Source organism: Lactuca sativa, chromosome 3 (assembly GCF_002870075.4).
Source record: "Lactuca sativa cultivar Salinas chromosome 3, Lsat_Salinas_v11, whole genome shotgun sequence".
NCBI classification, from domain to species: domain Eukaryota; kingdom Viridiplantae; phylum Streptophyta; class Magnoliopsida; order Asterales; family Asteraceae; genus Lactuca; species Lactuca sativa.
The window spans coordinates 216,968,724-217,040,812 of record NC_056625.2 but is presented as its reverse complement, the minus strand read 5'-3'; the positions used below and the strand labels follow the sequence as shown (position 1 = coordinate 217,040,812).

At 36.2% G+C, this 72,089-nt stretch overlaps 1 protein-coding gene across 1 annotated transcript; it reads right to left on the bottom strand.

The window, feature by feature from the left end:
- Positions 1 to 18,932: 18,932 nt before the first annotated feature.
- Positions 18,933 to 44,251, bottom strand: LOC111894965 (uncharacterized). Its single transcript, XM_023891050.2, has 15 exons — positions 43,997 to 44,251; positions 43,403 to 43,497; positions 43,184 to 43,297; positions 42,963 to 43,067; positions 42,680 to 42,751; positions 42,486 to 42,598; positions 42,233 to 42,394; positions 42,073 to 42,141; positions 41,910 to 41,997; positions 41,757 to 41,832; positions 41,509 to 41,605; positions 41,197 to 41,314; positions 40,865 to 40,924; positions 40,661 to 40,771; positions 18,933 to 19,040 (listed from the first exon to the last, which is right to left on the bottom strand). Exons 1-15 carry the CDS (start codon positions 44,109 to 44,111, stop codon positions 18,933 to 18,935), a joined length of 1,503 nt encoding a protein of 500 aa, XP_023746818.1. The 5' UTR covers positions 44,112 to 44,251.
- Positions 44,252 to 72,089: the final 27,838 nt, after the last annotated feature.

The window sequence follows — 72,089 nt, the reverse complement described above, 5'->3', positions numbered from 1 at the left end:
ATATAGAGAAAACATACATTCAAGGTTATTAGGGTTGCATGTACACTTAGGAAGTGTTAGAATACTCAAAACCCATCAGTGGTATCAGAGCCTAGGATTGTTTTCTGTATACTTGATGCAATTTGCAAGAAAAATCGTTTTTTTGGAATCTGCCATTTACCACGAGGTGGTGACTGTTCAGTGATTTTTTTTTGTTTTTGGCCTATTTTGGATTACAATCATTACCACAAAGTGTTTTTGTTCTTAAAGCTTGATTTTGATGTTATGGTAATGTTTATTCTCATCCAAATAAGTGGTTATTATCAAAATTTCAAGTTTTATATGGTTTATTTATGATTCTTGAAATTGTTGATATGAATATTTGTTCTTATGAGCTTTAGAAGATCATAGGAATTGTTTGTAACTTGCATGGTTGATTAATTCATGATCTTAATGGCAATGATGGTGTCCATAACTTGTCCTCAAGTTATGGATAACCAAAAGTCACTTCTTTAAATTGTGATTAAAGAACTAAAGAGGTTTCATAAAATGAAGAGTCTTCATTTTTATGAACCATTAAAACTCATAAGTTACAAATTGAAGAGACTTGGAATAGTTTCAAATCTTGCCCTCAAGTTTTGGAATTTGTAAAGTCTTACACTTTAATTCTAAATTAAATCTTTTTTTAAAAGTTAAAAAAAAATTCAAACTTTATGGACTTCATTAAATTAATTAAAGTGTTTAATTAAAAGAGTTAATAATTCCATAAAGACATGGTTTAAGTTTAATTAAATTAAGAGTATAGTTTAATTAATAGATTAAACCACCAAGTATTTTAAATGTTTAAAATACACCCTTATACTATTATTATAATTTTAATTATATAGATATGTATAAGAATATGTCAATCTTACCATTAGTAGGCCTCATTCACGAAGCCGGTCTATAAAGGGGGTATAAAGTTACTGCCTATAAAATGGTGTTTAATGGGTGTCCACTTTCACCCACCGCTTCCTTGACTGGTGGAGGTTCGTTAGTCGAAAAAGGTAGGATATGACCTTAATCCTCATTAAAAGTATAATGAAATTATAAAATAACTATACCTTAATAATTCCCAATCTTAGTTACTTTAGGAAAATGTGAATTTGGTGCTAACCCATAAAATTACACTTTATACCTTACCAAGTCATTAGTGGAGCGTGTGTGGTTAACCAGCACACTAACTAGAACTAGTAAGTGTGGCAAGGGGTAACTTGACCTTATTATAGATCGGTGGAGCTGTGTGGCTAACCGGCACATTGATTAGGTGATAAAGTTAAGGGTACCAAGTCAATTTGTATGGTTATTCTCACCTTGTTTGTGATCCTCGGCATCCCAGTCACAAACTTGAGAGGGCACAATCGAGATTCAAACATGCCATTGAAAAGTTCAATGTATCTCAAAAGATCTAGGAGTTTCAAAACCAATAAAACCTAATAATAAAATATTTCGTTCTTATGGTGGAAATTGGTAAATCGTCATTTACCTACCTTCAACTATTTTATAACTTGGATTACGACATCCCTCTTCCAGTTATAAATAGTTTTTTGGATCCTAGCCTTAATATTTCATATTGGGTGTTATATTAAGGACTTTAAATCAACTAAATTGAATTTCCCACATTATAGAAGTCTAGTTTAGACAGCTATGGTCTTCCCAAATCTTTAGGAACAAGCTTCCTAATGAAGATGATATCCCAAATGGCAACCAAGGTGAAAGATCAATCCCTTTGTTGTGCATTAGAGGGACTGGAAATCATACTTCACTTCCACCACCTCCTCCAATAAATCTCCCTATCCCACAAGTTTCAAGACCTGATAAGTTCTAAGTCACTCAATCCCTATTGGCAAACAAAGTCTATATTTGCTTAGGTCTTGGAGATTAAGTCCCATATTGACAAGCCGGGAGAGTCGAGTGTCGAAGTCTCGAGGTAGCTGGCTGTTGACTTGGTTCTTCAGTCATTCCCTGATGACAGATCACGATATGACCCTTAATGATCTTACCTTTTTGCTTGATGATGCTGAATCAGAAATGATTTGGAGCATTGGTAAAGCAAAATTTAATTGGAAGATCAACTTCCCAAACTTCCATGGACATTGACAATGGTAACATTGGAAGTCTAGAAAAACTTTCTCTTCCCAATTGAAAGGAATTGGACATAGTCAACTCAGTTGACCAAATGGTAAAGAGAAAGGCTAAGTCTATTTCCAAAGATTCCATATGTTTCTGTTGCCAAAGGAAGGGCATTGGTTGCGAAGCTACCAAATTTACCTACAAGTCCATAAGGATAGTAAAGTCAAATGTTTGACTATGCTTTAGGTAAAGTCCATTATCTAACTTTGTTAAGTTTCCATTCTGAGATTCTTATTGCATGATGTGACTGGGTCACATATTGATGTTTTAAGAATCAAAGAAGAGTGAAGAAACTTAAAGGAAGTATATGCTGATTCTGATTGTGAAGATGGATTTCGATCTTATGGTTCGGTGATCAGAATTTTGAGTTGTTACTTAAGAGTTATGATATATTGCTTAGGAATAGATAACAACAAGTTTTCCATATGGATTGTAAGGATAAGTTTTCCGCAAAGTTTTAAAATAAAAAAAATGGTTTTGATTTTATTTATTTTAAGTATCCTTACAATGGCATTTGTGAAAAAGGTTGTTGCTTATATGTTTCCATTGATAAGCAATATGGGTAAATGGATTTGAATCTTTCATTAGTGGCAGTGTCATAATTTACCAAATAAGGAAATATTCTCATCACCCAAGTTTCAGTTGGATAGAAACTTGGAATCACGCAAGTTGTATTGTGTGATGAATGAGAATTTTCATCTTTGGTAAATTAAGACTAATTCCTTGTTCACATTCGCATGTGAGTCAAGAGAAGGACTAAAGGATCGAGTACATTAAGTTGTGCACTAGTCAGTTCCACCACAAAGGTAGATAAGATTATTCGTTATGAGTTACTAAAGTTTAGTAAATATGATTATGCTTACGAGTTTAAGTGTAAATCTGAAACATTGGAAAAGTTTCAATGTATGGCAGAATGAATAAGAATAATCAAATAAGGCAGAAAGATAAAAGTTTCTCCAATCTGAAGAGATGGGAGAGTACTTGTGTATTTTGTTTTATGATTATCTCAATGATTATGGAACCATATCACAATTGATCCTCTAAGGACAACTTAGTGTGTTTGTTGCCTGAGGAGAGGAATCGTGAATTGTTGAAATGGTTAAATCAAAAGATAATTCATACTTCGTTCCAAAAAACAAATCCTGGAGTTATACTCCAAGATTGTAACTTGAGTGACATAGTCTTTAGAAAGTTCATAACACTTGTCAAATGTAGAGTAAGATGTTTCCTATTCTTGTACATTTGAGATTGGTAAGTTGTGATGTTTTGGATAAAACAAAGACCAGATAAGACCAATAGTGAGAAGTGTTAACTTGATAAGAATCCGCACTATCTCTTGAATATTTGTATTGTCAAGGAATGGTTCTTGACAAAGAGAAGTCTTATATGTCAAGAGGACAGTGGGAGTCTAAAAGATTCTGAGATAGTTTCAAGAACTAATAAAGAGTTTTGTTAATTACTAGCCCACGACTTGAGGTTTGTAACCTATCGTGTTGACATATTCTTATTTATGTGTCTATATTCCAGTCAAAAGTTGATTATGCTTGTGAGTTGTATGAGTTCTCAATTGTTTGCATAACAACCCGGAAGCAATGGTGGGCATTGTGCTACTAGGTGGCAAGAAATTAAGATTGAACAAGTTCAGTCCATATGAGTTTGGATTTGTCACTAACCTTGTCTTGTGATTATGGTTATGACAAATTCACATGGATAGGAACATACACCATAAAAATCTAAGTGTCATAAGGTTTCTCTTAGATTCATGAAAATGATGGTACGGAAACTCTTTCACTAAGTAGATTTTGAGTAGATAGCAATTGTGAGAATGACAAAAGGTCTAAACATTATGATTACGACATCCCTCTTCATAATTGTTTAGACACAAAAGTGAGCTATTCTATACGTAACCGTCAATATAGTTTTGTAAGACACACCTCTAGTACTTATCTAAGTACCAACGAAAGTCCTGAATTTATAACCAGAGTCTCTTGGAGGGAGAGCGTGACACTTGTGTATAGATCTATACCGGACTGACAATCCTGCACATAAACTGTTAGCTACAGTTAGGACGGCAGGCCCGGTGTGACACATGTCGTACCAATTCTGACGCCTGAAGAACGTCGTATCAAGCCATCTTAGGTCATCAATCATGGTTATAATAACTCACAATTTAGTATTAACAATACGATTAGTGTACGGATACATAAATAACTTCAAATAGTTTTATTTAATAATAAAACTACAATACAATATTTTACGGTACAACTGGTGGATCCAGACACATACATTCACAAAGTTTCATACAAATACGACTACAATATACTACTTTCCAATATATATATATATATATATATATATATATATATATATATATATATATAATTAAGATTCTACATGCTTAGAATTGATGATTTCGTCTTAAGTCCTGTTCTTTGTTTGGTTGTGGGCTTAGGGTAGAATCATTTATTCGACAGTCTTTTCAATCTTAATTATATATGCCTTTTATATATAAGTATAAAAACTATTTCAACACGTTAAACAAATAGAATATTTTTGCAACTTATTTTTATTACTGTTTGTACAAAAACATTAAATTTCATGGAATATCTTTATCACAAATTTACGATTATAAACATACATAGTTGTTAAAAATACAAAGGTTTTCATTTCAGTAGAATATACACTTTAAACTATAATGAGTATAGTTTAGGGAACATACATATCATTTTACAAGTCAGGGATGCAATAAAAAAATAACTATATAAAAGTATAATTATTAACTCTACGGTTACACTAAGAAAGGACACATACATACAGTTTATTCATTACAAAATGGTTTTTCATTATTCTATACGTAACCGTCAAAAGAGCTTTGTGAGACACACCTTAAGTACTTATCTAAGTACCAACGAAAGTCTTGAATTTATAACCAGAGTCTCCTGGAGGGAGAGTGTGACACTTGTGTATAGATCTATACGGGACTGACAATCCCACACCTAAACTGTTAGCTAAAGTTAGGCCGGCAGGCCCAGGGTGACAAATGTCATACAAATTTCGACGCTTGAAGAACATCGTAGCAGGCCATCTTAGGTCATCAAACATGGTTATAATAACTCACAATTTGGTATTAACAATACGATTAGTGTACGAATACATAAATAACTTCAAAATTGGTTTATTTAATAATAAAACAACAATACAATATTTTACAGTACAACTGGTGGATCCAAGCACATACATTCACAAAGTTTTATACAAGTACAACTACAGTATACTACTTTCCAATATAGGGAAACTTACATCTCAAGAAACATTCATTTTATGGTTTTTATGTGTATTAAAACGACATCATGCTATTTCAAAGTAAAACAACATTTACACATTGTGGTATTAGGGTATTAAGACTATGATTCATTTACAACAAAAAATATAGGATTTTCTAGAAGCACACAAGTACATTTTAAAGAAAAAAATGACAGACTTCTCATACAAAAATGCTTATGAACTCGCCAACTTAATTGTTGACACTCTTTTCAAAACCACTTGTATTCTCAGGAAATCAATAGACATGTTGGATTAGTGTCTAAGTCCATAACTATTTTGGTATGTACTTGACCCGATGGTGCATGGTCCTTTTGGGTTGCCTTCACCAAAGCAACTTGATTGGAGAAATATATATAGAGAGAGGATAATATGATTTATTAATATGTTATAAGAATAATATCTTAAAGGAGAAATCATATTTGTTTAACTAATATTGGTCGATAATTAATTAAGAATTAGTTTTGTGATCAAATGTAATTAATTAAACTAGAGGGGCTGATTTGTAATTATGTGATAGTTACAAAATAAGGTAAGGATTATCTTATAAGTATGGTGGACGAATTTAAGGTTGGAAAGCCTTAGAATTCGAGTATGATAAGGATTCAAGGATTATCTTATTGGTTGCTTAATGGATAATCAACTAGATAAGGATAATGACTGAAACCCTATCTCTACACCTATATAAACACCCCTAGGGTCATGAATTCGTCTAACCCTTCCCAAGAGGTCCTAAGGACGAATTCTAACCTCCCTCCTCTCTCTTTATACCTTCTCCACTTGCTTATGGTGTTTGTAAGCCATTAGAGGAGTGACACTTGTGACTCTCTGCTTTCCAAGGTCAATTCAAGGAGGAATTGGATTGTTATTGCTATATAACAATCAAGGCATGTTCTTAAACCTAATTACATGTGAATTCTGATTTCCATATGCTAGAATTAGGGTTTATAGTCTTGGATTCAAAGCATGTACAATAGAGAAACCTAGATCCAAGCATTAGGGTTTGTATGAGCACATAGGATGTCTTATGACCAAAACCCATCAGTGGTATCAGAGCGATGATTGGTTTCTATTGTATTGATGCTTGATGTAACTGAAAATCGTGTTTTGGCCTCACTGTTCGATCTGACTCGGCGAGTCACTCTTGGACTCGGCGAGTCAGCCTTACTCGGCGAGTTCCAGAGGGTGACTCGGCGAGTCGGTGCGTCAGACAGTGCTTATCTCGGGATTTCTTGCTATTTTTGCATTGGGATAATTACCTTATCATGTTAGATTAATATTAATCCGATTATATGATATATTTGACTATAATTTTAATCTAATTGAAGATATTTATCAATTAATAGGATAATTGTTTCCTTATAAAATAATTGATTAATTATTTTAAGTAAATTGATAAATTATTTTGCAAGAAATCATCAAATATGGATAATTATGTGATTAAATGTTAATTTGAATTATTTGTTATTTGATCCTTGTTGTTGTGAAAAGTTTGGCCCTTTAGGTTTTATAGTTTAAATTTGAACCCCAAAAGTTTTGTTGTTTTGAAATTTATATAGTTGAAACCCTAATGTTTTGAAAAAGGTTTCAAAACTTGCCCTCAAGTTTTGGAATTTAAATTTTGATTAAATAGTTTAATTTTGATGCATATTTAAATTCTAAACCCTTTGGTTTGAAATGTTTCAAAACTTGCCCTCAAGTTTTGGAATTTAAATTTTGATTAAATAGTTTAATTTTGATGCATATTTAAATTCTAAACCCTTTGGTTTGAAATGTTTCAAAACTTGCCCTCAAGTTTTGGAATTTAAAGGTTGATTAAAAGTTTAATTAGAAATGTTAAATTCTAAAACTCTAGTATTGTTTTGAAAAAATTTCAAATCACATCCTTATGGTTTTATTAATTAATTAAGGTGTATAATTAAAAGAGGTTTAATAAATCCATAAAAGTTTAGGTTAACCATTTAATAGAATTAAAAGTGTAATTGTTAAAGTTAACCACATAGTATTTTAAAAGTTATAAAATACACCCTATACTATATATAACATTAAAAGTCTAAAATTATATATATGTATAACTAAAAGTCAGTCTTACCGTTAGTAGGCCTCATTCACGAAGCTGGTCTATAAGGGGTGTTTAAGGAAATTGCCTATAAAATGGCGATTGAATGGGTATCCACTCTTACCCACCGCACTCTTGACTAGTGGAGAGTCGTTAGCTGAACGGGTAGGATAGGACGAAACCTTCCTTTATAAGTATAATGAAGTATAAAAGTAACTAAATGTTTTCATAAAACTCCCAATCTTAGTTAATTAGGCAAAAGTGAATTGATGCAATTCCATGAAATTACACTTTGTGCCCTTGCGAAGACGTTAGTGGAGCGTGTGTGGTTAACCGGCACACTAAATGGGTCTAAGCAAAGGTAGCAAAGGGTGACTCAATGTTTGTCATAGTTCGGTGGAGCGTGTGTGGCACATCGAATAGGTGACCGTAACATGTGAGGGCACCATGTAGTTTGCATGGTTATTCACACCCGCTTTGTGATCCTCGGCATCCCAGTCACAAACAAGAGGGGCATATCGAGATATAAACATGCCATTGAAAGTTCAATGTATCTCAAAGGATCTAGGAGTTTTCATAGATTTAAAACTTAAATTTCTTTTTCGTTTTTCGTGGTGGAAATTAGTGAATCGTCATTCACTTACCTTCAAATATTCTGCAATTAGGGTTACGGCATCCCTCTCCCGAGTTGTAGAATATTGTGTTGGGTCCTAGCCTTAGTATCTCATTTGGGTGATTTACTAAGGACTCATTCAATCAACTAACTTGAATTCGTTTTCTCCCGTATTATAGATGTCAAAGTTCGACAACTATGGTCTTCCCAAATCCCGTGGAACAAGCATTCCACATGAAGATGATATTCCACGATTCGATCGAGGATCAAGAAATCATGCTTCACTTCCTCCTCCTCCTCCAATTATTCTCCCTAACCCACAAGATTGTAAAATTGAAAGGTTCAATATCACTCAAGCCCTATTGGCAAGTAAACATAAAGAAGGAAAGTCGGTGTGTGCACACGTCCTAGGGATGAAGTCGCGCATTGATAGACTAAGAATGATGGGATCCGTTATTAGTGAAGAGATGGCTGTTGATTGGGTTCTTCAGTCACTTCCCAACTCATATAGTGAGTTCGTAAGAGAGTACTATATGAAGAACCACAACGTGACCCTTATAGATCTCACCTATATGCTTATTGCTGCCGAATCAGCAATGGTTTGGCGCAATAGAAAAGCAAAGTTGATTGGTGAATCTGCCTTCAAGACCTCTATGGATATAGACAATGACAATGAAAGACATGCAATGATCGAAAAGTTTGATCATAAGAGAAAGGCGATGTCTGAAGTAGTTCCATGTGTTGTTCCAAAAGAGTCAATTTGCTTTTATTGCCAAGAGAAGGGGCATTGGAGACGAAGTTGCCCTAATTACCTAAGAGATCTAAGAGATGGGAGAGTCAAAGGTATGACTGCGCTTTAAGTAAAAATCCACTATCTAACTCCATTAAGTTCCTACTCATTGATTCTTAATACATGATGTAATAAGATTACATTTGAGTGTTTTGTAGGGTCGGTGAAAAGAAAGGAAGCTTGATAAGAGAGCAAGATGAATCTAATCACAAGAGATGGATCTCGATCGCATGGACTTGAAGATTAGATTTTGAGCTTAGAAAGTTATGATAGAGTTGTTAGAAATTTTCTTTTGTACATAGTTTTCAATGGATTTTGCATTGTAAGGACAAATTTTTTCCGCTGCTTTTATAAATAAAATAAATTTTCGTTTGACTTATTTATTTATTTGTTTATTTCCTTGCAATGAAATCGTTATGAAAATTGGTGTTTGAATATTTCTACAACAAATGGATATGATTCTTATTTATGGTGTTTATGGAAAAGTCGAGAATTTACCAAATAGGGAGAGTTTCTCATCGCCCAAAGTTTCAATTGGACAGAAATTTGGAATCACGCAACTTGGTTGCACGATGAATGAGAAATTTCATATTTGGAAATTAGACAAATTCATTGACAAAGTGTCAAGTGAAGGACTAAGAAATCGAGCACACAATGTTGCGTGTTGATCAAGACCACCATAAGAGTAACAATGATATTCGTCATGATTTACTAAAGGTTTAGTAAATATGATTATACTTACAAGATTAAGTGTAATTTTGAATTGATTAAAGGGTTTAGATCAATAGCAGAACGAATAAGAAGAATCAAGTAGGCAGAAAGATAAAAGTTTCTCCATTCTAAGAAGATGGGAGAGTACCTTTTATGCTTTATGATAGGTCTTAATGATTAAGAACCATATCTCAATTGATCCTCTAAGTGAGTCTTAGTACAATTGTATGTCTAAGAAGAGGAATCAAGAATTGAAGAAATGGTTAAATCAATAAGTCAATCATACTTCATTCCAATAACAAGTCTTAAAGTTAAGATTGTGACATTGAGTGAAAGGTATTAAGAAGGTTTGTAACTTTCATTAAATGTGGAAAGTTGTGATGTCTTGGATAAGAAAAAGACCAACTAGGACCAATTTATGAAGTCTTTTGATAAAAGCTACACCAACTCTTGAATATTTGTTTGTCAAGAAATGGTTTTTGACAAGAGAATCTTATATGTCAAGGAGTCAGTGGGAGTCTTAATGGTCTTGAAAGGTTTCAAGAACAAATCAAATAAACCTTATCGATCATCACTAGCACACGAGTTGAGGTTTACAACCTATCGTGTTGACATTATTTTGATTCTGTGCCAATCCAATCGAGTTAATTGTGCATGTGAGTTCTATGAGTTCTCATTTTGAACGCATAAAAGGCAAAGCACCTTAATCAATGAAAGGTACATTGATAGGAAAGGGTGAGCTGCTTAACTACTTGGAAGACATGGTGGGCAGCTGTGCTACCATAAAGGCAAGAAATCGAGATCAAGAAAGTTCGATCCATAAGAGTTTGAATTTGTCATAAACCTTGGTTTTGACAAATTCACATGGATAGGAACAAATACACTGTTTAAATCTAAGTGTCATAAGATTTCCTCCTTCATGAAAATGATTGTGAGGAAATGCTTTCACTAAGACAGATTTTAAGAAGATAGTGATTGTAAAATTGCATTCTCGAATTCAATTATGGTTACGACATCCCTTTCCATGATTTGAATTGTGAGGTTTAGCAATTAGTCTTAATTGTTTAGAAACACATATGAACTATCGAAGGCAAAGGTGTATAAGTTCAAGAAGCATTGATAAAGGATTATCAAAGCACTAAGTATTAGAAACATGAACTTAAGAAATTCAATAAGTATTGTTTTTCTGAAAGTTAAGATGTTTATGAATACATGTCGAAGCTAGTGGGAGCATAAGTGTTATGTTTTATAATAATCATCAAGATAGTGGGAGCATAAAAGTTATGATTGTATGATTATTAAGGAAAGTATTGCAAGATTAGCAATATTAATTATAGAAAACAAGAGTCATACTTTGCAAAGTCGCAATAGTTGAAGAGTTGTTTTGCTATAATTAAGGGAGAGAATATTATGCTTCATTTCAAATCTAAAGGTTTAGGTTGAGAAATGTTAATAAAATTTAGTCAAAGGTACAAAGTGTGTTCTTAAAATTTCGATTATGATTACGGCATCCCTCTTCACAATTCGAATTTTGAGAACATAGCAAATAAAACATTATGCGTCGTGTCCCATACGCTTCGGGTATAGGATCGATTGCAAATGCTTTAATGTTTGACCATTCTAAAATTTTCCAAATGTCGAGCGCATTTAGAGGGAAAAGGGACTAGAATTGGTTTTGTCTAAAATAATTAAACAACTATCAAAGGACAATCCAAGTTCGACGAGGATTGGTCGCTTGTGAGTAGTTGGAAGTATAGTATTGGAAAATATGGAAATGTTTCCATATTGGATGGACCATATCGACATCATTACGAATAGATAAGATTCTATTAAGAATGAGTTGTCATATGGAACATATGGAAGTGTGTCCATATTGGGAATTGAATATTGAGAAATCTATGATTAGATTAGAAACTTCTATGCAAAAGGATGTTCAAAGAATGTACTTTGAGTGAGAGACATCACGTCTATGAAATTGTCTTGTAACAATCTCCGATAGAGGACTTTGTAATATCATTGGCAATAGTCTTTGTGACTTTGGGGCAGTGACATTACGAAAGGATAGTTGCATAAGAATGTTAGAATCTAGCATATTCTATAAGTAGCAAGAATTTGATATTCTTTTACTTATGAAAAGGATTTGGAGTTGTGAAATGAGAATGATTGGAAATGTGTTCAATGTGATCTATTTCACAAAGTAAGAACCATAGGTAAACATTGTGTGCATGCTAGGAGCATGGGACAAGTGTTGTAATTCAAGTAAGAAGTTGATTACCCGAAACGACAAATAATGAGTAATCGATATGGTGATAAATAAAAGGAGTTTTATTTATACTCAAAGGTTTGAGGCCATATGGGATTAGTATTATTCTTGTGTTTCACATTTGCATGTTTTGAATTCCAGAATAATTGAATTTATTAAGAATAATCGAATTATTCGAACGGGCCACAGTCGTTCATATGTTGGAAGTAGATATGAATGAAGACTGTCGTGAATTGGTGTGTGGATTGTCTAAAAGAGTATTAGACATAAGCAAATGTTTGCTGCAATGTTCATGAGTGCTTATGAATGTGATTTGAGCATTGAATTAGACCCAAGCTCACTTGGATCACTCCATGGATTGTATCACGAGTGATTGGTGAGACGATAACATCTTATATTCTTGAAACCGAGATGTGTGAGTTGTATCTTGCAAATCGGTTACACATTGATAATATGTAAACGCACCAGTAACTTGGTGTTATAAAACATATTGTTGTGTGTGATTCGGTAAGTGAGTGCAAGCGAGCATTGTATCAAAGTTTATCCGTTCCTTTTATTCAAAGTAGGATAAAAGCGATATCTTTGGGCCCCTCGATGGTTTAGTGATGACAAACGTAAATGCTCGGCCGGGCTAGGGCTAATTTGATTTGTTCAATTAGTCAGTCGTCATAAATCAGAAATCGAGAAGTAGTACAAAGAGAATGATTTGAAATCATATCTCATATGATATCTAGAATGGAGGAATATATGATCCCTTATCTAAGGACACGCGTATCTGATATGATCAGAGTTGACATCGGCTTTGGAAAGCTACGATTGCAGATCGGGATCCGAAGTCATACGCAGAATAGTTGTTAGACTTATCCAAGTGGGAGACTGTTGGATTAGTGTCTAAGTCCATAACTATTTTGGTATGTACTTGACCCGATGGTGCATGGTCCTTTTGGGTTGCCTTCACCAAAGCAACTTGATTGGAGAAATATATAGAGAGAGAGGATAATATGATTTATTAATATGTTATAAGAATAATATCTTAAAGGAGAAATCATATTTGTTTAATTAATATTGGTCGATAATTAATTAAGAATTAGTTTTGTGATCAAATGTAATTAATTAAACTAGAGGGGCTGATTTGTAATTATGTGATAGTTACAAAATAAGGTAAGGATTATCTTATAAGTGTGGTGGACGAATTTAAGGTTGGAAAGCCTTAGAATTCGAGTATGATAAGGATTCAGGGATTATCTTATTGGTTGCTTAATGGATAATCAACTAGATAAGGATAATGACTGAAACCCTATCTCTACACCTATATAAACACCCCTAGGGTCATGAATTCGTCTAACCCTTCCCAAGAGGTCCTAAGGACGAATTCTAACCTCCCTCCTCTCTCTTTATACCTTCTCCACTTGCTTATGGTGTTTGTAAGCCATTAGAGGAGTGACACTTGTGACTCTCTACTTTCCAAGGTCAATTCAAGGAGGAATTGGATTGTTATTGCTATATAACAATCAAGGTATGTTCTTAAACCTAATTACATGTGAATTCTGATTTCCATATGCTAGAATTAGGGTTTATAGTCTTGGATTCAAAGCATGTACAATAGAGAAACCTAGATCCAAGCATTAGGGTTTGTATGAGCACATAGGATGTCTTATGACCAAAACCCATCAAGACAGGTATCCACTCAAGTTTTGGAGAAGACGAAGTATCATAGAGCCACGTCTTTTAGTTTTTGCTATACATATTTGGTGTCAAGTATACAATAATTTGAACACATATGTAAAAACTATACATTGTCAATATGATGTTTGTTGTACTTTGATTACTATTACTCAATTGTTGTGATACTGTACATGACGTCGCCTCCCTCCCCCTCCCCCCCCCCCCCCCCCCCCCCCCGCGAACGTTTCCGTCGTTTTGGTTTGGGGTGTGACAGATTGGTATCAGAGATTGTTTATAGTGAACTAAGTATATCAAACCATACAAGGTATACAACTATAAATACAATGGGGCTGACTAAAAGTTTACTTGTAAGATATAAGTATTTTATAAGAAGTATACGAACATTCGTACATACCAGAAACAATATCACAGTAAGAACTACATAAAAGTATTTAGATAAGTTGGAAACTACGGTTAAGCCTGGATAGTTATGTAATCATATCTGGGATAAATATAGCTTGATCAACTATATTTATTTGAGATACGACCAACATGTGTTTGGGAATGATCGTGGTGTTGCAACAAGTCTAAAACTTAACAACTCTATATACAAAAGGAAACTCTAGAACCAAACATGAAGTTAAAATACTATAGGAGTATTTTATGGAACTATAGCACTAGAACAACAATACTTAGGCCTCGATAGTTATATAGACTAATAGTCAAGAAGGGCCTTCTTACCAGAATCAATCATGTGAAAACAAAGGACCCTTGCTGATAGATCTATAATTTCTAAGTATATACATTAGGGTTAAATATAATTAATATTTTATAGACTTAGAATTGGTGATTTCGCTTTACTTCATGTTCCTTGTTTGGTTGTGGACTTAGAGTAGGATCACTTATTCAAAGGTCTATTTGATCTTAGTTATATATAATTTGTATACACTATGTGATTATAGGAGGACCCGGTATGGGTCACACTATACAAAAGTCATTAAGAAGTGTTACTGTAAATTTCATAAATTGAAATTGCGATTGTTTACTTATATTGGTAGACTTCTATTAGAAATCGCTTAATAGAACACTGTAAAAGTTAGGATATGATGCGTTTAGAAATAAGATATATCTTGTTCAATATCACCTAACTCATAACCACTGTAGAGGACTTATCATCACTTCCTCTCTAAACCTTATAGAGAAAGATGCCACCACGTAATTAAACAGACGTTTCAACAACACACCACCAACTCCACCACCTCCATAGTATGACCTTGATGTTTTCTAAGCAGTAGTAACAGCCGCCATGGCAGCCTAGTGGGACGGGTAGTGGTGCCAACAATTCTAACCATGGAGAAAGCCACGGACACCCAAGGGAGTGTTCTTATAAAGACTTCACGAATGCCAAACCCAAATCTGTGCGTGCCCTGGAGCTAGCAAAGTCAAATTTGCAATTTGCACTTTTGTGGATAGAGCCCTCTCCTGGTGGAACGGCTATGTTAAATCATTGACTCTCCCAGTAGCCAACGCCATGAGCTGGGAAGACTTAAAAATTCTGATGCTAGCAGAATACTGCTCAAGGGGCGAAGTGCAAAAGCTAGAGCAAGAACTCTGGGGTCTGACGATGAAGGACTCTGACATCGCTGTTTATACTGCCAGATTTAGTGACCTGGATATACTATGTCCTAGGATGGTCACCCCAGAAAGTAAGAAAGTGGAAAGCTACATTTGGGGACTATCTCCCCAGAACCAAGGGAACGTGATATCTGCAAACCCACTTACTTTTGGCAGTGCCAAACGTCTAGCACAAAATCTCGTGGATCATGGAGTCTGCCAAGGCTTCATGATATCCATTTATGAACAAACCAAAGAAGGTGGCAAAAAAAAGAAGTATTGGAACAAAAGGAAGGGCTAATCGTCACAGGAGTCCTCAAAGAAGCAACAAACTGTTGCAGTCTATGCTGCTACTGTTCCTGCTGTTGTTCATGCTACTCCAGCACCCCCAATCGATATGTTGGAACTCTTCCAAAGTGTAACAAGTGCAATTTCCATCACACCGGAGTTTTTTGGGAAATGCATTGCAAAAACTACAACAAGAAGGGACACATCGCCTGTTTCTGTAAGGCACCAACACAACCAATCACCCAAGTCCCCGGCGTGGGAGTAAGCCAGGCTTGTTACGGGTGTGGTGAAACAGTACACTTCAAGAGAGATTGTCCTAAGGTAAAGAATGCTGGTGGTGTAGGAAGAGTATTGGTAATAGGTCACAAAGAAGCAATAGCAGATCCTACCGTGGTTACCGGTACGTTTCTCCTCAATAATTTATACGCATGTATTCTTTTTGATAGTGGTGCGGAGAAAAGTTTAGTGTTGGTTAACAAAAATTAGAAACCGAACCATTTTAAAAACCATTGGTTCGGTTTCTAATTTTTGTTAACCAGTAACTAACGGTTCGGTTATGGTTTTATAGATTAACCGAACCATTATTAACCGAACTGCTAACTTTATATTTTAATATATAAAAATTATAGATTATACAAAGAATAATAAATTCAAACTTTTTTAAGACCAATTAAAATTTCAAAATATAATCCATTAATCCTCACTTATCAGGAGATGAACGAGCAATCAAACCATTAAAGACTGATCATGCAGACACACAAAATCTTCAAATGATGCATTGAGTTAGATTATTGATTAATGTTGTAATTCCTAATCGGCTAATTCTACAATTTGTAAACATTATTCACAATTAATTTAATCTTTACACTCATATTCCTAATTGAAGGCTTCTCACACCGTTAATCCTAATCAAAGATTGTTTTGACTTTATAGTCCTATTCGAATGATTTTTTGACTTTATAATCAAGACTTCTAGGTAAATTAAGTTTTTTTGTTCTTCTTGACTCTGTGATATATTAAGAATGTATTTTTTTTTTAATTTTTTTGGCTTTTTTTTTTTATTGTTTTTGACTTAATCATATTAAATGTATATGAGTAATTGACTTTTTTTATCCAGATAACACACAATATGAATGTTTGACTATTTTATTTTATAGTTTTTGATTTAATCGCATTGAGTGTGTATGAATGTTTGACTTTGATTTAATATTAATATAATTATCAATATATGAAATTATTAATGTCAATTTTTTTTTAATATTTTGTAATTTTATTAAATGTTTTTGATTTTGAATGTGACTATATGTTATCTCACTGGAAATATTAAAGGTACACATTTTATTCTATTACTATAAGCTAGGTTACAAACATTGGCGTCGAAGAATTTTTTGTATTCTATTTTCATTTTTTTATGCCAATATACTTTCGCCATTTATATTATTTTGAACATTATGGTTAACTAATATTAACCATTAACCAAAATCGTTAACCGATAAAAACCATTAACCATAACCAATATTAACCATACCCAATAGCTACCAAAATTCATTAACCAATCATAATGGTTATGGTTCGGTTTTAACCAATAACCGAACCAAACCGCCACATACACACCCCTACACTTGAGTTTTCCAATGTTGAACAAATTCCCCTTTCAAGAATCTATCCAAAACTGAGCACCGTTTTCTATCTTCAAGATCGTAAAGATGCAAATATTTAAAACAAACGAATTATATTTCATCTAAAGAATTGTTTAGTAAAGATGCGGATATTTGACACGAACGAATTATATATCATCTAAAGAATTGTTTACTAACACATAAAAATGCTAAACCATGAAATCTTTAAATATAGTTAAAATAAATAAATTAAAATCTTTAAATATAATTAAAATAAATAAATGTTTTGTTTCTTTTGAAAAAAAGAAGATTATTTAATGTAAGTTTTGAATTTTTTAAAAAATTTTAGTATTACATCCCATTTCTTAAAGAAATGAAAATAATACACTCTTCCCGGTAGAAAAATCATTGACAAAAAAGAATTTTGTTGTGTGAGAAATGTTCAATTCTATTCCTTTGTAGCAAATAAATATATTTTTTTTAATTTTTTATTTTCATTTCATGTTCCATTCCCTATTTGATAGTTGTATACTAAACACCACCTAAAACTTTTACGAGTTTAATGGTATATTGTGTGTGATAGGTGAAGACATAGGATACAAATTTGATTTGTTTTTCCATTGACATTTTGCGGACTCGCAACCAAACCACACGTTCTACAAGACTGTCTAGTTCTCCAAAAATAACATGTCCTAAGCATGAAATTATCGTTTCAATTGGTAACACATGTTTAGAAAGCTAATAATACACTATGTATTCAATCCGCCAATCTTATTCTTAAGCATGGCCATTTCATTTCAAATGGCTAAATGCAAGAAACTTTGTATCTTCATTTTTATGCACTATAATATCTTACATCCTTGTATTTCCAATTTTTTCTTATTTTGGGAATTTGTACTTTCGAAAATTTAGGAATTATAAAATCATACTTTCAACTTTCATACATGGAAATCTCTGGCTATTTATAACATTGAAATTTTCTTTATATTTTAATGATATTTCTAAGAAATAAAAAATGTTATAATAAACTAATCAATAAAATAACATTGTTGTTTCTTGCATTTAACTCAATTTTAGACTATAAAGTTCCATTAATTTTAAAATGGATTCTTGTATTGATGATGTTACTATAAAAGAGCATCAATTAATTCATCTTTATTTTAGATAAATTATAAGATAGTCATTTTGAATAGTGCTAAAGCTAAAAAAGATTACTACACTTGAAATGACTATATTTATATATTATGATTCAATCTATAATACATGAGGAAAAATATTTCAACATTTATATATAACATATATATAATTCTCTACTTTGAATCCTTTAAGTCTAATTTTAACTGATATTTTAAACATAAAATTGAAAGTAGAAAGTAGAAACCACCATGCATGCTGGGAAAAAACAATGTGCAATGCTATTCTTCCAAAAACACTTGAGTTGGCCAACGCTGCATCACCTACCAAAGTACCTATATTGTTTTTTTTTTTGTTATTAAACGTCCCACTTTCATTTATCTCTATTAAAGCATTAAACTTTTAAAATCTTCCTAATTATAGCAACATCATCCAAATATAAACAATTTACATTGCTATAATCAAATAGATTTTGCAAAGTACATCTTAATTAAAAAATAAAATAAAAAGTACAATGTTATAACTGGGTTGATTTATAGACCACAATGTCTTAACAAGAAAAATAAATTGAAACTAAAATGCTTTAATGGAATGAAATGAAAGTAGGTTGTTATTTCTTGCATGTAGTCTAATTTAAAATGTATTCCTTAGGAAATTACATGAATATTGAAGAATGAGAGCTTACCACACACATGGAAACACATTTAAGGACCACCTTCTTGTCTTGCCTTAAGTACCATCTCTTCTGTGGTGGTGCCAATGATCTCATTTGCACGTTTAAGACCAGCACAATAATACCTCCCAATTGCATCCTAAATTCAGAAGCACATATGATAACAAAAACTATTTATAAATAACTACCATTGAATTAATATAAAGGCATATATGATCGCTTTCTATTTTCATCACATAACTTCATGTATTAATATAAATGCATATATGATCACTTGCTATTTTCATCACATAACTTCATGTAAAAGAAAAAAAATGTATCTTATAATATAGTTTTTGTTTGTTGTATTACACCATGAGGAAAAGAGAAAAGTGAAAGTATGCCACCTTAAATGGGTAATAATGAGAAAGTATATTTTGTAAGTGTGGATGGAAGTTACGATGGAATGTATGCAAGTATTCTATATGTTTGGCAAAAAAATTATGAATTTATGGGATTTGGCAAACTAGTAATGCACCAGATATAAGGATAATAAAGTTTAAGATATCTAATGGATGAAAACTACAAGTGATTAAGTTATAAGGACAAGCCATAATATATAACTAAGATGGGAGTTTATCACATTTTCACTAAATGCCAGTACATAAGCTTTTTCTAGTTGGGATGTGGGAAATTTTTGGTTATTAGTGATGAATATTAAAATCTTGACAGGATTTGAAGATTTTTATAATTACCGATCAAACCTTTGGTGTTAGAAATATCATGTTTTGATCTTATTATGAAGAATGATGGAATTGTTGGATGGAATCAAGTAATGGGTTCATATTATAACTATAACTAAAAATGAATTTCATTTACAAATTATAGAAACGTCAAGAATTAAAATGTTTGACTTTTAAAGGTTTTGGTGACACTTTTGATTAAGATATTGGTGAAGGTTATACTGAAAATGAGTTTAATAGTTCCATTTTATAACGGAATGATAGTATGTTTGTGAGTCATTAACTTATGGAACGCGAGCCTGAAGCTGTTTTGTCGCCTAGTAGTTGTGACACGACCAAGAGCTGAGTCGCGACGCGTTGGCCCAACTGTCCTTGACTGTTTTTGACTAGTTTGACTTTTGGTCAAACTTGGATGGATTTGAGGATCAGTCTCTGATTAGTATTAAGTGGTCCGTGCTAACAGGTTCGTCAATGTTGACTCGTGTGCGAGGATTATGGTCGATTAACTAGAGCCGATGACTTTCTTCACTATATTATATGTGACATTACATGTCTAATGAGTGGTAAGGTGCCTCTGTGTTATATGTATATAACTATGTGATAGATTAGGATAATGTTAAGTTAGTATATCTGTCAGGTTTGTTTGTTGGGTTGTGTTACTATTGATAGATCGCCGAGTGGATGACATGGGGGTTGTGCATAGTTATGATATCATAGCCTTAGGACTCTTGATCTGACCTTATTACATTTGTTCAACTTGAGTTGGCTTGGCTTAGCCCAACAACTTTGAGTTAAATGACCCACTTTGAATAGCCCATGTATGTTTGTTTTTATATGCTTAACCTAATACAAAGCTCTCTCTATTCTTGTGGATGTAAGCAGGTTATTGTTGAACCACGGAAATTTGTTTTTTTATTCATTTTCTATTTACTTTCCTTATTGTTTATTGTCATTGCATGTTCTTGGGTCTAAGGGCATAACATGAATCTGAACAGAGAGAGGTTAGCTGTTGTCATTTTCCTATTTTCTGCATTTGCTTTCTGTTTTATGCATTGTTTCCACCAAAGTAACAATTGCTATCAAAGCTTAATATCAAATTCGAGAGGTAGAGCTTAGATTTAAGGTATTTAGGTGGTATTTTGTGTTAAGCACACAAGGTGTTCGATAAAAGTCCTAAAAGAGGCAGATTCTAAAACAAGCGGGTAAATGGCATCTACCAGCGGAGCGGTTAAAGTTGAGAAGTATAAATTAGAGGAGTTCAATAGGAAGAATGATTTTTCTTATTGTAGGATGTAAATGAAAAATCTGTTTATCTCACAAAAGTTACACAAGGCTTTGGTGGGTAAGACAAAAAAGCACAAAGATAAGTCTGATGAGGATTGGGAGGAGTTTGATCTTGAAGCACAGGCATCGATCATTTTATGCCTTAAAAGGGATGTTGCTTTCCCGGTTGGTAATAAGGAATTGGAAACTGCGTGTGGGAAAATTTGGAGGCAAATTTCATGACGAAAACTCTAACAAACAGGATCTATTTGAAGTCCAAATTATTTACTTGCAAAATGGATAAAGGTTCTTCAACCCGGGAACACATCAGTAAATTTGATTGGTGTATATCAGATTTAAAAGACATTGATATGAGGGTAGAATATAAGGATCAAGCACTTTTACTACTTCTTTCGTTGCCGAAGTCTTATGAGAATTTTGTGCAAACATTGATACTTGTGGGTGACAGTCTTACGATAGATGAGACTAGAAGGTCAATTATAGCGGATGATCTTCAAAAGATTGTAACTGATGACATGGTCACTGCTAGTGGTAACAAAGACCAGGTATAAGGACTGTTTGCAAGAGGTAGAAGTAATGAGATAGGAAAAGGCAAGGGAGGAAAGTCTAGGTCTAAATCTTTACCTCTTGCAGAAAGGAGGTGTTTCAAGTTTGGCGAGCCTAGATATTACAAAGAAAACTGTCCTAACACGAGAGTGGGATGGAACAAAAAAAAACAACAAAGGAAATCTACAAGAGAAACAAGAAGCTAGTTACGCCTCGGGAGAAGAAACCAAAGATGATTGTTACTTTGTAACTTTTGATGAAGAAATCTTGAGTAAATGGATTTTTTATTCGGGTTGCTCTTACCATATGTGCCCAAATAAGAAGTGGTTTACTAACTATAGAAGCATAGATGGTGGAACCGTGGTAACGGATAATAATCATTCTTGAAAAATGGTGGGCATGGTTTAATTAGAATCAAAATGCATGATGGAGTGGTTAGAACTTTGTTGGATGTGAGACATGTCCCTGAGTTGCGAAAGAATCTCAGTTCTAAAGGTGTATTGGACTCCGGTGGGTGTAAGATAGTTACATGGAAAGGAGTAAAGAAGGTTGTTCGTTGTTCGTGGTTCATTGGTTGTAATGAAAGGTACTGGTCAAGGAAACCTTTATGTTCTTTTGGGTACAACGGTGACAGATGATGCGACAGTTGGAACAAATGGTAGTGGTGATGGCCTATGTGAAAGCACTCAGTTATGGCATAGACGACTTGGTCATATGTATGAAAAGAGTGTTGATATGCTTGGTAAAGAAGGTTTGTTGAAGAATTTGAAGAATCCTTGCATGGATTTTTATGAGCATTGTGTGTATGGTAAAGCATATTAAGTTCAGTTCAAATCAAGCAAACAAAAAAGCAGAGGAATTTTAGACTATGTGCATACAGATGTTTGAGGTCCTGCTTTAGCCACTTCCAAGGGAGGTTCCAGATACTTTGTCACTTTTGTGGATGACCATTCTAGGTATGTTTGGATTTATTTTCTGAAACACAAGAATGAGGTATTTAACACGTTCAAGAAGTGGAAAGCAATGGTTGAGAATAGAAAAGACAAGAAATTGAAGACACTTAGCTCTGATAACGGTATAGAGTAAACTGAAGGTGCCTTCAAGAAATTTTGTGATCATGAAGGAATTGCTAGACATTGGACACTCAGGAAAACACCACAACAGAATGGGGCTGTAGAGAGGTTGAATCCAACATTGCGAGAGAGATCAATGTGTGTGCGATCATATGTTGGTATGGGCAGAGAATGGTGGGCATAGTTGGTTGCTACAGCTTGCTACATTGTCAATTGGTCTCCTCATGCGTCTCTAGATAGAGATGTAGCTTATAGGGTATGGTCAGGGGAACATGTAGATTATGAGAAACTCATAATCTTCGGGTGTACAACCTATTATCATGTTAGTGAGGGAAAGATTGAGGCAAGAGCCAAGAAGGCAATTTTCTTGGGATATGCATCCGGTGTGAAAGGATATGGTCTTTGGTGTTTGAAAGATTCCAGTTTTATATTTACTAGAGATGTTACCTTTGATGAGAAATCAAATGTAGCTTCGAAAGCTACAATGCGAAATGGTGATGACATTAAGACGATCAAGTCTTAGGTAGTTGATATAGAACCTAAAAGCCAACAAGGTTCTAGTCTTGTTCAAGAGGAAGATCATGGTGGTATTCAAGATGATATTGAGCATGAGATGGTTCAAAAAGAAAACGTATACGAACCAGAGAGACAACTGCTCGAGGACAGTTCGGTCTCAACTAGACCGAGGCAAGCATATAATAAAGTTAAAAAGTTGGGGTTTGATCAACCCTTGAAGCACTACGGGCAAGCAAATTTGGTTGAGTATGCACTCTTGATGGAAGAAGACGATCCAATCTTCTTCAAGGAAGCTATACAGAATGGAAATAATAAGAGTTGGTTGGTTGCAATGGAAGAAGAGAGGGTGTCTCTCCGAAAGCACAGATTAAGGCTATAAAGGAAGTGCACCGGAAGAGTGAGTGCATAGTGGGTCGTGTGGCTTCTTTTGATTAAGATAGCCAATGGTTATTGAATCTTCATCGGAGAGTGTGGGTTCCATATTAGGGTGGTGTGCGACAGGTTCTGATGGAGGAGGCATAAAAATCGAGGTTCTCCATTCACCCGGGGTGACGAAGATGTATAGAGATCTTTGTCCTGATTATTGGTGGCCTTGCATGATGCAGGATGTAGCTTCGTATATGGAGAGGTGCTTGACTTACAGGAAAGTCAAGGCCGAGCATCAACAACCTCACGACAAGTTGCAACCGTTAGATGTTCCCGTTTGGAAATGGGAGGAGAATACCATGCATTTCATTACGAAGTTTCCACGGACTGCGCGCAGAGTGGATTCGGTTTGGGTCATCATTGATCGATTAACTAAGAGTGCATGTTTTATCCCGATTCAGGAGAGTATCTCTACAGAGAAGTTGGCTGAGGTATGCATCAGAGAGGTCGTACCATGACATGGGGTGCCAGTTTCTGTGGTTTCATACAGGACGTCAGGTTCACTTCCAAATTTTGGAAGTGGTTCCACGACGATTTGGGTACTCGTCTCCATTTCACTATGACCTTCCACCCGCAGATTGACGGTCAGAGCGAGTAGACTATTCAGACCTTAGAGGATATGCTTCGGGCATGTGTTTTGGATTTCGGTGGGAGTTGGGATACGTATCACCCTTTCACGAAATTTTCGTATAACAATAGTTATCACGCCAATATTAATCAACATCTTTTTTAGATGATCTATGGGAGGAAATGTAGGACCCCGATATGTTGGGGTGAGGTCGGTCAGTAAGTCATTGGGAGTACCTAAATGGTACTCAAGATAACCAAGTTGATTCAGCAGGTTCGGAGTAGACTCTAGACAGCTCAGAGTTGGCAGAAGAGCTATGTCAACAAGCGCCGATCAGATCTAGAGTTCTAGTTTGGGGAGATGATTCTCCTGAAGGTGTCACCTAGGAATGGTGTCATCCGATTCAGGAAGAGGGGAAAACTGGTCCCCAGGTACATCAATCCTTTCAGGGTTTTAGCCCGGGTGGGTCGGGTTGCTTATCGCTTGGATCTTCCTGAGGAGTTTAGTCAGATCCATAACACATTCCACGTCTCTCAGTTGTGGAAATGTTTAGTGGATGATTCCACGATGATTTCACTAGAGAATATTTAGGTGGATGATCGCCTAAATTATATCGAGAGACTGGTGGCGATTCTTAACCGGACGATGAAAACCTTGAGGAACAAGGTTGTTGAGTTGGTGAACATTTAGTGGCAGCATCACAAGGATTCAGAATGGATGTGAGAGCCGGAGGACGAGATGAGGGAGCACTACCAAGAGTTATTTGGGGAAGTGCACTTTGAGGACGAAGTCTGAATTAAGTAGGGTAGAATTGTAGCATTCGTATTCTGGTAAGTTTCCTTTTTACCCTTAATGCAAAATCCTTTTTTGATTTTGGTTCCTGGCAAGTACGTGGGGCGAACACTATGGGTACACTTATCGCACTAGCTCTTTGTTGGTCGCAGGCTTCACCCACGTACGTTGGGCGTATGCACGGTTTAGGCAAACCCTAATTTTTAGGGTTTGCACCCTATTTAAACAACTTAAACCACCTTTTAGACATTTATTGACCAATCTCCATCTCCCTATACCTTGAAAACGAAACCCTAAGTGCATTTGGTGAGATTTGAGCTTGAAAGTGAGTTTGTTGGTGTTTTGTGGTGAAGAAGAAGAGGAACACTTGAAGGAACAACTTGAGCTTTTAGATCTAGAGTTGCCTTCACCTTTGCAAGCCTTTTGAGGTAAAAATCTCTCACCTTGATGGTCATTTGTGCTAGATCTATTTTATGGTGTTATTTATGCTTTTTTGAGTCTTTTGAGTTAAATTTGAGCTTTTGATCTCCAAAAGCAATGGATGTTAAATCTTAGATCCATGGAGGTTCCTTATTCATAAAATGCAAACTTTATGAAAGATATTGGTCCATGAAAGTGTTAAGAGCTTTATTAAGCTACTTTTTGAGTGTTGGGTCCCATTAAGCTATGCATGGGTGTAAAGTTTCCAACTTTATGTATTAAGTCGCTCATAGGGACCAGATCTGAGAGTTTGGCAAAAGGTCTTAACTATTTAAGTGCTTAATGAAGTGTTTTGGGAGTCTAAGGCGTATGAGTTGAGTACGTCCCCCATACTCAGCAGATGGACACATGGGCTTGGCGTTTATGGATTTGGGACATTCTTTGGACTTTTAAGATCGGGCCTTGATGGGCCATTAGACTTTTGATTTGGGCTTTTGGCTAGTATATTGGGATTCCTGGGATTTAGGCCTATGATGGGTTTTGGGCCCAATTTAGGAAACTGGGCCATATTGGACTTTGGGTTGCCATTTAGGGAATTGGGTCTTTTAAGTAGCTGGGTTGGTCCTTGGTTTTGGGCCAAGTAAGAAAAAGAGTAAAATGGTGTTTTACTCTGGTTATGGGTTAAGTAGCTTAGATTCTTATTTATGGGTTGAGATCTAATTAGTAATTGGATATAATTATGATGATGTTAGCACGAGGATTTTCTGAACCAGTAGACTGAGATTCATTTGAGTGCTTCAGCAGCTAGAGGTGAGTTTCCTCACTGTGTTTAGCAGGTTGAAGGCACCAATGCCGACCCATGGTTTATTATGTGTTGCATGCTAGATGTTTGTGCAACTCTTTCATATGTCATGTGTTTATACGTTTACCGAGCGGGGCCCAATGACCACTCTATATGATATTTATCTTTGTGATTATTGCATGTGTTATGTGTTTATATGCTTTTATGTTTAAATGTATACCGGCGGAGCCCGATGACTAACAGATCTGTATACCAAACGGGGCTCGATGTCGGGCGGGGCCTGATGACAGACGGGGCCCATTATATGTTTATTATGTATGGTATGTGGTATTCTAGGAACTCACTAAGCTTTATGCTTACAGTTTTCAGTTTATGTTTTCAGGTACTTCTGGTTCGAAAGGGAAGAGGCCATGATGATTGTAGTGCACACACCACCTCGTTCCGCGTTTTATGTTACTATGATGTTGTTGATGCACTTTGTTTCATAAGTATTTTTATGATGATGTTGGAAACTCACTAGCTTTGTGCTTACGGTTTTCAGTTTATGTTTTCAGGTACTTCTCGTTCGAAGGGGAAGAGGCCATGATGATTGTAGTGCACACACCACCTCGTTCCTCATTTTATGTTACTATGATGTTGTTGATGCACTTTGTTTCACAAGTATTTTTATGATGATGTTTTGGATAGTAGTTTTATTAATTTAAAAACGAAAATTTTTTTATCTTAATTTTTGGGACGTTTCAAGTTGGTATCAAAGCCTTAGTTTGAGGGATTCGGACATACTCCCGGGCATGTCTAAACTCAAACTGATGGTTTTGTAGAATCTAAAAAAGAAATGGTTTATAAAAAAGGTTTCTAATAAAAGAAAAGGGTGTGGTGCATGCAATCGACCGAGCTCAAGTAAGTTTTTCCAAAATACCCGTACATGTTTTATAATATGCTTTGATTTATGAATCTATGATTCGCATGCTACTTAGGGCTAAGGATTTGCTCAGGATTTGCATGATAAAATCCTAGGAGAGATGCCTTTTTATGCCTAATGTATGAGCTGGTAGACTTGCATGCTAGTACTGATCAATCAGTGGTAGGGTGGCCTTATTAGATTATGCTTGATTCCGATTACTCAATGCTCAAATGTTGCTTTCTTTGTGCTTTTTAAGAGTTCTCACTAACTTCGGCTAACTAGTAAGAAAATATGCTAAATTACATGTTACAGAAACTAAATAATTTTAGAAGGTTAGGTTTTAACTCTATTATGCAACTCTTGTTTGAGTCCAACCGTTGTAGTGTGAAACCTTTCATTCGAAGAATTATTTGGTGTCGGTAATATGTAATTGTATTCATGAGCTAGTTAAAGGGTGCTGGTAGGAGTTCCTTCTGCAGTTGATGGTGGAGATTGGTGTTGTGTTTACCCTAGGAAAAACTAGGAAGAGATTTAGTGTTGGGAGCCTTGTTTTGTGGAGGATTGTATGTGTGGATAAGGAGTGACTTGGAGGATTTAAAGCGATCCTTGAGGAAAGTATTGATAGATGTGGAAGGTAGTGTGGGCCCATACTACTGGAAGCAGAGGATCCATACTTGAGTCAAGGAGAATTATGGTGAAACCAGGAAACTTGTAGAGTATGAGACTCCTCAATATATTTATTGATGTGTATTCTGATGGTTTATATGGTCTATTTTCAGTATGGTGACTCTTCGAGGTAGACCGGTTGGTGGTTCTGGTGCTGGTGAGGGTTCTAGCTTGGGTTCTAGAGCCATGCAGTTGGATGATCAGATGTGGGAGCTTATTTCCTCTGAGATTACCCACAACATACTTGAGCAAACTCATATGATCTTTGGTACGATCAAGGAGGGTATCGTGGAGGTGTTGGAGGAGTGCTTGGGCTCTTTCCGTTCTGAGATGGTGGGCTTGATTGGGGCACTTTCATTGACTTTCAGGGAGTTTCGGGCATGTGGGGCTCCAGAGTACTTCGGGGAGAAGGACCCGATCGCGAGCAGGTATTGGTTAGTGGATGTCACTAACGCCATCGACACTTGAAGTTGCACCGATGGGGCAAATGTCAAACTTGCTTCATGTCTTCTAAAAGACAGACCTCGAGACTGGTGGGAGGAGGTTAGGCTCTCCGTTGGTGATGAAGCAGTTGATACGATGACATTGGACGATTTTGTGACTAGATTTTGAGCTGAGTTTGCACCAATGATTGAGGTGCAATAGTTGGCGAGGTAGTTTCAGGGCCTTTGCCAGACTACTGAGATAGTGGCTGAGATCACTGCAATGTTCCGTTAGAGGGCGTTGTTGGTTCTACAGTATGTGGCGGACACGAAGATGAAGAAGACGAGATGCCATGAGATGTTGAGGAGTGATATTCGGTGGTTTGTTAGCCCATCCAGTTGTAAGACAGGATATGATTATGAGAGCCAGAGATAGGGAGATTGATGTTAAGATGGGAGTATGTTGGGTGTATGCACGATTTGGACAAACCCTAATTTTTAGGGTTTTCACCCTATTTAAACAACTTAAAAAACCTCTTGGACATTTATTGGCCAGCCTCCATCTCTATATACCTTGGAAATGAAACCCTAAGTGAATTTGGTGAGATTTGAGCTTGAAAGTGAGTTTGTTGGTGTTTTGTAGTGAAGAAGAAGAAGATGAACACTTGGAGGAATAGCTTGAGCTTATAGATCCAGAGTTACCTTCACCTTTGTAAGCCTTTTGAGGTAAAAAGCTCTCACATTGATGGTGATTTGTGCTTGATCTGTTTTACGGTGTTATTTATGCATTTTTGAGTCTTTTGAGTTAAAGTTGAGTTTTTGATCTACTCCATAAGCAATGGATGTTAGATCTTAGCTCCATGGAGGTCCCATTGTTCATAAAAATGCAAACTTTGTGAAAGATATTGGTCCATGCAAGTGTTAAGAACTTTATTAAGCTTCTTTTTGAGTGTTGGGTCCCATTAAGCTATGCATGGATGTAAATTTGCCAACTGTAACACCCCAAACTTGGTATGTTTGCTTTTGCCCCTACATTTATTAAATTTGCATTTTTTAGCCCTTGAAGCTGATACGCGGGGCGTACCATTAGGTACGCTTAGTGTACTGGCTAGAGTTGGACCGAGACAATAGGTGCGTACGCTTATGTACGATGGGCGTATGTATGACTTCCAGAAACCCTAAAGTGGGGTGTTACACCATATATATTCATCCTTAACCTTTAGGGTTGACCTCATTTCTTGTCCTTAAACCTCCAGAAAACCTTTAATGTCCCCTTAGCCTCCATTCTTGCATCTTTGAGCTCTTGAAGAGAAATTTGTGTTGTTTTGGTCCATCTTTGAAGAACCTAGAAGAGAGTGAAGTTCATAGCTTTGTGGGAGACTTGAGATCCAGAACCCTCCATCACATTGCAAGCTTCCTAAGGTATCAAGTTCAAACCTTGACTTGTCAATGTATAGTTTTCTTTATGGGTTGATTTGGCTCACTTTTGGTCCCTTTTACATGGATTGATGGTTTGGGACTATTTGAACGGATCATTTCATTAGATCTGACCTTGTTAGAGGCTTCCTTGGCATAAAGGTGCCAACTTTATGGTGTTTTAGGTGGTGTTTGTTTTTTCTCCACAGATCTTCTTGGCCTCTTCTATCTGCACGGCACAGACCACGCGCAGACATTAGCCTTCGTAGACTGCAGACCTAAAAATGTCTGCGTGCCCTCTTCTTGGCGTAGATGTGGACCCGAGTCTTCAAACATCTTCAGACATCTTCTAGTCTAGAAAACACATATATCTTTATTTATTTTTGTTTTTTTGAATTTATATTTATTTATTCCAACTTTATTAGTGATAAACAATTTGAAAAAAAAAATTACAATACTTAAAAAAAATCGACGACACAAACATGATATTTTTGGCAAATTTATAAATAAAATTTTATTAGAATAATGGTCATTGAAGTTGTTTATATAAATATAAATAAAATAAAATAATATATTTTTATATTTTTATGCCAAATTTTATAAAACATTATTTAATACAGTATCATCAATTTCTTTGAAAAATATTTTATGACACGTTTTTAATTGATTTAATTGAAAAATCGAAGTTTATTTCCATCCATTAATATATCAAATTCTTTGATTTCTGATTACAATGTTTAGGTATAACTTTGCGACCAAAATTGTTACTTTTTATCAAATATATACGTTAATTTATACCATTTTTATTTTCACTTTTTATACAATATTACGTAAAAGTTGATTTAGATTTGTTAATTATTTATAACAAAGTCATAAATATATTAAAAAAATCACTTTGTAATTTAAAAAAATCAGTTTATTTAGATTTTAGTTTATTTTAATAGCCTGCAGATGTTAAAAAAACAAACAATCTTCTTTTTTCAGACTGCAGACGTTTGGTCCACCTCTTCTGCTGCAGAGGTCTACAGATGTGGTCCGCAGACTGCAGACATTTTGCCTTAGAAAAAACAAACAGCACCTTAGTCATCATTCATGCATTAAGTCATTTGTAAGCTTAATAGCTTCATTTAGCCATGCATGAACGTAAAGTTAGCAATTTTACGTGTTATTTCAGCTCACTGAAGTCAGATCTACATTTGGGGCCTTAACTTAAAGTATTAAGAGCTTAATGGGAATAATGGCTTAGCAGAGGAGTATGTTGGGCGTACAAGCCAGTACGCGCAACATACAAGCCCCAATGCAAGTACACTTAGCGTACAACTGGGTACACCCCGCGTACGTAATCTGTGGGCTTTGCGGTTTTAGGCTTCCAGCTTGGGCCACCTTTTTGGGCTTAGATTCTTGGGTCCTCTGTGGGTCATATGAGTATTGATGTTATGGGCCAAGTGAAGTATTGGACTTTGGGGTAAGGTCCAAGTTGGAGTTGGGCAAAATTTGGAAAATTGGGCCAATTATGGGCCTATGATGGTTATTTAATAGTTGGGCCTTTTGGATCAAGATTTGGGCTTGGGTCTTAGCCCAACTAAGGAAAACGGTAAAGTGGCCATTTACCCTAATATTGGACTTTTAGCTTAGATTGTAATCCAAGTATTAATTGGATGACTTTTATGTTGTGATAGTGCGGGGATTTTTATGTTGGATGACTTTTATGTTGTGATAGTGTGGGGATTTTAGTGAGCTAGCAGTCGGATAATTTTAGTGTGATTCAACAGTGTGGGTGAGTTTTCCTCATTATATTTATGGGTTGAAGGCACCAAGGCCGACCCTTTAGATTGTTATCCTGATTATCGTATGATTGAGTATTATAGTAATCTGCTAGATATGTATCCTGGTAGATAGGATGATGCTATGCTTAATGATCTGTAGGATCTTTCTGCTTGTTATTGGTTGGATATTTGTATGCTGGTGTACTAGTCATGCCGAAGGCTCGAAGAACTGTCCAGATGGGCTGAACGCCTAGTGTGGCGTACCAGTCATGCTGAAGGTTTTGTGAGCGTACCAGGTAGACTGCAGGCCGGTGGAGCATTCCAGTTAGACCGAAGGCTCTATATGCATGTTGTTTATTGTTATTATGTTGGTTTTGTATTGGGTTGGTACTTTAGGGGAAACTCACTAAGCTTTGGGATTATAGTTTTGGGTTATGTTTCAGGTACCTCAGATGAGCGCGGGAAGGCGAAGGCTTGATCGTGCACCTCCTCATGTTTTGTTTATGATTTTGGGAAAACTCTGATAATAAACATGTTTTGGAAAACTTATTTTGTAAACAAATTAGATGACTTTGGATTGTTTAAAAAGTTTAAATTTTTCGTGAAATTTATGGATGTTACACCAACTCTATGTATTAAGTCACCATTATGGACCAGATCTGAGAGTTTGGCAAAAAGTCTTAACTGTTTAAGTGCTTAATGAAGTGGTTTGGGAGTTTGAGATGTACGATGGGCATACGACTTAAGTACACCCCGCTTACTCAGCAGATGGACACATGGGCTTGGCGTTCATTGATTTGGGCCATGCGTTGGACTTTTAAGATTGGGCCTTGATGGGCCATTGGACTTCTGCTTTGGGCTTTTGACTAGTATATTGGGCTTTTTGGGATTTAGGTCCATGATGGGATTTATGTTTTTAGGTACTTCTGGTTTGAAGGGGAAGAGCCCAAGATGATTGCAGTGCACACACCACCTTGTTCCGCATTTTATGTTACTATGATGTTTTGTGATGTTGATACACTTTGTTTCGCCATGATTTTGATGACGATGTTTTGGATAATAGTTTTATTAATTTAAAAACAAAAAAATTTTAGTCTGAATTTTTGGGACTTTTCAGGTAGTCCCATTGCCCGTTGGAAAGAAAGCTATTGGTTGTAAGTGGGTGTACAAGAAAAAGTAGGATCCTTCCGAACTAGGTGCTACAAGGTACAAGGCAAGACTAGTAGTGAAGGGGTTTGCACAAAGAGAGGGAGTAGACTACAATGAGATATTTTCTCTGGTACTGAAACACACTTCCATCCGGGTTTTATTGAGTATTGTTGCTCATGGTGAATTGGAGCAGGAACAACTCGATGTAAAAACTACTTTCTTGCATGGAGAGTTAGATGAGGAAATCTATATGCATTGACTTGAGGGATTCAAGGTTGTTGATAAGGAAATTCGTGTTTGTCGCTTGACGAAATCACTATATGGAATTAAGCAATCTCCTCAACCGTGGTAGAAGCGATTTCACTCTTTCATGCTGAAACATGGGTTCTCCAGAAGTCTGTATGACTGTTATGTTTACATGCGGAAGCCTCATGGAGGTGATTATATCTATCTTCTTTTGTATGTGGATGACATGCTTATTGCTTCGAAGAGCAAGGTGAAGATAGATAGATGAAATCTCAACTTGGTAAACAGTTCGAGATGAAGAACATGAGAATTGCCAAGAAAATATTGGGTATGGAGATTAGAAGAGAGAGACGAACCATCGATTGTTCTTGAGTCAGAAAAGATACATTGAGCGGGTTATTGTGAGGTTCGGGATGCAAAATGCCAAGTCAGTGGTGACTCCATTGGCTCTACATTTAAAGCTCTCTAGTAGACAATCTCCCACTACAGCGAAAGGTAAGACGTACATGCAGTGTGTGCCTTATGCTAGTGCAATCGACAGTCTAATGTATGTCATGGTGTGTACATGTACATATATTTCACAAGCGGTCAGTGTGGTCAGCAGGTTCATGGCGAACCCAGGAAAGGCACATTAGGAAGTTATGAAATGGTCTTGAGATATTTGAAAGGAACCACTGATATTGGTTTATGCTTTGGTGGAAATAAATGTTGAATTACTTGATTTGTGGATTCAAATCATGTTGGTGATCTTGATAGATGTCGATCTACTATTGGTTATATGTTCAATATACATGGTGCTCCAGTTAGCCGGCGATCGACGCTAAAAACAACAGTGACACTTGCTACTATAGAGGTTGAGTACATGGCTATAACATAGGGTGTAAAGGAAGCACTGTGGTTGTGGGGTTTTTTAGATGATTTGGGGTTTGAGCAAGATTGTGTAGACTTGTGGTGTGATAGTCAAAGTGCAGTTCACTTAGCTAAGAATCAAATTTATCATGCTCGTACCAAACATATAAATGTCAGATATCATTTTGTAAGAGATGTCATAGAGGATGGTGATATTTCTCTTATGAAGGTCCACTCAAATATACTCAAAATTGGATTCATCAAAAAACATCATTTGGTGGTCATGGAAAAATTGAAGAAGTGGAAGCATTAGAAGCTAGTAAGTGACAAAAATCTTTCATATTTCACTTTTAAATTTATGTTTTCGAATGTTCCGTTATGAATTGCAACATAATAATATTGTTTTTTCTCTTATATTGAAGATTCGTGACTTGGCAGTTGGTATTTTGGTTGAATTTTGAAGTGTATGTTTTATTTTGGAACTGTTATGGTATATTGGTTGAACTTTAAAGTGTATGGTTTCTATTTAAATGATCTATTGTATATTAGTTGGTTGTAATTGCATAAAAATAGGGATAAACATTGGGTAGATCCAATATGATACATTGGATAAATAATTGTAAAATCCAATACATAAAAAGTGTTTAATGTTGGATTTTCTCTTGGGTTTTTTAGCCCAAGAGGAAAGCCCACTTGTTTAGCCCATGTATATATATATATATATATATATATATATATATATATATATGTGTGTGTGTGTGTGTGTGTGTGTGTGTTACATGCCCTAATTTCAAAAACATACAATAAATTTACAGCCACCAAGAGAGCCACCAAGGAAATTAGAGAGAGTAAGAAGCAAAAGAGGGTTTTTTCTCAATTCCTGTTTTTGAAGATACACCTGCAATGTTTGGTAATTTCCCAGAGATCCAACGGTCCGTTTTCTTTGATTTTTGGGCAGAAACTTCTTAACAAAGAGTCATTCAGATCCAACGGTTGAATTGTCGAGATCCGCTCCAGAGTCTTGGGAATCGTCGCTTCTGTTTGCTGCTGGAAATCAGGAACGTTTTTTGTGATATTCTTCTTTGTTTTTGCTTATTTGATTCCATATGCTTGATGTGATTTAGTTCCAACAAAAGAGGGTTTTTTCTTAATTCTTGTTTTTGAAGATACACCTGCAATGTTTGGTAATATCCCAGAGATCCAATGGTCCGTTTTCTTTGATTTTTGGGCAGAAACTTCATAACAAAGAGTCCTTCAGATCCAACGGTTGAATTGTCGAGATCCGCTCCAGAGTCTTGGGAATCATCGCTTCTGTTTGCTGTTGGAAATCAGGAACGTTTTTGGTGATATTCTTCTTTGTTTTTGCTTATTTGATTCCATATGCTTGATGTGATTTAGTTCCAAGTATATGATGGTTATTGTATGCCTCTAGTACATCTAGAGAAGACTTTGTGTTGCTCTAATATTTGTGATAGTGGATTTGAAGCGGCTCTAGTAGTCCCGTGGTTTTACTCTCCTTTCTTGAGAGGTTTCCACGCTAAAATTTCGGTGTCTTTATTGGTTGATTACTTATTGTTTTTGGGTTGATTATATTGATCATATAACTTGCATTGGGACTGATTTGTTGCAAGTGAAAATATCCTATTTGTTTGCATCCTAAAAGGTTCATTCAAGACGGGAATAGTTTAGTCAAATGAAGTATTATTACGCATTGTTATTACCGTTGTGGCTGCGTTTTTCCCATCAGGTTAGTATCAAATCCTGGTTCTTGTTATTAGATTACTTGTTTGAACAATAGAAGCTAATACAAATAGGATTGTAAATTTGAATGGTTCTAGTTATCAAGTTTGGAGAGGCAAGATGGAAGACCTTATTTATGTGAAGGATTATTATATGCCTGTGTTTAATACTGAAAAACCTGAAGATAAAACAGATGTAGAGTGGAATATTTTGCATAGAAAAGTTTGTGGGTATATTCGAAAATGGGTTGATGATAACGTTTTGAACCATATTAGTGTGGAGACTTTTGATCGTACTTTGTGGAACAAGCTTGAGTAGTTGTATGCTCGGAAGACCAGGAACAATAAATTGTTCCAGATTAAACAGTTGATTGGCTTGAAGTACCATGATGGAAATCCTATTAGTGATCATTAGAATTCTTTCCAGGGAATTATTAATCAGCTTGTAGGAATGGGTATCAAATTTAAAGAACGGTTACAAGGTTTATGGCTCCTTGGCATTTTACCGGATTCTTGGGGAATTTTTAGGACATCCTTGTCCAACTCTGCACCAGATGGTATTATCACCATGGAATTGGCTAAAGGCGGTGTTTTAAATGAAGAGATGAGAAGAAAGTCTCAAGGATCCTCTTCTCATTCAGATGTCTTGGTCACAGAAAGCAGGGGGAGAAGTCAAAGTAGAGGTCCGAATAACAAAGGGAAGCAGCACAGTAAATCTAAAGGAAAGTTTGCTGACTATGAGTGCAATCATTTTGGTAGAAAAGGGCACACAATATGATTCTGCAGACAGTTGAAAAGGGAGAACAAGAAGACAAATTACAACAATAAAAAGAACAACCACAAGAAAGATGATGGTGGTAATGATACTACTAAAGTTAACACTGCTATCGAAGAGTTCTTTATTTGTTGTTATTATGATATGGTTAATCTTTCACATGATGATTCGATTTGGGTTGTTGACAGTGGTGCTACCTGTCATGTGACATCACAAAGGGATTTTTACACATCTTACACTCTTGGTGATTTTGGGAATGTTAAGATGGGTAATAATGGGTTATCAAAGATTGTTGGTGTTGGAGATATTTGTTTGAAGTTTGGGACTGGGATGGAGTTGGTTTTACACAATGTAAAACATGTTTCAGATATTAGACTTAGTTTAATCTCTGCTGGCTTACTTGATGATGACGGCTACCATAGTACCTTTGGTGTTGGCATTTGGAAACTCACTCGTGGTTCTTTGATCGTGGCAAGACGTGAAAGAAGCTCAAAGTTATACATGACACATCCAAGGATCTCCAAAGAATCGATCCATGCATCGATACATTGTGACATGACCGATTTGTGGCATAAGAGACTTGGTCACATGAGTGAAAAGGGGATGTCTTTATTATTGAAGAAAAATGTGTTGCGCGGTGTGCATGATGTGAATTTGAAGAGATGTTCACATTGTCTAGCAGGTAAGCAAAATAGAGTTTCCTTTAAGATTCATCCTCCTTCCAGGAAGGAGAATATACTTGATCTGGTACATTCCGATGTATGTGGTCCCATGAAGACTAGGACACTTGGCGGTTGCTTGTATTTTGTCACATTCATCGATGACTATACAAGGAAGGTATGGGTTTATACTTTGAAGACTAAAGATCAAGTATTAGATATGTTTAAGCAGTTTCATGCCTTGGTTGAGAGACAAACTGCAAAGAAATTGAAGTGTGTTTGGACAGATAATGGCGGTGAATACATTGGTCCTTTTGATGCTTATTGTAGAGAACAAGGTATTCGGCACCAAAAGACTCCTCCAAAGACACCACAGTTGAACGGTTTAGCAGAACGGATGAATAAAACATTCGGTGAAAGAGTTAGATGTTTGCTTTCACATGCAGCATTACCTGATTCTTTTTGGGGAGAAGCTTTGAATACGGAAGTACATGTTATTATTCTTACTCCTTGTGTTCCTTTGTCTTTTGATGTTCCTGATAGGGTTTGGAGTGGCAAAGATGTTTCGTATCGTCATTTACGAGTCTTTAGACGCAAGGTTTTTGTGCATATTCCTAAAGATGAAAAATCAAAGCTTGATGTGAAGACCAAGCCATGTATATTCCTTGGTTATGGCCAAGATGAATTTGGTTACAGGTTATACGATCCAGTTCTGAAGAAACTCGTAAGGAGTCGTGATGTTGTATTTGTTGAAGATCAGAGTTTAAAAGATATTAAGAAGACAAAGATAGTTCCTCAATCTACTGATGATCGTGTTGATTTGGATCGGGTCCCCCCTCAACATTTTGAGCCAATTAATGAAGATGTTCAGAATGACGAACAACATGGTACTGATGACAATGATGCTTTGGAGCAGTCGGAGTTGGATGAGGATCTTCATCCAGAGTTGTCGGTACCTGATATACCACCATTTGTCACACTTAGGTGGTCTACAAGAGATTGTCATCCTTCCACCCGTTATTCTGTTGATGAGTATGTACTGGTCACTGATGGGGGAGAACCAAATTGTTATTCAGAGGTTGTGCAAGATGAGCATAAAAGAGAGTGGGTTAAAGCTATGCAAGATGAGATGAATTCCTTACATGAAAATAATACTTTTGAGTTGGTGAAGTTGCCTAAGGGAAAGAGAGCTTTGAAGAACAAGTGGGTTTACAAAGTGAAGACTAAAGAACATACCTCACGGCCTAGGTACAAGGCTAGATTGGTGGTCAAAGGGTTCAGTCAAAGAAAAGGTATTGATTTTGATGAGATTTTCTCTCCGGTCATGAAAATGGGTTCCATTCAGCTGATTATTGGTTTGGCTACTAGCCTTGATCTTGAGGTTGAGCAAATGGATGTCAAGAAAACTTTCCTTCACGGTGACTTGGACAAGGAAATTTATATGGAGCATCCTGAAGGTTTTCAAGTTAAAGGCAAAGAAGACTATGTGTGTATCTCTTTTAAAAAAAGACTATGTGTATGCATCAGAAAAGTCTCTATGGGTTGAAGCAAGCACCAAGACAGTGGTACAAGAATGCAAAGGTTTGGTGATGATAATTTTATCATTTTATTGCTTTATGTTGATGATATGTTGATTGTTGGCAAGAATGCATAGAAAATTATTTAGCTGAAGAAACAATTAAGCAAGTCTTTTGCTATGAAAGACTTGGGGCCAACAAAACAGATTCTTGGCATTCGGATTACTAGAGATAGAGCTTCAAATAAGTTGCATATGTCACAAGAGCAATACATTGAGAAGGTGCTTTGCAGATTCAACATGGATAAAGCTAAAGTAGTTAGTTCACCTCTAACTACCAACTTTAAGCTGACTGATAGAGATTCCCTTCTACTAAGAAGGAGATTGAAGATATGGATAGAGTTCCATATGCATCAGCCGTTGGAAGTTTGATGTATGCCATGGTGTGTACAAGGCCAAATATTGCCCATGCAGTTGGTGTTATTAGTCGGTTTCTGTCAAATCCGGGAAAGAGGCATGGAGAAGCAGTTAAGTGGATTTTCAGACATCTACGTGGTACTTCCAAATTGGGTTTAACATTTGGAAATGGAGCACCTATGCTTGTTGGTTATACAGATTCTAATATGGTAGGAAATAAGGACAACATGAAATCCACTTCTGGATATTTGATGACTTTTGCAGGAGGAGCTGTGTCATGGCAATCAAGACTGCAAAAGTGTGTTGCCTTGTCCACAAATGAGGTTGAATATATGGAAGCAACAGAAGCATACAAAGAGTTATTATGGCTGAAAAGATTTATGCAAGAGCTTGGATTTATGCAAAAACGCTACATGGTTCTTTGTGATAATCAAAGTGTCATTCACCTTGCTAAGAATTCTATGTTTCACAAAAGAACAAAGCATATCGATGGGAGGTATCATTGGATTAGATATGCTCTTGAAGACAACATGTTTGAACTTGAGAAAGTTCATACTGATGATAATGGTTTCAATATGTTGAATAAAGCTTTAGCAAGGGAGAAGTTGAAGATATGTTGCTTGATCGTCGGGATGGCGAACTCTTCCTCATAGGCCAAAAATGGGGAGATTTGTTGGGTTTTCTCTTGGGTTTTTTAGCCCATGAGGAAAGCCCACTTGTTTAGCCCATGTGTGTGTGTGTGTATATATATACATATATATATGTGTGTGTGTGTGTGTGTGTGTGTGTTACATGCCCTAATTTCAGAAACACACAAAAAATTTCAGCCACTAAGAGAGCCACCAAGAAAGTTAGAGAGAGTAAGAAGCAAAATAGAGGTTTTTTCTCAATTCCCGTATTTGAAGATACACCTGCAGTGTTTGGTAATTTCCCAAAGATCCAACGGTCCGTTTTCTTTGATTTTTGGACAGCAGCTTCCAGACAATGATACCTTCAGATCCAACGGTTGAATTGTCGAGGTCAGCTCCAGAGTCTCGGGAATCGTCGCTTCTGTTTGCTGCTGGAAATTAGGAACGTTTTTGGTGATATTCTTCTGTGTTTTTGCTTATTTGATTCCATATGCTTGATGTGATTTAGTTCCAAGTATATGATGATTATTGTATGCCTCTAGTACATCTAGAGAAGATTTTGTGTTGCTCTACTTTGTGATTGTGGATTTGAAGCGGCTCTAATAGTCTCGTGGTTTACTCTCCTTTCTTGAGAGATTTCCACGCTAAAATTTTGATGTCTTTATTGGTTGATTACTTATTGTTTTTGGGTTGATTATATTGATCATATAACTTGCATTGAGGCTGATTTGTTGCAAGTGAAAATATCTTATTTGTTTGCATCCTAAAATGTTCATTCAAGACGGGAATAGTTTAGTCAAACGAAATATTATTCCGCATTGTTATTTACCGCTGTGGCTGCGTTTTTCCCATCATTTAATTGGGTTGGTTGGATTTGGTCGATTACAATTACCAGAATTATATCTGTTTGAAAAATCTGACATGAAAAGGATGATACCATCTGATCGGTTCTATCCAAAAACATTGGATGTGAACCGATGAACACCCCTAATATGAGGCCACTTTGGGTTGAGATGTTACATGTTCATTTGCATGAGTCATTGCATCAATTATTTACATATTGCATATCGCTTACCTTTATGCATCAAATGTTTGATACCAAAATTTATTCTCACTTTGATATTTGGCATGTATTCACATTTTCAAAACTAGAGTCAAGGAAGTACAAGGAGATGATATATACATTATAGGAGACCAATGTGTGGGTGATAACACTTATAGAGATAATTATAGGAATGTCTTTATTGGAGTATTATTCATGCATTTAGATTTTTTTCTTATCACTGGTGAATGGTGCAAGGGGGAGAAGTTTTTTTAAGGATATGGATTACTCGCTTTGGAACCTTAATTAGTAGTTTACTTAAATCCGAATGAATGAAAATAGGAGATATTTCAAGAATGGGAAAATATTCTCATGAAGTGATTTAAGAAAGAGAAAAGCAGAGGTGCAAACTCACCTTAGCAATAATACCCAGCTTTTCTAATTTTTGGACAGCATCATCCACATCAAAGTTGCATCTCTCACCAAACTCGTCATTTATTAGTTCCTCACATTTTTTGTCAAGTTCCTGTAAGATAACATGACAAATGACCATTTTAATGTTAAGTTGTGCAAATTTGTTCATTGGCTTCATATTAATCACAAGGAGCAATAGTAATACCTTTAAAGTTGCTTTGCCCTGTTCCATCAATATAAAAAAAGAAATGATCACCTCTTTTACCTGAAATGGTTATTTGATTTTGTTAGCTACCAATTAGGACATGGTGTTATGCCATTTAAGGACTTTTTTTTTAATCACTACCATAGAATACTAAAGATCATGAAAAAGAAAACAAAGGATTAAATGCAAATACAAAGCAATCTTTACTACTATAATAGGGTAGATTTTTCAAATCATAAAGTCTTAATAAAAAATTACCAAAAATACCATGTTATATAACTTGGATAAAAATTTAAAGTACAATGTCTTAATAAGTAAGATACCAAACTTACTTCTTGTTGAATCACATCATCACACAAATGAAGAAGAGTTCCTTTTCCACTGTCCAGTTGTTTGTCATACATGAATTGTGTAATTAAGTTCTGATACATTTCCATATTTGCCTGAAACCTACATTTCAATTTTGGATTGTATAATATTCGTAAACTAAAACCACAAAACATCCAACAAAACGTAAAATCAACAAATCAATTGAACCAATATGATAATTTATATTACCAACTTCAAGAACACCATCACAAGAAGACAAACATATAATAAGTTAATCTTATCCACTTGAATTTCATCAGAGAAAGAAGACTCACGTAAAATATATTTTGGCACAGTATCCAATCACTGAAGACACAACAGCAACAACGACCCAAAAGTCAGCTTCGGGTGTCTGGATTGAACCAGTCGCAGCTCCCTGAAAACAAAAACACTTCAAATAAACACGAGGGAACCAATGGGGGCGTTTGGTTTGCAGAATGTTCTAGAAAGAACTATTGGAATTTGAATATTTTTTAATAAAGAGGAAATTTAAGGAATTGAATTTCATGGTAATATTAACGACTAACCAGACCAAGTACAGCAGTGGTAAGGAATTTGACCCAGTCCATAGGTGTTAGACTTGGATTTTTCTTCTCAGGCTATACAATAAATTACAAGAATCTCATTAATCGAACTTAAATTCCAAAAAAAAAAAATAATAATAATAATAACTCACCAATACTATTTCCATATCTGCCATTGGGATCTGTTTTAAATGCTTCACATATATCCCTCTTTCCTTTTTTGCCTTACTACCTGCTAGCCTGCATATGAACAACATCTTTCTACATTCAGAAACAAATCAAGGAATGAAATCTTCACAAAAATATGAATCATACCTGTAAACCACAATTATCCTGTCAAATGTGGGCTCTTGGATTGTAATCTTACTTGCCAAATTCTGTAAACTGGTTGAATAAAGTACATTCTCATTCTAGAGTCAGTTAGATACTGTTATCAGTTACTAATGTAAAGAAAACTTTTATTTTATTTTACAACCTGAAATCCAAATTTTCAATACGGATCCGCTCAACATACAAGTCATCCTGAAATTCTTCATCACTATTTTCACCTTCTTTCTTTATATCTTTGGTTTCATCCTCTTTCTTCATAACTTTCCTAATTATTGCCCTTGTTTTTTTAGGAAATAACTTCTCTAGCCTTCAAGCACAAAGCACAATTTCTCTTTATAATTTCATATATACAATCACAAGAACAATATTAAATTAGTGAGGATTGAAAGAAAACTTGCCTAGTTACTCTCATGATCCATCCCCATATACGGGCAATGAGCATGTCCACCTTCTCCAGTATAAAGTAATCAGTTGTCCGATCAATTCCAATGCCACGTCGAAAAATTATATACTAGAATAATATATTTTTATTATATTAACAAAATGACTAAATTTCCACATGTGTATCGAATGAAAAGTATATTAGAAACACCTTATCTGCAAAGTCGGGAAGGTTTTCTCTAGGATGCTCTGAAAAGTACCTCTTTAACAGGTTCTTATCAAGCTACAATAACAAAGGGGGATATAAAGAAAGAAGAAGAAATGTTAAAAGAAATGAATATAATATCACCTAATTAATATAACCATATTCAAGTGCATATATATATATATATATATATATATATATATATATATATATATATATATATATATATATATATATATATATATATATATATATATATATATATATATATATATAATCTGTAACAAACCTTTGATTCATCCACTGAGATGGGAAGATTTAGACGATACTGCCCTGATTGTGCAACTGCAATTTCCTCCTCGGTAGCAATCTTAAAATTACTCTTTTCCATTACCTACATTTCCAATTTGAATAATTAAAAAATACTTCATGATTACATGATCAAATATAATAATAGTTCATGGTAGATTAATTGATGCATGCTACATGATGATGAAATGAATACAGTACCTTAAACATGTAGTTCAGGAAGTTTTGTTCAAGAACATCAACCTCATCTGAAGACAAATGTTGCTGCTGAAGTTTCTGATCTCCATAGTCTGGATCAAAGAGTGCATATAGTTGCTGCAAGAGAGAACAAAGGAAATCAAATACAATTAATCTGGTAGAAAGAATTATTGGAGAACAAGATGTAGACAATGGAATAAGTTGATGAATCAAGATAAATACCATAAGATCTTCAAACTGAAGAAGATACCATGCTCGAATCGTGTACTCAACTCTCTTGCAGAGCTTCAAGAATTCTGATCGGTCGGAACTCTGTGCTGCAATGCATCAAGAATTTCAACAAAGACGCTTTGACATTTGATGTTAAATTTGATAATTTCAAATTCTAAATCAATAACTTCTAGTTAAACCTTACAACACATACTAGAGGATCTAGTTACTTTTTCATTTGTAAAGTAGCAGGTTGTATATAGAAAAATTTTTCATGGAATGGACTGGCTACAAATGTCGCTACTAACAAAACCAACACATGAATGTGAAAGTCAATATACAAGATGCCATTCTTTGGGTATCTAAATTTCGTACAGGAGAAGAAATTCAGATAAACGTAAGTGATCATAATCCAAAATTTAGAACACGAAACGAGTATGTGAGCCAAAAAAAAATGCAGATACATCATTGCAACGGGTCCTAATTTTTGCAAGGATTACAACTAGAATAAGATAAGAGGTTCCATTCGTTCGAGTTTAAACGAATATATATTGAAAACAATGAGCGACAATATATTATATATATTGAAGAAAAATATATAATTACCAATGAGGTTGGCCAAAGTCATGATGAGCTTAGGCTTCAAAACTGGAATTACAGCTTCGCGCTCCAATCGGATCACTTCCTTTGCCTGTTTGCTACCAGTACTAGCGGTAGCCATTTTGTGTTTGTATGATCAGACCTTAAAATTGAGTGTCGATCTTTCTTTCATCATCGATTATCAAATAAAGAGAGTGAAATAACATCGATCTGATAGCAAATGCGATTGCGAAACGTAAAGGAAGGAGTCAAACAAACGGTTCGGACACGAAACCTTCATCTGCGAAGGTTTGCTTAATTAATGGCGAAATTCGGGTTTTAAATGCGATTTGCTTCAGGCCACTGGCCACCCCGGGCATGCAACGCAACCTATTTCTTTCGTTCCCTCGAATATACTACATTTTGGGTATTAATAAATAATGAAAAACTATATATATATATATATATATATATATATATATATATATATATATATATATATATATATATATATATATATATATATATATATATATATATATATATATATATATATATATATATATATATATATATATATATTGTCTCATGATCAATTTAGTTTTTATATAATTTTTTTATTTAATTAAGTACCAAAAATTATTAAATTTGACTTTGACGAACAAGGTATCTAACTTTCAAAAATTATATTTTTCGTCTAGATTTCAATTTTTTTTATAAATTTGGTCTAAAATTTACACTTTTAGCCTAGATTTTATATTTTATTATAAACTTTGTCAAAATTTTATCATTTTGACCCAAATTTTAGAATTTTGTTATGAATTCATCCTAACTTGAGTTTTTTTTACAACATTTTTTCTCAAAAAAATTTCGAATATATTTTTTCTTTATAAGATCATATTTATAAAAAAAAAACATATTTTCACATAAAAAGTCTTATATTTTCTTTTATAAATATATATATTTTTATATTTTTATAAACACCTATTTTATAATAAATACATATTTATATATTTTTCTGGGCCAAAAGTGTAATTCTTGAAAGTTGGATGATCTGTTGACCATGTAAAAATGTTAAATTGAATACGATTATCGGTGAATAGGACTTAATTGAATAAAAAATATATAAAGACTAAATCGATTATGATGCCAATTTATAAGATTTTTTTTTTTTGCAGTTTTCTCTAAATAAAATAACCAATTTCTTTCATTTATTTCGAAGTGATATACACCTAAATACCTATTTTTATTAACTTTTATTATAAAGCGGTTATTCTAGACAAAATTAGTCGGTAATTTGTAGCGTTTATTCATATAAAAATATCCTGTAGTTTATAAACATATAAAATTACATAAAAATAAAAAAGCTTCAAGTTTTAGATTAAAAACTTTTCATTTATAATAAAAGTTAAAAGGTCATATTGTCTCTTACGTTTGTTGAATTCGAGTTTTCCTTAAAAAACTAAAAGATAAAAGCTCCAAAAAACTCACTGATATATATCGCAAATATAAGACCGTGAATATGTGATAATACATTTTCCAATAAAACCAACTTTTCTAAATGTTTGTGATATTCATATATGCTGCAAACATGCTTTTATGTATAATCTGTATTAAAGCCTCGCTAGTCAAAATTTATCGGTTAGCAATGTACATTAAATCTTTCGACCATTTATAGCTGTGACAACCCGAAATTTCTATTTTGTTCAGTTATTCAAGTCAATCAAGTTCATACTCGTTTTGCTATCTTCTAGCATTGTTTTGAGTCAATTAGAGTGTTCTAAGCCTAGTACCTTCAAAGTTAGGGTTTAGAAATGGGTTCCACAAGTTCAACACTTCACAAAATGGTCAAACACTCCAACTTGAGGAGTGTACGGCCGTACACTTGGGTGTGCGACCGTACACCCCTTCTGGCCGTACACTCTCATGTATAAATGAGAGTCTTAGCCCTCATTCAACCCTTTTCACACCCCTAAGTCTGGAACTCGGTTTTCTCTCAACTATCATCCGATTTTTCAGCCAAATCTTCAAGATTGTAAGTAGTTTTTCCCTTGTTTTGTTGATTCCCTTCACTATCTTGTATGGATCACTGATTTCATCCATAAAATCACTTCATTTTGGTAGATCATCAAGTGTTCTTCAGTTCACCAAAAACACCAAGAACACCTACTAAGTTTTTGGACTCTAAACACCCCTTCAAGCTTCCAGATTGTGAGTATTCCTTCCATACCTTGTTATGTGCTAGAAACTCTTAATGTTTAACATAAAATCGACCATTTTTCAAGATCATCAAGGGTGTACGACCGTACACACCTTATGTGGCCGTACTGTCACACCCCAAAACCAAGAACGGCGGAAACGTTCTGGGGCGGAGGACGTCATGTAAAGTATCACAACACAGTATAACAGTAAATAAGCAAACAACATCATCCATTGCATTAAATATATAATTTTAATACAATTGTGTTCTTTACAGTTATAGACACCAAAATGTAAATCAAAATAATAAGATGAGTCTTGTATGCGCTCCATCTTCTCAAAAGCTGGCCTCAGTACCTGTCTACTGTCAACCTGAGAATACAAGTTATTTTGAAAGAGTTTATCAGCATTAAGCTGGTGAGTTCATAAGTATTTTAGTGTTGGTGTTTGTTATCAAAACGTTTGAACATGGTTTTAAGTATGAGTTTGTAAAAGGTATGTAAATGTTTGTAAGTGTTTGTAAAAGTGTGAATCTCCTAGAAAAACCTATATTTTCTATTAAGGTAGCCTTCTACCAAGGCTTAACTGTTCCGTATGTTCGTTTGTTGTAAAAGTGTGTAATTTCCCAAGTGTAACAATCATTAACAAAATATAGTTTGTACATTAATGTTTAAGTGAAATAATCACTAAATATATGTAAAGGGTAAATTACTGTAGTACTGTAGTGTTGTATTATAGGATCTACTGTTGTACTAACTACCTTAAACCGGATTTATATTAAGGTATCTGTAACACCCAAAGTTTTGAAGGCCAAGAAAGGAAAGGAAACCCTAATTTTTAGGGGCGACTCGGCGAGTCCTAGGAGGAACTCGGCGAGTCCGAGCGGGATCCGGGTCGAGGTGTAAGTGACCAACTCGGCGAGTCGGCCAAGTGGACTCGGCGAGTCTGGTCTGTGCAAGGAAAACCCTAAATCCGGGACTTTGGGCGCTATTTAAGCTCCTTATTCTCTCCATTAGGGTTCCTTAGAGCCTCCCTCATTCAGAAAGCGAACCCTAAGCCTCCATTGTTGTGCATTCAAGCTTCCAAGCCATTTTTGGGTGATTTGAAGGAAGAAGAAATAGGGGAATCAGTGAAGCTTCAAGGATTGGCTTCAGATCTGGAGTTTGTGGAGCCTTTCTGAGGTATTGAAGGTATTAAGTCATTTCCTTCCCTTAGATCTATTTTGGTTGTGAGTTTTGGGGCTTTTTAGCCATGATTAGTTGCCCATTTGAGTTAGAAGCCGGATCTGGAGTTGCTACTTCAGATCTAAGCCGATTTTGGTCTTGGGAAGCATAAAGTTTCAGCCCTTGAGTTGATTATGGAGCCTCCTTGCCTTAAACCCTAGTTTATGGTGTATTTTGCCTAGATCTCTTTCTCTACACGTAAAGTTTGCAACTTTACGTGAGGAATAGGCTTGGGAAGGGTAGATCTACAGTTTGGAGTCCATGCATGACTCAAAAGTCCTCTGCATGTATGGAGATCTAAATGGACTCGGCGAGTAGCATGAAGACGAGAAGGAACTTGACGAGTGGGATGAACAGCTCGTCGAGTCAGATGAAGTTGGGCAGGAACTCGGCGAGTTGGATGAACAACTCGGCGAGTCTATTGAAGGTTGTCTTGGACTCGGCGAGTCTGTTCTTGGACTCGGCGAGTCAGGTCGCGAAACCCCCCAAACCCTTCGAGTTGAGACTCGAATTAGTGAGTCGAATGGAGACTCAGTGAGTTGGACAGGTCAGGACTCAGAAATCGGTAGACTCGGCGAGTCATGGACTGACTCGGCGAGTCGAGTTGCAAAGAGAAGGACTCTGAACATATGAACTCGGCGATTCAATAGGGTGACTCGGCGAGTAGGGTTGACCTGGAAGGTTGACTTTGACCAGGACTTTGACTTTGACCAGAGTTGACTTGGTTGTCTGTATGTCAAGGGTCAGTTAGACTCAGTGTTGTATTGATATTGGTAGTTCGGGGAGCGAGTGGAGCTGAAGTTCAGAGAGTTGTCGTGCAGCAGCTAGTGGGTTCATCAGCCAGATCAGCCAGTGCATGTGAGTTTCCCTTTGTGTGAATGGGTCTACGGCCACAATGCCGGCCCATGTAGTTATGAGTAGAAGACCCGGGGGTTAGCCCTAGGCACAGTATGCTAGTATGATATTCAGGACAAGGTCCAATGATAGCGGGCGGGTGCCCAAGGAATGGTTTATGTGATAGTTTATACTTGTTGTCTGTGTGATACTTGTATGTGCCTGGTAGGGTGGTGAGTGTGGGCGAGGTCCCGTACCTCACCAATAGTAGAGTGTGGATGGTGTTCCACATCTCATTAGCAGCAGATTAGGGGCGAGGCCCAAGATAGGGAAAGAGTGAGGTAGGGCTGGGGCCGTATCTCACTATCAGTAGGAGCAAGGACGGGGCTCCCTGGCTCATCAGTAGAGTTCGGTTGTTAGGACCGAAGGATAGTCAGACACCCCAGATACGTCTGACAGTATGTGATGTTATGTTTATGTGCTAGCATGATATGATGTTATGTGATAGTGGTAGTAGGGGGTGAAATAGTCCCCACTTACCGGTCGACAGGACCGAAGGGGTAGGCCAACACCCAGATATGCTAGGCAGTATATGACTTATGTGTTTATGATATGCTTTTATGTGGTGGTGGTAGGGGTGAAATAGTCCCCGGTTACCAGTTGAAAGATACCGAAGGGGAGCCCGGCACCCAGATATGCTAGGCAGTATCCGGTCGAGAGGACCGAAGGGGAGCCCAGCACCCAGATATGCTAGGCAGTATCTGGTCGAGAGGACCGAAGGGGAGCCAACACCCAGATATGCTAGGCAGTATTCGGTCGAGAGGACCGAAGGGGAGGCTAGCACCCAGATATGCTAGGCAGTATCCGGTCGAGAGGACCGAAGGGGTAGGTCGGGCACCCAGATATGCCTGACAGTATATGTATGTTATATGATTGTATGGTATGATGAGGGAACTCACTAAGCTTCGTGCTTACGGTTTACAGTTTTGGTTTCAGGTACTTCCGGTAGTGGATGATGGAGCTCGGGATGATCGCATGGCACACACCATAGATTAGTCAGCCTAGGAATGTTTACTCTGATAACGAACATGTATTAAACTAATACTCTGTTTATGTTTTGAAATGATGAATTTGCTTAAAGTAATGTTTTATTAAAAGAAATTTTTAGTCTTAAATTTTGGGATGTTACAGTATCATGTGATTAATTGCACCATACTATTGACTGGTAACAACAACATACGAATGGCCGTAAAAAGAAATGACGTTTGGCACCCGCAGACCTGTAGGTCCGGCTGTAGCTAGCAGCAAGGTGTAGGATAGTCAATCCAGTATAGATCTATACGCAAACTCACGCTCTCCCTTCAAGAGACTCTGGCTACAACACGGGCCATGACATTGAAGTCATGCTCCGATTCAGGTCACAATGGTTAACGTATTCATGTATATGTAATGTAATGTTACTCGTTCTAGTATAGTTGTATATGTTCTCTTTCTAGTATAGTTGTATATGTTCTCTTTCTAGTATAGTTGTATATGTTCTTCCTCTAGTATAGTTGTATATGTTATTCCTCGAGTATAGTTGTATATGTTCTCTTTCTAGTATAGTTGTATATGTTCTTCCTCTAGTATAGTTGTATATGTTCTCATAGTAATAAGTATTGACTCATGAATGAAATGACTCATTGATCTAGCAATAGTATAAGTATGATCCTGTGCTACCCCGATGGTAGCCTACTAATGATGTAACTAGTACGCACGAACATGGAAGCACTTTTATTTCTATATATGTACACATGATATATAATCAATATTTAAACGACCTTCGGACGAGTTTACGGCCTAATGGCATTTTCCCTTGGGTTTACTAACGTAAACCCTTATGGAGAATGGTAAGGCCATGTTTTCAAGTCCCAAACACAATTAGGTAAGTGTATGTGCTAGTCTCTAAGCCTAAGGAAGGAAAATGACCAACTTGTACATACTTTAGGGTATTTACGGTTTTGGGAGATCCCCAAACCGTAAAAACCTATATTTGTTAGTTTTTGATGTTCTTCAAAGCTTAAACACATCCAAGGAAGGTTTAATCAATTCATGGGAGGCTTACACATCAAACTAGGGCTTAGATAAAGACTTAGGCACACTTTGGTGCACTTTATGGTGCTTACGGCCCAAGCATCTCCTTGGACCGTGAAAACCTCAAGCCTTGTGTTCTTGACACATTTGCTTGGTTTTTAAATGTAATACTAGCTTACAATCACTCAAGGATTGAAGTACTTACTATTAGAAGGCTTGATTTGAGCTAAAATGCCAAGAACACTTAGTGTGTGTTCTTAGTGTTTTGGAAATCTAGTCAAAATACAAATATGGTTGGATGATTAGATGTATAAACACTAGATTAAGTGTTTTGCTAACTTAAAAAGGTTAGAACACTTACAAGATTGAAGGTTTGGAATTTAATCTAGGATGATACTTGAGAGAGTTGTTGGAGTTTACTCTTTTGTAAACTTGGGGAGTAAACACAATAACTAGACTATTGGGGAGTAAACTCATACATAGGTATGAGTTTACGGTTTTTGGGTGAATTTTCAACCCAAACATAAAAGTTTGGTCGGGAATTTCTAAGACACGAGGTGTTTGCGGTTTTTAAAATTCAAAACCCGAGACGACACTTTCTTTCACCCGTTCGTTTAAAAATAATATTAAAATAATCAAACGAACTTTATATTTCCTAAAAATAAGAAATAATTACATTAACTTATGACACGAAGTGGTTGACTTTTAGGGTTTGTCCGAAAGGAAATTTCGGGTTGTCACACGTACACACATCTTTTAAGGTCCAAAATGGCAACCAACATCCCTTAAGACTAAGCATGGGTCAAAACACACTCCTTAGTAGCTTCAGAAGACTTTAAAACACACTTTGGTATGTTTCACCATGAGTGTGCGGCCGCACACCCACTTGGGCCGTACACTCTGGCCGTACACACACATGAAACACACCATTCTGGCCGTACACACCAATGTGTGGCCATACACCCATTATATGCAACCCTTGGCACTTCTAGCACTTCAATCTAAGTGTTTCCTATGTCCTAGGGTTTTTTTCTTGCATGATTAGTTATTTAAACACTAATTATATACATATATGTGTCATTATATGCTTATTAGGATCCGTTTGTGCCCAAGACTTCCCTTGTCACTCAGCTTCCTATATCGATCTTACATTCGCACCACTCACTACAGGTGAGTTCATACCCCTTAATCTACCTTTTAAATAATTTTAAATGCTTTTATGGGGGGGGGGAGTACAAGTTGAAAACATTATAGTTATTATATCAATCACATGTGATTAATAACTATCAATCAAGTGGATTTCATATACTTCAAAACTGTTTACTAAACAAACTCTTTAAAACATTTTATAAACTGACATCAAGTCATCTATTATTATTCAAATGGTTAAAACTCGTTATTAAACTCTTTTATGCTAAAACTCGTTATTAAACTCTTTTAAACTTATATATTGTCAAAATCATGTCTATATAGATATAGTTATATAAGTAAGGTTGAAAGGACTTAGGACTGATAACTCGCTTTATTTCTTGTTCCTGGTTTGGTTGTGGACTTAGAGTATTCAGTTGTTTGTCCGAGTGTCGTTTGAACCTTTGTTATATATTATGTATATGTATATGGATATAAAAGCCTTTATCTCAGTTCAACACCTTTGGGTAGCAAAGGTGTACAAACACACTCAGTCATTTAAACAACATTACTAGTAAACTATAATAGGTATAGTTTAGGAGATTACTACTCACTATTTCTAAGTACAATGAAACATACAAGAGTCAATTACAAACTTACTATTATGAGAAACAGAAAGAACATACTATGATGAGAAACTAAGAGAACATACACTACACTATACAAGAGAACATATTATACACTAGAATAGAGAGAACACACAATACACTAGAACATACTATACAAATACTAGAATACTATAACTTTAATGTGAGTCTACTTCATGGCATAACAACAAATTTGTTGTGTCACGTTTCGTAACCAGAGTCTCCTGTAGGGAGAGTGGACATTGTGTGTATAGATCTATACGGGATTGACAAGCCCACATCCCGACTGTTCGCTACAGTTGGCCGAAAGCCAGGGGTGACAAATGTCACATTTACTTTTCGGCGCCATCAGGTCGTCATGTTATCTACTTGTTGATTTAGCATGGTTGCTACCACATCACATCCAAACCTTAAATTTAACAAACTGGTTTAAGGTAGTTAGTACATTGGTAGTTACTTACATACAATACTACAGTACTTTATTATTTTCCCATTGCATTCATATTGTGATCTTCTCACATAAACGGTAATGTAAAAGCTATATTTTCGGTAATGATAGTCATACTTGGGAAAGATACACACTTTTACAAACAAACAACATGCAGAACATTTGGTTCTTGGTAGAAGGTCACTTTTTAGTATAAATATAGGATTTTCTAGGAGATGCAGACATTTACTACAAACACTTACAAACTTTTACATCAAACATTTTACAAACATTTTCATACAAACAATTACACTAAAATACTTATGAACTCACCAGCTTAAATGCTGATCGACTCTTTCAAAATAACTTGTATTCTCAGGTCATCAGTAGACAAGTATCGATGCCAGGTTTTGAGAAGACGAAGCTTTCAAGACTCGTCTTTATTTTGAGTATTCATTTTCGGTGTCTTATTACTATATAGAACACACTTGTGTTAAATTATATTATTAATTCAATGGATGATGTTGTTGCTTGTTTACTATTATCAATTGTTGTGATGTTGTACATGACGTCCTCCGCCCCCGAATGTTTCCGCCAATTCGGTTTGGGGGTGTGACAATAGCCCATCATGGAACCAACTTTATATATAACTAGATGATAGCCTCATGTGAACACGAACACTCATGTATTGATGTTAGAAATATGTTTTTAAAAATTGAGATTCACAACTTATTGAAACAAAAGGTGTCAGTTTTACCTCAACAATTTGAGATAACTTCAAGCATAATAGTTTTCATATAATGCATATCTAAAAAATTTGAGACAACTTCAGACATTGTTTCCGTATAGTGCATAACATTTCATAGCTTGACATAGAAAGAATTGTAGCACCAACTATGTTCGATACATTGGAAACTCCATATATCCGATGCACCTGGTGTAGCATATGTTCGGTGAACAGCACATATGATATGTCATCTGTGCAATGTCTATGACACAATAAATGTTTGACCATACATGAACCTGCCAAAATTGGCCTTATAATTACGGTTTTAAAAGTTAAGACTCGGAAATTATTCAAACAAATGGTATGAATTTGAGCTCAACAGCCTTATATAAATTCATGCATGATAGTTTCCATAGAGTGTAAAACATTTAGAAGATCCACATAGAAAACTGTGTATGTAATATTGTATGCAAATGATGACTTGATTTTTAGTGTCGTGGAGATAAAAAAGAAAACAATGACACATGAGCCCATTACTTCTCTCTTTGTCAATTTAAAGTGGTTCGTAATTAGTAAAATAAGATGAACATAAATATAAAGATTTTATATATTAAAGAAAATTGGATTTTATAATAACCTAAAACACAAATATATATATAAAAAACAGATTTAAACAAGAAAAAGATAAGGTAAACAACATTCAAGAGAAATCTATTAATAAATGTAATAGATCTACATATTCTATTGCAATAATATATATATATATATATATATATATATATATATATATATATACACACTATAATATACTATTTCTATTAATAGATTCAATATAATAATAATATTTTTTTTAAAACGTTCAAATTTTTAAGCTTAAAGTACAAACAGTTATGAATAAAATAATATTAAATTTGATGTTATACAAAATACTTAACAATAATTACAATTACTTAATGCATAAGTACCTTCTCTCTCTGGCTTTTGACTCTATCGTGCATGACCGAGTCTATGTTAAATCCTGAGATCTTTGCAAATATATCTCGATTTCGTTGTTCCACATCCGGGTACTGCGTACCCCCACCCCTTCTCTCAAATAAGCCCTAGCAAGTAGCAACACTCATCTTTCACCATCGTTCCTCCCTTCTGCTATCTACATATCTCTCTCATTTGTTCATCTGAATTCAATCCGCCCTATTGCTCCCTCTGTTTCTTTCTATCTATTGAATAATCAAGAAAGGATGCAATCAGAGATACACACACACCCTCTTTATGTTATCTATACGCACACATGTATACCAATCACTCTCCATCTTTCTGACTTTGGTTTTTTTGGGTCTTTGACTTTATATCTTTCTGATTTTGTTTATGACTTCAATTGCAGGTATGATTGGGATTTTTTGAAAATTCTGGTTTATATAGGCTCGATTTAGTGGCCACAACTTACCAACACCTTCGTTGCCATAATCAGGTATCCTCGAAACCATAATTTATATATATATTGTTTTCGATTTAAAGGTTTAGATTTTGTTATCAACTTTTCTTTTTGGTTTAGAGGTTCATCTTTCTGATGAATATTTTGTGGCTTTATATGCATTTATAGTTTCATTGAAGTGGGTTGGCTAAAGGGTTCGACTTCAATAATCTTTCAATAAACCAGCCACTGGTATTTCTTTTCCCTTTATCGATGACTCATCCAACTGCTTCGCTTTGTGTGTATGGAACCAAGAATTGTTGGAATATCAGGAAGGATGGTGCTAAGAAGAGCGAAATCGGCTTCAAAAGGGTGAAATCAACCACAGAACCTTGATGGATTGACTTCAAAATTGAGTTCAGTTGAAGGTATTTGTTATTGTTCATGATTTTAAAATAATTTTGATAAGACCTTCTACACCAACCATCTATTTATCGGCCACCACAAAACACCCTCGAATCGATTTTCCGTATGGTGTCTGCCTATTCAATCTCCCGACGAAGAACATGCCAAATAAAGCTAAAAATGTTTTTTCTTTTGCTATGAGGTGCGCAGGTAAAGGTCGGGCTGGTGTATCAATCTACAATCTTTTGCAGGTGGTCGTTGTCGTGGGGAACTCATTGAGTGGGCAAACCAAATGGATTTGACCTAGATTCTCTTTGATTCCAGGTAAAGTTTTTTTTACCTAGCTTCTCTTTTATTTGAAACTCCAAATGGAGTTTTTGTGCCTTGGTTTGATGCTTTGTTCCAAATATATGCACAAAAAACACACCACTCACCGTCTCTCTCTTTCAGATTTAGTTTTTTTTTTCTTTTTTTTTTTTCAAATCTTTGATTTGTATAAGCATTTTGGTGTTTATAGTTATCCTACCAAATTTAAATGAGCAAAAACACGGGCAGGCTTTGCTTTCGATCTCTCTCAAAAAGACACCAGAGGATCATAAACACTTTATTATTTTTCTTATTTTTTGGTCTTTTTAAATCTTAGTAAAGGGGTTTTTCACTTAATTTGAGTAAATTTCAAATTTTTGACTGGTTATTACACAGTCCTACTGATATTGAAGGTTACAATCGACCTAGATCTTCGAATTGATAATTCCTCCTGGGATGAGGGAAATTTTTTTCATCAAGATGCCTAAATCTTGTTTTAGGAATTCAATCTATTTAGAAAAAATCGATCACAAACTTATAAGTGATTGCTACTCTTTTGGTCATGATACAACTTTGCTATGATTTGAGCACCCATTTGAGAAAGCTTTAGGATGCATCTACTAATTCCCTCTGGAGAACGAGATACTAGGGTTCTTGATCATGTTGCCTTTTCTTGCAATGGTCAATTCTTGGGGGTTTTAAATGATAAAAAGATTGATATTTGGTCCCTTGGATGCATCTTGACTAAAAATGGTAGCGCCTCTCTCTCTCTCTCTCTCTCTCTCTCTCTCTCTCTCGACTGTTATGATAAAATGATTGATATTTGGCATTTGATAAATGATCATTTTATTGTTTTCACTTAATTGTAATGTGGTTATCCTTACATGCAGGATATGCACCCCATAAGCACCAATATGTTGATCAGAATCTACGCCAAATGATATAGATTTGGAGTAGAAAAGTATAAGTGTTGTCAAAAACAGGTCCAAAACTCTATGTTTCTACGAATCATTTTGCTTTTTCAAACATTGGTCTCATTCATAATGTTTCTTATACACTATTTGTTCCAATAATTTGATTTATCACAACATAGGGAGCTGCTCTGACTTTGCTCTAGCCAAGGGAACGAAAGCTACTTGATTGGAATTTTCATGGTGAATCGGGAAGCTCACGAGTTTTTGTTCAACTTTGGATTGGATCTTAGCTTGGAAACTGAAACTCTACCAAGAGGTACATGTAACAGAATTACGAACTTAACCCCTAAACTAATAACCACAAAGACAATTCCAACACAAAAGATTACTTTGGCATGATGAAAAAAGTTAATTTTGATGATGATATTATTTAGTGGGAATTTACTATTGTGATGAAACATAAAATCTAACTGTTTTTACCATTGTGCACATTTTGTAAAATCGTTTCACTGTGATAGTTTACTTTGATTTTAATTGACCAAAATATGATGTTCCTTTTTTTTAACTGATACAAAGATGGTGATTTTTAATTTGTCGCAATAGACATGGTCGATACTATTAGTTCACACCATCTGTTTTTTCAAAAAACAAAACAAAATTTCATCAAACCACAAATTTGATGCCAAAACACCACATGCCTATTTGTAAGTGTATAAAACCATATTTAGGGGTTGCTTGGTAAAAAATGTGTAAAGAAGTATAAGTAAGTTGCTATTATCGATAAGAAACAGTAAGCACATGTGTGTTGGATTGGAATAAAAAAGGACTTGAAAACTTATATATTTTCTCTTTTAATGCCAACGCTTATGTATCTATTATATATATATATATATATATATATATATATATATATATATATATATATATTTGAATTTGTGAACTTTAAAGTTTATGTTCTCTTTAATAGTTTTTGTGAAAACTAGGTTCTTTCACTCTACTGTTTGATCAATTCCTGGAGATCAAACGGTCAGTTTATTCTGATTTTTAGACAAAAGCTTCCTAACATCCTCTATCCATACAAACATTCTGTCCGGTTGGATTGTCCTGATCAGCTGATCAGCTCTTCTAAAGTCATTTTTGTGATGTTTAATTCAACTCAAACTTATATCAATTATAATTTTAAGTTTCTTTTGTGTTTACCACTAGTGGTATTGACATTTTGATCACAAAATAAAGCTACAAAAGATACAAAAGGAGCATTACTGATTTTTGTGAGATAACAATGCACTTTCATTTTTGTATAAAATAATTTATCTTAATATATATTTTTTAATTACTTTTTTTTCTGGTTAGAATAACAATATAATTCTCTTAATTTGTCTTTCATTTCATTCTAAGAAAAGAATGCATTCTATAATAAAATAATCTATATTAATATATTTCTGTGTTAATTACTTTTTTCTAGCAATGTACTTACGCTTTTAACCAAAAACTTCAACGTAAATTTGATTTAAACCCAAACGACAACATATAATATCCTACTGACACAGTGACCGTTCGTTGAATTTGACATATAACAAAGTAAATTATTCACCATACTAAATTATTTATCTGTTGCCGATTGAAATCTAATTGCGTAGAAGGGTATTTATTCGTCGTCTGCTGCATTGCGCCCCATGATCTCACTGTGTATCTACATAAAGCTTGCTTGAAGCCAAATTGAAATCTAATTGCCAAAAATGGATTTTTCGGTTTTTGTTACCAAAAAAATGTTCTATTACGAATTTGGCCTTTGTTTTTTGTTTTTACATTTTTTAATGATATTAGTCTTTATTATAAAATATTAACTTGTAACATCCGGAATTTCAGGTATTATATTTATTCATTTTATTTTGAGTTTTGTGGGAGGACTCGGCGAGTTGGTGCGTAGACTCGCCGAGTAGAGACGCGATTTCTCACCCGGATTAATGACCGGACTCGACGAGTCGCATTGGTGGACTCGGCGAGTCCGTGCTGTTTAATGAAACCCTAATTTCTCGGGTTTGGGACCTATTTAAAGGGCCTTATGGCCGTCATTTGTGCTCACCAGCCCCAGAGCGAAACCCTAGTGAGCTTGAGCGTTTGGAGTGAGAGAAGGAGCCACTGTCGACCTTGGTGATGTTGTCTAGCAAGGGAAAGGAAGCTATAGACAAGAGGAAGCAAGAGGGTTAACTTCCTGAAGATCTGAGGTCCAGAACATCACGTTTGAGGTACTATTTTCAAACCATTTTCTGTTGAGGTGATGTTCATGTTGATTTAGGGCTTATTGAGCCCTTTTGTGACTAGATCTAGTGCTCGCATGGTCCTTAAGCGAGTTAGGTTCTGGATCTGGACCCATGGAGGTCCAGAGTGCCTCTTTGTCCAAGCTTTATATGAGTCTATGGAGGTTTTGGTTTGGGATCTTTGTGTTTGAGGTTAAAACACCATTTATGAGTCAATAAGTGTGATATGAGCACCAAGACATAAACTTTACGTGATAAATAAGCTTGGAAAGACTGGATCTATGAGTTAGTGGAACAGATCTGACCTCAGAAGGTCGTTTGGGGTTGTGCATGGAATGCACTCGTCGAGTCCATTGGCAGACTCGACGAGTTGGAGCGAGTTGTTTCGTGTTTTCGAACCAGGGGTTGAGTAACCGAGTTGGGTGAGTGACTCGGTGAGTCGGAAGGGGATTCAGAGGAATCGGGTCCCCGTAGGGACTCGGCGAGTCCACGCCAGACTCGGCGAGTTAGGTTGACCGTTGACCGTTGACCAGAGTTGACCGATGTTGGCTTGATAGAGTTAGTCAACCCTAGTTGGGAAAGTGTTAATTAGAGATGTATTTGTGTTATAGGAGGACTATAGCTCGGGAGATCAAGCACTTATGATTTCAGGGATTTACGAGTTACCGAGATACGCGAGGTGAGTCTTCTAACTATACTTTACCTTAAGTAGGTAATTAGAGTTATGTGATACAATGTTGTATGTTATATATGTGTTATGTGTTGCACTGCATTATTCTATGTGATTTATGCTGTGCATGCTACAGAGTTAGAACCGGAAGGTTCACAGAGATAGAGCCTGAGGGTTCATAGAGTTGGGTGCACGGACCCAAAGAGTTATAGCCTCGTGTGGCTAATATGTGTTATATATATATATATATATATATATATATATATATATATATATATATATATATATATATATATATATATACATATATATATATATATATATATATATATATATGGTATTTTGGGGAACTCACTAAGCTTTGTGCTTACAGTGTTTGGTGTTATTTGTTTCAGGTACTAGTGAGGATCGCGGGAAGGCGCCGGCCTGATCAGTACACACATGGGATTTTTATGTTATGAGATCTTGGGAATTGTTATTTGCTATGAATTTGAATCTCAAACAATGATGTTTTTATGAATAATAAATGAATTATGTTTTTTATAAAATGTGAAAATTTGTTTTGAAATTTACGGTGTTACAAGTTGGTATTAGAGCCTTGGTTTGAGGGATTCGAGTACACCTTCGGGCGTATTTGAACTCAAAGTGAGGATTTGAGAAATATTTTCAAAAAGAGTATAATATTTTTGGAAAACACAGAGCAGAATCGTGTGTACGATCAGTCAGCGCCCGAACGGTGATTTCCCAAGATACCTTTATGTTATATGCTTATGATATTGATATGATGTATTCTTGTGCTAGAGTGGGCTAGGTACTCCTATTAGGACTAGAGTGGCCTGATTTGTGATGCCTTAGCCTAGAAGAGGTGAGCTGCTATGAGATGCTTGAGAGTGAGTAGGTAGCAGCGAGGAGCTTATGAGAGATCTGTTAGAGAAAGAATTTTGCATAATAGAGTACTTGGGACTTGGGATCCTAGGAGGAGGACTTGGTTTGTATACTGACGCGGTGTAGAAGGTAGTATTGGGCCCGTACTACTGAAAACATTGGGATGGTGTACAGTTCAAGTAAGAATCTTCGGGATGCCGGGAAACAAGGAGGGACGAGTTATCGAGTGCGAGTATGCTCGAGTGAGTTTCTAATATATCGTATGTTGTTTTTTAGAGGTAGATCATGGTGAGGACACGTCATGCGCCAGAGAGCAGCGAGACTAGTGATTAGGAGATCCGCCGGATCATCCATGAGGAGGTGGCTGCGGCCATCAGGGCAGAGATACCAGAGATGTTCGGGTCTATCAAGACCACGCTGATTAAGACTTTTGACGAGCGTTATGCCGCTCTTTCTGAGGCTGCTATTGCGGCGGCCACCGCAGCCATTGCTGCTGCTAGGCCGCAAGGGGGTGACTTGTTGTTGTTCAGGGAGTTCAGCAACACGAAGCCACCAAAGTTTGATGGGACGCAGGACCCGATTGCACCGATGAGATGGGTGTATGACATTGAGGGGTGTTTTTACACATGCTCGTGCCCGGAGCACTTGAGGGTTCGGTTTGCGCTGAACCAGCTTCGCCTGGGGGCGAAGGATTGGTGGAAGTTCACGATAACACACTATTCTCCAGCAGAGCTTGCTGCGGTGACCTGGGAGAGGTTCACCACCATGTTTCGTGATGAGTACGTTCCCCCGGTGGAACGGGATCGGTTGGCATCGGAGTTTTTGACCCTCAAGCAGGGTACAGAGTCCGTTACAGTTATTACCAGGATGTTTCATGAGAAGGCGATGTTCTGCCCTGAGCACGTGTCTACTGAGCACGCACGTATGAGCCGTTATTTGAGTATTTTGAGGAGAGATATTCGGGAGTTCGTGGCGAACTCCTCGTACCGGACATTTTCCGAGCTTCAGGAAAATGCCCGGAAGAGGGAGATTAAGCTAGAGACTCAGGCTAGGGAGGAGGCGGATTCTCAAGGGAGGGATCGGCGACCGGCACAGTCCCAACCGGCAGCCAAGCGGGCCAAGCCCGCTGATCCCAAAGCAGGGAGCCGGAAGGTTCGCACTTGTAGAAAGTGAGGCAAGGGTCATGATGGAGTTTGTAGAGCTGGATCTTGCTACAAGTGTGGATAAGGTGTCTAAGTCCATAACTTATTTGGTATATACTTGACCCGACCCGACATGGTCCATTTGGGTTGCACTTCACCCGAACTATTTATGGATAATTTTATGAGAGTTATACACATAGGTTTATTAATATATTATAAGTTATAATATATTAATATGAAGTCATGTTATTTAATTAGTCTTAGTCTTAAATTAATTATGAATTAATTTAGAGATTAAAAGGAAAACTAATTAAATTGTGGGCTATTGTTTTATATGGTGTGGGCTAACACTCATTTGTTAATGGGCTAGGCTTATATGGAAGTCCATGGATGATCCATGGAGCTTTTAACCCATGGATCCTTGGAAAAGGAAAGGTCATGGGTTATTAGGGTTTCACCCTAACCATGCACACTATATAAGCATGCTTATGTTGCATGAAATAGCCACTAGTGTGGTTTTGTGTGTGTGGCCGATTTTCTATGTGTGTATACACTCTCTCAAAGTTTTCCAAGTGTTTGTGGTGAATTGTGATTCCATTTGAGGCATTCACACTATTGGTGCTTGGCTCTCAAACTCCAAACAATCAACCATCATCAAAAGGTATGTATTTCTACTAGTACTTTTATGATTCATAATCCTTATGCTATGCTAGTTAGGAAGAAACTTTGGAAGTTATTATTTGCATGTATTTTAGAAGAAAACATAGATCCAAGGTTTATTAGGGTTGCATGCACACTTAGGAAGTGTTAGATTGCTCAAAACCCAACAGTGGTATAAGAGCCACGGGTTGTTTTCTGTTATATTGATGCAAATATTTTATTTTCAAAGTTGAAAAAAAAAGAAAAAAAACATGAAGTTTGTCAAATTTTAAGATAATTACTTTTTCTTGTGAAAAACTAATTATTTGTAAATTTTGAATAATTTGCTCTATGAGTTGAATTAGGTCAAATTTAATAAAAGATAAAATGATATGATTATTTTATTAGTTTTAAAAGTTTGATCTAAAGAGTTTTATTTTTTGAAACCTCCATAAGTTATGGATATGAAAAGGTTTTAAAAAAAATTGATTCAAAGTTTCTATGGAGTTACAAAATTTGGTGTTAATGTTTTAAAGGATTCCATAACTTAAGAATAAGTTATGGATCACCAAAAGTTTTTTGTGTTACCTTGTTTTATGAGTGAATTTAGATTAATGAATAAAATTATGTGATAGTTGGTTTTAATCCAAATTAATCTAAAAGAAGTTCATAAAATGTGTTTATGTAACTTATAAGTCACATTTATGAATCTTAAAACTCATAAAAGTTGTCATAGGTTACAATATGAAGAGTCTTTTTCCTCATTAAATTGTTTTATGACTCCATAACTTGTCCTCAAGTTATGGATGACCAAGAGTCTCTTCATTAAATAATAAATTAAAAAAAAGTGTAACCTTAATTAATTCCATAAGTTATAAAATAAAGAAAAGTTAATTCTTTTATTAGTTTAAAGTCTTCCATAACTTGTCCTCAAGCTATGGAACTTGAAGAGTTTTTGGATTAAAACTACTTTAAACACATAAGTTATGGAATTAATTAGTTTTGAATAGTTTCAAAACTTGCCCTCAAGTTTTGGAATTTGAAAAGTTTACACTTATGAATACTTTAATTCCACGTTAGCCCTTAGAATTTTAAAGAATTAAAATTCAACACTTATACTATTTATAACATTAATGGTTAATTATTATATATATGTATAAGAACAAGTCGTTTTACCGTTAGTAGGCATCATTCACGAAGCTGGTCTATAAGGTGGGTATAAGGTTGTTTCCTATAAAATGGCAACTTAATGGGTGTCCACTCTCACCCACCGCTTGCTTGACTAGTGGAGGGTCGTTAGCCGAACGGGTAGGACAATGACTTTAAATTCTCATTAAAAGTATAATGATTATTATAAAGTAACTAAATATTTTTTATTTAATTCCCAATCTTAGTTACTTTAGGAAAAATGTGAATTTGGTGCTAGCCCATGGAATTCACACTTTGTACCTTACCAAGTCGTTGGTGGAGCATGTGTGGTTAACTGGCACACTAACTTGGACTAGTAAGGATCACGAAGGGTGACTTAATGTTTGTCATAGATCAATGGAGCGTGTGTGGTTAACCGGCACATTGATTAGGTGATAATATTAAGGGTACCAAGTGAATTGGTATGGTTATTCACACCTTGTTTTGTGATCCTCGGCATCCCAGTCAAAAAATTTGAGAGGGCACACTCGAGATTGAAACATGCCATTGAAAAGTTCAATGAATCTCAAAAGATCTAGGAATTTCAAATCCAATTAAAACCTAATAAATTGTTTCGTTTTTCATGGTGGAAATTGGTGAATCGTCATTCGCCTACCTTCAAATATTTTATAGCTTGGATTACGGCATCCCTCTTCCAAATTATAAAATATTGTGTTGGGTCCTAGCCTTAATATTTCATATTGGGTGTTATATTAAGGATTTTGAATCAACTAACTTGATTTTCTCCCATTATAGATGTCTGGTTCAGACAACTATGATCTTCCCAAATCTCTTGAAGATGGTGTCCCTCAACATCATGCTTCACTTCCTCCACCTCCTCCAATTATTCTCCTTCACCCACAAGTTCTTGAAAAGTTTAAAGTCACCCAATCCCTATTGGCAAGCATAGTCCATGTGCGCTCACATCTTGGAGATAAAGTCACATATTGACAAGCCGGGAGAGTTGGGTGTCAAAGTCTCGTGAAAGTTGGATGTTCAATCACTTTCTTAGTAACATAGTGAGTCTCTTTGGGACTACTATGAGGCAGACTATGACATGACCCTTAATGATGTTATCTTTTTGCTTGGTGTTGTGGAATCAGCAATGATTCGGAACACCAGTAAAGCAAATTTGATTAAAAGAACAACTTCCCAAGTCTACATGGACATTGACAATGGTAGCATTGGATATCTAGAAAAGGATTTCTCTTCCCAATGGAAAGGGATCAGCCATAGTCAAATCGGTTGACCAAATGGTAAAGAGAAAGGCTAAGTCTGAGATAGTCTCATGTGCCATTACCAAAGGGTCCATGTGTTTTGTTGCCAAAGGAAGGGGCATTGGTTGCGAAGCTGCCCTATTCACCTGAAAGGTCATAAGGTTGATCAAGTCAAGAGGTTTGACTCTACTTCGGGTAAAGTCCACTGTCTAACTCTATTAAGTTCCTATTTGGAGATTCTTATTACATAATGTGAATGGGTCACATGCTAATGTTTTTAAGAATCAAAGAAAAGATAGGAAGCTTAAAGTAAGTATATGTTGATTCTGATTGCAAAGGTGGGTTTCGATCGCATGGTTCGACAATCAGAATTTTGAGCAGTTGCTTAAGAGTTATAATATATTGCTTATGAATAGATAACAACAAGGTTTTCATGTGGATTGTAAGGATAAGTTTTTCCGCAAAGTTTTAAAATAAAAGAAAAAAAAGGGTTTTAATTTTATTTATTTTGAAAATATCCTTACAATGGCATCTGTGGAAAATTGTTGCTTATATGTTTCCAGTAATAGCAATATTGGAATGTGGATTTGATTCTTTCATTTGTGGTAGTGTTTGAATTTACCAAATGAAGAAAGTTTTTCATCACCCAAGTTTCAATTGGACAGAAACTTGGAATCATACAAGTTGTATTGTATGATGAATGAGAATTTTCATCTTTGAAAATTAAGACTAATTCTTTGATCACATGTATATGTGAGTCAATTGAAGGACTAAGGAATTAGGTACACTGGGTGTGCGCTGGTCAAGGTCCACCACAAAGACTGATTTGTCATGATTTACTAAAGATTAGTAAATATGATTATACTTATGAGGTTAAGTATAATTCTGTAACATTGGAAAGGTTACAATGTATGACAAAACAAATGAGAAAAATCAAATTAGGCAGAAAGATAAAAGTTTCTCATATCTGAAAGGATGGGAGAGTACTTTAGTATCGTATTTCATGATCATCTTAATGATTATGAAACCATATCACAAATTCATACTCTAAGGACGTCTTAGTGCATTGTTATGGCTAAGAAGAGAGGTCATGAATTGTTGGATTGGTTAAGATCGAGAAGATGAGTCATACTTCGTTCCAAAACAATTCTTAGAGTCATACTCCAAGATTGTAACTTTGAGTGACATAAAGGAAGATTTATTAACACTAGTCAAATGTAAGAGTAAAATGTTTTCTACTCTTGTACATTTGAGATTGGTAAGTTGTGATGTCTTGGATGAGACAAAGACCAACTAAGATCAATTGTGTGAAGTGTTAGTCTTGATAAGAATCCGCACTATCCCTTGAATATTTGTTTTGTCAAGGAATGGTTCTTGACTGGGGAAACTTATATGTCAAGGGGACAGTGGGAGCCTTAAAGATCCTGAAAGTGTTTCAAGATTTAATCAAGAGTAAAACCTGTAATTTATCACTAGCACACGACTTAAGGTTTGCAACCTATCGTGTTGACATAATTCTTATTTATGTACCTACTTCAAATAAGTTGAATTTGCATGTGAGTTATCAGAGTTCAACTTGGAAGCATTGGTGGGCCTTGTGCTACCAAGGTGACAAGAAACTAAAATTGAACAAGTTTAATCCATGTAAGGCTGAATCTGTCACTAATCTTATCTTGTGATTATGGTTTTGACAAATTCACATGGATAGGAACTCATACACTATAAAATCTAAGTGTCATAAGGTTTCTCTCCGATTCATGAAAATGATGGTGAGGAAACGCTTTCACTAAGTAGATTTTAAGTAGATAGCAATTGTGTTATTTGCATTTTCAAAAGTCGTTAGTGGAGCGTGTGTGGTTAACCAACACACTAACATGGACTTGTGAGAAATGGCAAATGTCTAAGCAATTGAGACTATGATTACGGTATCCCTTTTCATAGTTCTGAAAATTGTTTAGACACACATGTGAGCTATCTAAGAAAGGGTGTATGAATCTAAATTTCAGAAGTCCAGCAGATTTCTGGAAATATGTCAGAGCTAGTGGGAGCATAAGTGTTATGCTGATAGTCATCATGTTAGTGGGAGCATGATTATTACGTTTAGTGTTGCAAGTTAGCAATGTTAATTATAGAAAACAAAGTTTCAATTCGTGAAGTTGCAAGGGTTGAAAAGTTGTTTTGCTATAATTAAGGGAGAGGAAATTATACTTCATTTCAATTCTAAAGCTTAGATTGAGATTTTAATCAAGAATATATATATGAATTTTATGTTGGAATGGTTCAACTTGAAGAAATACTATATATATTGCGTTTTCAAAATTCGATTATGATTACGGCATCCCTCTTCATAGTTAAATTTTGAAAACATGGCAAATAAAAAATATTGTAGCAAAAGACTTGTCTAGTATCATGTCTTTATGTCAAACATCATGAATCGTGTCCCATATGCTTCGGATATAGGATCGATTGCATGTGCTATAATATTCATCTTTTCTAAATTTTCCAAATGCTTAAGGCATTGAGAAGGGAAAAGTCTAGAACTGGATATGATGAAAGTGATTAAGCAATTGTCAAGGACAATCTGAGGTTCGCCAAAGATTGGTTGCTCAGGGAAAGTTCGAAGTATGATGTAAGTTGTCGGAAAGGACCGTATTGACATGTTCTGAAAAGAACTAACTCTTGTTCGGAAGTGATAGTCAAAATGGGACTATGGAAATGTCTCCATAGGTGGAAGTTATTCAATCTATGTGAGATTAGAAAACCTTAATGCAAGAAGGATGTTCAAAGCAATGTACTTTGAATATGAGACTTCCGTTCCATAGAGGTTGACCTTCTTTGGAATACTCTGTAATGACTGGTGACAAGGTTTTGGTGACTTTGTGCATAATCATTACAAGAGGAACATTGCATAAAAGTTTAAAATCTAACAGATTTTTTGGTAAATGATAGGAATCGGGGATTCACACATTTACAATAAGGATTTGGGATTGTGAAATGAGTATCAATGGAATCATGTTCAATTGATCTACATCACAATGTAAGGATCATAGACAAACATAGTGTGCATACTTGGAGTATGGCATAACTATTGTTTAGAAAAACAAAGTGTACATGCTAGGAGCATGGGACGACTGTTGTTTTTTATTCAAGTCTTAAGTTGATTGTTTGAAACATTATACAATGAATAATGTGTAATCAATATGGTGATAAATAAAAGGTGGTTCTATTTATATTCAAAAGGGTTCTGAGATCATATTGGATTCGATTATTATTGTGTTTCACTTTGCATGTTTTGACTTCCAAAATAGCTAGGTTATTCTTTCCGAATGACTAAGTTATTTAAACACTCCACAGTCGTTCATATGTTGGAAGTAGGTATGAATCAAGACTGTCATGAATCGAGTTTGTAGATGGCTAAATGGGTTTAGTCATAGCAATGGTTGCTACAACATTCATGAGTGCTCATAAGTTATGAGTATTGGAATAAACCCACGCTCACTTGTATCACTTCATGGAATTTATCTCGAGTGATCGTGAGACGGTAATATCATATAAATCTTCAAACCTAGAGATATGAGTTGTTACCTATGAGTTGGTTGTGCATTGATTGCACGTAAACGCATCAGTAACTTGATGTTATAAAACGTGCCTTTGTGTACAATTCAACAAGTAGTAGAACAAGCATATGAGTCAAAGTTTATCTGTTCCTTCTAGAAATAGAAGCGATATCTTGGCCCCTCGATGATTTTTTTGTGACCTATGTACCGGCCGGTCAGAACTAAATTGATGTGTTCGATTAAGTTCTTTGTCAAACAAATCAGAAATCGGGAAACAAACTGCTGGACAATAAGTACGACGTTGTTCCATGTATTTGTCCGGCTGATATCATGAGAACAGAGGATTATATGATCACTTATCTAAAATGGCGCTTCATAGTTCAACAGAGTTTTCGAGAGCTACGATTGCTGGTTGGTTCCTGAAGTAACATACGCAAATATAGTTATTAGACTTATCCAAGTGGGAGTCTGTTGGATAAGGTGTCTAAGTCCATAACTTATTTGGTATATACTTGACCCGACCCGGCATGGTCCATTTGGGTTGCACTTCACCCGAACTATTTATGGATAATTTTATGAGAGTTATACACATATGTTTATTAATATATTATAAGTTATAATATATTAATATGAAGTCATGTTATTTAATTAGTCTTAGTCTTAAATTAATTATGAATTAATTTAGAGATTAAAAGGAAAAATAATTAAATTGTGGGCTATTGTTTTATATGGTGTGGGCTAACACTCATTTGTTAATGGGCTAGGCTTATATGGAAGTCCATGGATGATCCATGGAGCTTTTAACCCATGGATCCTTGGAAAAGGAAAGGTCATGGGTTATTAGGGTTTCACCCTAACCATGCACACTATATAAGCATGCTTATGTTGCATGAAATAGCCACTAGTGTGGTTTTGTGTGTGTGGCCGATTTTCTATGTGTGTATACACTCTCTCAAAGTTTTCCAAGTGTTTGTGGTGATTTGTGATTCCATTTGAGGCATTCACACTATTGGTGCTTGGCTCTCAAACTCCAAACAATCAACCATCATCAAAAGGTATGTATTTCTACTAGTACTTTTATGATTCATAATCCTTATGCTATGCTAGTTAGGAAGAAACCTTGGAAGTTATTATTTGCATGTATTTTAGAAGAAAACATAGATCCAAGGTTTATTAGGGTTGCATGCACACTTAGGAAGTGTTAGATTGCTCAAAACCCAACAATTTTGTGCTTATTTTATGTTATGCGTAGGTACTTTTCTTGTGAGTTATGTACCTGCTTTGGTGTTATTTGACTCGGGTACGAGTCGATCTTTTGTATCGTTGACTTTTAGTTAGCACATCAGTATTAGTCGGGAGGCGTTGAGTCGACCTCTGAGAGTCTCCATCGCCGATGAGAGAGCAGTGTATGCCACGGAGGTGATTCGAGGGTGTGTACTCGAGATCTTCGGTGTAGAGTTTCCTATCGATTTGGTCCCAATTGCGACGGGGGACGTCTGTGTCATCGTAGGCATGGATTGGTTGAGCAGATTTGGAGCCGTTATCGATTGCGAGCAGCAGCTGGTGACTATACGAGACCCAAGTAGTGGAGTTCTTACGGTGTACGGCGAGGGTACCCGTCCCGATTCAACGTTTTGTTCGGATGCTAGAGCGAGACAGAGCCTACAGCAGGGCTATAGTGGTTTTGTAACATATGTGGTGGATACGAGAGTTGGTGCAGAGAGACCGAGTACGGTTGAGGAGGTTCCGACAGTGCGGGAATTCCTGGATGTCTTCCCTGAGGAGTTACCGGGTGTGCCTCCTGAGAGGCAGGTTGAGTTTTACATTGATTTGGTTTCGGGGGCAGCTCCTATTGCCAAGGCGCCCTATCGCCTTGCACCTCCAGAGATGCAGGAGTTATCCTCGCAGCTTCAGGAGCTGCTGAGGAAGGGGTTTATTCGGCCGAGTAGCTCGCTGTGGGGAGCACCGATCTTTTTCGTGAAGAAAAAGGATGGTTCGCACCGAATGTGCATATATTATCAAGAGCTGAACAAGTTAACGGTCAAGAACCGTTATCCTTTGCCGATGATCGATGATTTGTTCGATCAGCTGCAGGGAGCATCTTGGTTTTCCAAGATTGATCTGAGATCTGGATATCATCAGATGAGGGTGCGCGAGGAGGATATCCAGAAGACTGCGTTCAGAACTCGTTATGGGCATTACAAGTTCATGGTGATGCCATTCAGGCTCACCAATGCGCCTGCAGCGTTAATGGATCTCATGAACAGGGTATGCAGACCGATGCTAGATCGATCAGTAATTGTGTTCATTGACGACATATTGGTATATTCGAGATCCAGGGAGCAGCATGAGGAGCATTTGCGAGAAATCCTCAGTGTGCTGAGATCGGAGAGGTTGTATGCCAAATTCTCCAAGTGCGATTTTTGGTTACGAGAGGTGCAATTCCTTGGTCACCTCGTTAACCAAAAGGGGATTTTGGTCGATCCGGCCAAGATCGAGGCGGTGTTGAGTTGGGAGGTGCCGAAATCTCCTTCCGAGATCAGGAGTTTTCTAGGGTTGGCCGGCTATTATCGGAGGTTCATCAGGGATTTCTCCAAGATTGATGTTCCTCTCACCAGGTTGACCCGGAAGGGTGTGGTGTTCAGCTGGGGCCCAGAGCAGCAGGCCTCATTTGAGACTCTTCGCCAGAGATTGTGCGAAGCCCCGGTGTTGGCTCTCCAAGAGGGAATGGAGGACTTCGTGGTGTATTGTGACGCATCGATATCTGGGTTGGGCGCGGTGTTGATGCAGAGGGGACATGTGATCGTGTACGCATCGAGGCAGCTGAAGCCTCACGAGGCAAGATATCCCACCCACGATCTAGAGTTGGGGGCTGTGGTGTTCGCCCTCAATATTTGGCGCCATTACCTGTATGGGGTTCGGTGTATGATATACACGGACCACAAGAGTTTGAAGTATTTGATGGATCAGCTAAACCTGAACATGCGTCAGAGAAGATGGTTGGATGTAGTAAAGGATTATGATTGTGAGATCCTTTACCACCCGGGCAAGGCTAATGTGGTAGCCGACGCCCTGAGTCGTAGGGCAGAGAACGCCCCGATTCGGGATATTTGTATGAGATTGACGGTGATGACTCCGGTGTTGGACACCATCAGAGGGGCTCAGGCTGAGGCAGTAAGACCGGAGAACCGTAAGAGAGAACGAGTTATCGGTCAGGTATCAGAGTTCGTAACTGATAGTAGAGGGCTTATGACCTTCCAGGGTCAGATTTGGGTACCGTTTGTTGGAGGAACGTGTACCATCTTGATGGAGGAGGCACATAGATCGAGATTCTCGATCCATCCCGGGGCCACTAAGATGTTTCTAGATCTTAAAAGGGAGTATTGGTGGCCTTGTATGAAGAGAAATATAGCATGGTTTGTTGAGAGGTGCCTAACCTATCTTTGGGTTAAGGCCGAATATCAGAGACTGCATGGTAAGTTGCAACCACTGGAAGTCCCATAATGGAAATGGGAGCAGATATCCATGGATTTTATCACCAAATTGCCGAGAACGGCGAGGGGTGTTGATGCGATTTGGGTGATACCAGACCGTTTGACAAAGAGCGCTCACTTTCTCGCCAATAGTGAGAGTTCTTCTGTGGAAAAGTTAGCAGAGGTATATGTGAGAGGTGGTATCGCGGCATGGAGTGCCGATCTCGATTGTGTCGGATCGAGATGTGCGTTTCACTTCCATATTTTGGAAGAAATTCCATGAGGAGTTGGGTACGAGGCTGCATTTTAGTACCGCATACCACCCACAGACTGACGGTCAAAGCGAGCGTACGATTCAGACGCTTGAGGACATGCTCCGAGCATGCGTGTTGGATTTTGGCGGAAGTTGGGACACGTATTTGCCCTTAGCAGAGTTCTCGTACAATAACATCCATCATTCGAGCATTGGTATGCCGCCTTTTGAGCTGTTGTATGGGAGGAGGTGTCGGACTCCCATTTGTTGGGGAGAGGTAGGGCAATGAGTGATGGGTAGCATATAGATTGTGCTTCAGACGACAGAGCAGATACAGCGGGTCAGGCAGAGATTGTTGACCGCTCAGAGCCGCCAAAAGAGTTATGCGGATAGACGACGATCCGAGCTTGGGTTCCAGGTCGGTGATTATGTTCTCTTGAAGGTATCTCCTTGGAAAGGAGTGATTCGATTCAGGAAGAGGGGCAAGCTAGGGCCCCAATATATTGGGCCGTTCAGGGTGATCGCAAGGGTGGGCAGGGTA

Excerpts from the sequence above, each read along its gene's own strand:
- LOC111894965 (XM_023891050.2), bottom strand. The coding sequence starts at position 44,111 with ATGGCTACCGCTAGTACTGGTAGCAAACAGGCAAAGGAAGTGATCCGA. Across the intron at positions 41,998-42,072 it reads AGGATAATTGTGGTTTACAG|GCTAGCAGGTAGTAAGGCAA; the intron begins GTATGATTCATA and ends GTTCATATGCAG. Across the intron at positions 41,315-41,508 it reads TGTGCCAAAATATATTTTAC|GTTTCAGGCAAATATGGAAA; the intron begins GTGAGTCTTCTT and ends ATTGAAATGTAG.